This window comes from Talpa occidentalis, unplaced genomic scaffold (genome assembly GCF_014898055.3).
Source record: "Talpa occidentalis isolate TD23 unplaced genomic scaffold, MPIMG_talOcc4v2.1, whole genome shotgun sequence".
Classification (NCBI taxonomy): Eukaryota; Metazoa; Chordata; class Mammalia; order Eulipotyphla; family Talpidae; genus Talpa; species Talpa occidentalis.
The window spans coordinates 28,625,098-28,697,186 of NW_026555331.1; the positions used below are offsets into that span (position 1 = coordinate 28,625,098).

General features: G+C 38.1%; 3 protein-coding genes across 3 annotated transcripts; 1 reads left to right on the forward strand and 2 right to left on the reverse strand.

Annotated features, from left to right (window-relative positions):
* Positions 1-13,810: 13,810 nt before the first annotated feature.
* DCAF13 (DDB1 and CUL4 associated factor 13) lies at positions 13,811-41,385 on the reverse strand. The gene is made up of 11 exons (XM_037502957.2): positions 41,229-41,385; positions 35,373-35,572; positions 34,716-34,823; positions 31,335-31,424; positions 30,634-30,789; positions 27,505-27,582; positions 25,094-25,176; positions 21,750-21,914; positions 17,866-18,001; positions 15,655-15,818; positions 13,811-14,447 (listed from the first exon to the last, which is right to left on the reverse strand). The coding sequence occupies exons 1-11, from the start codon at positions 41,296-41,298 to the stop codon at positions 14,360-14,362; spliced, it is 1,338 nt and encodes a 445-aa protein (XP_037358854.1). The 5' UTR covers positions 41,299-41,385; the 3' UTR covers positions 13,811-14,359.
* A 338-nt stretch (positions 41,386-41,723) lies between these two features.
* Positions 41,724-55,717, forward strand: SLC25A32 (solute carrier family 25 member 32). The gene is made up of 7 exons (XM_037502960.2): positions 41,724-41,930; positions 48,947-49,097; positions 50,861-50,946; positions 52,105-52,265; positions 52,614-52,727; positions 53,024-53,169; positions 54,115-55,717. Exons 1-7 carry the CDS (start codon positions 41,777-41,779, stop codon positions 54,248-54,250), a joined length of 948 nt encoding a protein of 315 aa, XP_037358857.1. The 5' UTR covers positions 41,724-41,776; the 3' UTR covers positions 54,251-55,717.
* Positions 55,718-61,596: 5,879 nt separating this feature from the next.
* On the reverse strand, positions 61,597-72,009 carry CTHRC1 (collagen triple helix repeat containing 1). The gene is made up of 4 exons (XM_037502971.1): positions 71,731-72,009; positions 66,730-66,951; positions 64,894-65,110; positions 61,597-62,132 (listed from the first exon to the last, which is right to left on the reverse strand). Exons 1-4 carry the CDS (start codon positions 71,881-71,883, stop codon positions 61,990-61,992), a joined length of 735 nt encoding a protein of 244 aa, XP_037358868.1. The 5' UTR covers positions 71,884-72,009; the 3' UTR covers positions 61,597-61,989.
* Positions 72,010-72,089: the final 80 nt, after the last annotated feature.

Consider the following 72,089-nt stretch of genomic DNA (forward strand, 5'->3'; position numbering starts at 1 on the left):
AAATACCCAGATCAGGAGACTGTACAGAACTCACCCTTTTTTGTAGGATTACCACTCAATTGTTTTTTAAAGAAAAATAATTCTTACAAATACAAGATTTGCTTAAGAAAAGTTAATAAATTAGAATTCTTTTAAATGTAACTATAAAAATATATTCTAATGAATTCATTGGCCAAGAGCTATACCCTTGTTCTCAAAAACTAACAAAGTCACTACAGCTAACTTCAGCAGAAAAGGAATTTGTGGGAAGTTATAGGATAAAGCACAGATTGCATAAGGAAGGCTGGACTCCAAATGTGGAAATTTGGTGGTAGTCAGGGAAGATTAGGGGCAGGAACCAGACCAAAGTCCTACAGCAGGAATGGTCTGTTTGGGATGTTTCCATGGGTATGAATTGCCACTGCTGCCCTTGGCTGCTACTGGATGATCTCTATGTGCCAAGTTAAAACTGTCCACATATACACATACACAATGAAATATTACTCAGCAATCAAAAAAAGATAAACTCATGCAATTTGCAGCAACATGGATGGAGCTGGAAGGGATCATGCTAAGCGAAATAAGCCAGAAAGAAAAATTAAAATACGGAATGGTCTCTCTCACAGCAGAAATTTAGAAAAACTAAATAAGGGACCAGGAAAAAGACTAATTATAATAAAGAAAAAGTCAAAATCAACAAGCATCTATAAACCAGAGACACTGGCGGGGGGTTTGGGGGGGAAGAAGGAATAGGATCAAAACAAGGCAGGTGGGAAGTGTATGGGGATTATAACCAAGATGAAAATGCATACATTATGCAAAAATGAAGAATGATGTAAAAAATATATAAAATTAAATTTTAAAAATTCTGAAATATAAACATAAAATAAAGGAAATTTGCTTATATTAGCATGAATTTATCTTAATGTATTTTAGGAAAAAAAACCTGTCCACATAATAGGTTTACCAACCACAGATTCAAAACACCAAGCAAGGGCATACAACTGGCTTTGCTTGTAAGGAAATAGGGAGAGGGAGTGTCTGGCTATGTCTCTTCTAAGAATCACACTGCATGGCCCACAAAAAGGACAGATGCCCACTGCACATTGTTTACAATAATCACTAATGAAAGGGTAGAATTTCAGCCAAGGGTTTCAGAAATGTTTATAAGGGAAGCAAAAAACTCCATATAAGAGTAACCTCCACTGGCTGATTTCGATAACAAACACTACTAAAGTCTACCCTTGACTTCGATTCTTAGATCTTGAAGCAAACACCTTTTTTCAAGACTGCTATTTGCTTAGAGTGTGACATTGTCTCATCAGAAACTGTCAGCTCTGGAAAGGTGTAAGTACCCATCTTAATCTACCCATTTTACAAATGACATTACTGAGTTTCAGAGAGATTGCTTTGCCTTAGTCACAAATTATAGTCATAACTGGCCATTATGGAATAGAAACAGATTTGGAGTAATTAACTACTTCTACCTTGTTTATTTAAGGTAGAATTTAAGCAAAACATAATTAATAAAATATTAAAATATACATTTCTCTGGGAAATATTTCACATTTTTTCCTCACAAAATGAATTATAGTGATTTGAAAATCTCTGATGGATGAACAGGAAATTTCTTTGTTACAACAGAAATTGAGTTCATTAATTATAAATCAGAATGGATAATGCTATTCAAAGCTTCATATTTCACCTGGAAAGGATATATTATAATTAACAAGACTGCTTTTTATAAATTAATTTCCTGACCTATTTCCTTACAGAATCAAAACTAAACTCATATATATATATATATGTATATATACACATATATTTTCACACATACACACATATATGTAGTTATTATATTTGAGTTTGAAACTTTTATAGTTGGGATTCTATGTACTGTGATAACACATGTTAATTCTAAGTGAATTTTTTAATTAAAATTATAAATATTGAGAACAACAGTTTTGAAGAATATATATTACCATCACACCAAACTCAGATTGGGGTTTATATTCCCTAGCAAGTCTGATTTTTCAAGGGAATTTTTTCACAAATCTAATGCTGTGATGATTTGATTAAGGAATCCTTGGGGAAATAAGTTTCTACATGAGGAAGTTCAAGGTGTTAAAGCCAACAAAAAGCTTCATAAATCATGCAAAGCAAGGCTTTCTGAATGTGTTACCAGGACAACAACACCTCTGTACAGAGCTTCTATTTTATCCCTGTTAAGGTGAAGATAAAATTCCCTTTGAGGTAATTATGAAGTCTGCAAAGTTTGTATTCTTCTTGGGTGCGAGGCATACTGGGACCCTCAGCAGCTGGAAGGAGTTCTGGCTTGACAAAGTAGGGGCTGCAGCTGCTGGTAACTGGTGTAGTGCCCACAGGGTGCTGTGGTTTAGCAGACTTGGGCAGAATTCCAAGGTTGATCAGCACTAGGTCACAGCACAGAAGGAGGGTTTCCGAGTGGTTGTTCAGTTTACGACCACATACCCAAAAAGTGTGGATTATACTATTAAGATGGCATGGCCTAGCAGGACACTGTCATGCCAAGCATATTTGTTAGCAACTAGTTAAGGGTCCTTGGCACTACTCACCACAGGAGCTCAGGATGGCAACTGAGACCTACACCCAGAACCAGGAAGGCACTGCAGGTCTAGGGAGCCTAAGTGAATTTTAAGCCTCCCTTATACTTCCCACTTCACTTAAAGGCAACTGAGGCAAGACTGAACCTGGGATAGTGTTTGGGGATGAGCATCAGGAACCCTGGGGAGTTGAAGAGCTAGAAAAACTGAGTTAAGGTTGACATCAGTCTCCCTTTTCTGTGCCATCTTATCAACTCAGAAGTGACCCCATCCCCTACTTTGGACTCCCAAGTCCTTCCTGCTCTTTTCACCTGTTCATATGAAAATACTGGTAAGATATTGCTATTTATTTGATGATTAACTGAAATGCACTAAGCATTTTGGGGACTTGCCTGAACAGAGCTCATTTTGAAGATACTTTACCTCTACTTCTGCTATGCAAGTGGTCGAAGGCAGACCTGCTGACCAAGACCTCTGACAGATCTCTGCTCCTAAACAAGCAGAGTTAAGAGGTTTTCCATTCTGGGGAACTGAATTGCAAAGACACAGAAGTAGCTAACTGATGGGGCATTAAACTGAAAAGTTATGTCTAGTCAATCTTGGGCAGCTGATTTGGAACATGAAGAGCAGAAGTTATAGAAGAATAAAAATTATGAGCAAGGGGAAGCCAGACAGTAGACACCATACAGAGCAGCAGAGGACTCTCATTTCCTTGTGACTCTTAAATTCCCAACCCAGAACCCTGGGTATCTGGCTCAGTATGCTAGGGCTCCTGTCCTTGAGTCTCCGTGAGATTCTTGCCCTGAGGAAACTTAGGTTCCTTGCAACAAAATGACCCCTAATCTACAACAAAGCTATAGTAGTTAATGTATTAACTCAACCAATCATCTTTTTAATCTTTGTTTAGTTGCAGTAGATAGGTTTTATTTAGTGGGGGCAGACGGGAGTGAATCACAAAATCATTCAGGCTTATTTTTAAAGCTGGCCCTAAAAGTAAAACTGATTTTCTCCTTTGGCTGGATGAATTACAGTAGTAAAGATGAGAGGCACTGTTTTTTTCTCTTTTGCTGCTGCCAGACTTCTTTCCACGCCTGTGTGTGTGCACGGGCATGTGTATGTGCCTGCTGGAAGCCTATTTTCTGTCACTCACTGCTGACTGATCTTCCTAAGCCTGTCCACCAGGCTGATCTTGTCCTAACACATCTACTCTGGCTTAGTGCCTCCACTTCTCACACCTGCCCTTATCTTTACCTAACACTTGCCCTATAGGCCCTGCAATCTAAGACCCCCAGATAAATTTTTTGTGCTGGCTGATTCATTAATCTTTAATACTAGTGAAACATCTTTTTTTCATTTTTTTATTGCAGTTGTATTGATTTACAACACTGTATATACTTTACGTGTCTAGGCTCATACCTCTATAAATACATGTCATCACACCACGCCCACCACCAAAACACCCATGATCCGCTATCATAGTTTATTGAGGCCCCTCCCCACTCTTACTTCCCACCCTTCCCTTCAGGTAGCTTCAGTTCTGCAGTAAGATTTTTAGATTTTGTTTTATCTGTTCCTTTGTTTTGCTTTTTATATTTCACATGAGTAAAATTATCTGGTATTTGTCTTTGTCCTTGATTTCTCTAAGCATAATCCTCTCCAATTCCACCCATCTTGTCACAAATGGCAAGAGTTCATCTGCTTTTATAGCCGAGTAGTATTGCATGGTGTATATATACATACCACATCTTAATCCCCTCTTCTGTCATTAGGCACTTGGGTTATTTCCATAACTTGATTAAACAGTGCTGCAGTAAACATAGGAGAGCACATATTCCTTTGAATTATTTTGTATTTAGGTAGAATCATACTGTTGGGTCATATGGTAAATCTATTTTTAATGTTTTGAGAAGCCTCCATATTATTTTCAGTAGAAACTAAACCAGTTTATATTCCTACTAACAACATAAAAGGGTTCTTTATCTCCACACTCTTGACAACACTTACTTCTGGTTTCTTTGATATGGACCATTCTCACAGGTGTGAAGTGATATCTCACTGTAGCTTTGATTTGCATTTTCATTGTGATAAGTCATGTTGAACATTTTTTCATGTACCCGTAGGCCATCTACATGCCTTCTTTTTTTTTTTTTTTTTTTAAAAGAGGCATGTATTTTTATTTATTTATTTATTTGTTTTGTTTTGTTTATACAAGCACTGGGTACAGTCAGAAGCGCGGGAGGGTGAGAGAATTCACCAGAGCCAGAGCGGGGAGCAGAACAGGCAGAAGGACCGAAGTACACTGCTGAGGGGAGCAGCGGGCGGCAGGAGAGGTCTGCGCGCCATGTGGGACCCTCCTCTGGTGGCCGGGAAGCAGCTGGGGATTGAACCGGCGCCGCAGAGGCCGCGGGGAGCTTTGCAACCCAGCGCTCAACAGCTGCGCCACCCGGGAGGCCCTACATGCCTTCTTTGGAAAAGTGTCTATTTAGCTCTTCTATCCATTTTTTGATTGGGTTCTTTTTCTTTTTGTTGGATTGTATGTGGTTTTTTTGTGTGGATTTTGGATATTAATGCCTTATCTAATGTACGATGTGCAAATATCTAATTCCCATTGGATAGGGTGTCTTTTTGTTTTAGTGACTGTTCTTTCACTGTACAAAAGCTTTTTAGTCCTATTTCCTTATTTTTTGCTTGTGTTTCCCTTACTATTGGAGTTGAGCCCCCAAAGACATCTCTGTAGCCAATGTCACGAAGTGTTTCGCCAATGCAATCTATGTATTTTATGATTTTTGGTCTCATAGCTAAGTCTTTGATACATTTTCAATAATTTTTTTGTATACGGTATGAGAGAATAGCCTAATGAAACCACTATCCTGTAACTCTCATCTCTCTGCAGAACATTAGCCCAAATCTTATCTATTACTTGACCTAGGGTAGTAAAAATTTCTGATAATATAATGTTGTTGCAACAATTTCTTTCATTAATAGTGATACTTCTAAAGGAGGGATCACGGGTTTTGAAAGCAGCCCTGCTGTATTTCTACTCACCTATGAAATATGTCAGAACTAGATAGCATTTGATAGGTATCATTTGCCTCTGGAAGCTTCTTCCTTCCCCAGCAGGAAGCTAGGCTTTTCCTGGTGGGTACAGCTACAGTAGTCTGCTAAAGCATCATAATATATTGCAATTACATGTTTTCATGTCTAGCTCCTTTGAGATCGAATTGCTTTCAGAATTTTTTATAGATTGAATGAAGAATACAGAGACTTAACATGGATTATTATAGAGTCTTCTTCGGGGCTTTGTATGAGAACTAAAACGAAAGTTAAATCACACAGAGTTGTGAGTGTTCAATAAACATTAGCTGTTACAATTATTATTACTAGTACTATTAATAATAAAAATTGCTTCTGTCTGGGTATCTCTGTGGGTGCCATTCAGAAATAAGGAATGCAGAAAGAGATGAAATTTAGGAGTTGGAGCAAATTAGCTTTAGTGCTTCTGAAAAGACCCAGACCTAAAGACATGAAGTTGCTACTGCCCCTGACTTAAAAACACACATGGCTGGGGCCTCCCTGGTGGTGCAAGGGATTAAGCACAGCACTGTGAAACTATCTGCAGCCACTGCAGCACAAGTTCAATCCCCCTACCCCCCACCCCAGCAAGGGAGCTACCCACAATGGCGCAGCAGACCTCTCCTGTCTTGCCCACTGCTCCCCTCGGCAGTGTATTTCAGTAGATTCGCTGGTTCTGCTCCCCACTCTGTCTCAGGTGAATCTTCTCACCCCCTGTACTTCTGGCCTGTACACCAATTCTTGTATGCATAAATAAATAAATCTTAAAAAAAAAACAACCCACACATGCCCATAACTAGGACTCAATAGATGTTGACGAAACAGTAGGCTCATTCAATAAATCACCTATTCATTCATACATTCAATGACATAACTCTTGCCCTAATTCAACCCTAGCTATTCAAAAACTGCAAGGGAAGGGATCAAAGCAAATTTAAATTTACTTTGAAGTGTATGTACCATTAGCACTGAGTGTCAGAATACCAAAAAGCTAGGAAAAAGAGAAAACACTTCTTTCCTGCAACTAAACAAAAAGATTAAAAAACTAATGATTGGGCCTCCCCGGTGGCGCAGCGGTTGAGTGCTGGGTTGCGAAGCTGCCCGCAGCCTCTGCAGTGCCGGTTGACTCCCCGGCTGCTCCCTGGCCCCAGGAGGAGGGTCCCACATGGCGCGCAGACCTGCCTGCCGCCCACTGTTCCCCTTAGCAGTGTACTTCGGTTCCTTCTGCCTGTTCTGCTCCCCACTCTGGCTCTGGTGAATTCTCTCACCCTCCTGCACTTCTGATTGTACCCAGTGTTTGTATAAATAAATAAATAAATCTTTAAAAAAAAAAAACCTAATGATTGCATAGTATACTGATTTAAACACTGTTAACTTTGTTATAGATTTGGGATTATTTTGTTTGATTGTGATCCATTATATATTTTTAAATCCCTTTTACCAACTAATCAAATACCTAATTAGTACCTTCTAAATATGGATTCATTACTCAAACATCTAAGTGATCATGAATATTACTTGAAGACTCAAGATGTCTGATTTTCTGATTACTCCTTCTTGCTTATGACATAGTCCTTAAGTCCCCTTCGAATCTAGATGTCACACAAGTTTTAAAAATCTCCCTAATTAGTCACAAAATTGTAAAAACATGAAAAAATGAAGGAGAAAGAGGAGATGGAAAAAGAGGTAAACAGGATGAAGGAAAAAGAAAAGGAGGATGAAAGGCAGGAAATTAAAAACAAAAGACTGCTCTATGTCTACATCACTAACTGGGGAGCAGATAGGGAGAATCGATTTCGCTCTTCTCTTCCCTTTTTCCAAAAATAAGATGATGAGTGGGTATTATAAAAAAAAAAGTTGGTTGAATAACAATATGCTTTCTCTGGTTCCATCAAAGATAAGAGTCTTAGCAATGACTGAGTAGCAAGATTTAATAACAAGTAATTTGATGCAACTTTTCTTTCCTGAGAGACTACTCTAAATCCTTTGTATTTATTGGCTAATCTTCTTAATAACCCTTTGACATCATCACCATCCTTATTTTTGTCATTCGGGTTCTACATAACGACCTCACCTCTTAAAATATATTTATTCCAAAAGATTTTGAATGATAAAGTTACATTTCGACATGGTCAAAATAATGTTCCCATTTCTAGATTAGTAGAATTTCAAGTTACAGGAAATTGCTCATTTCTTTAACCCATCAGGTCCTGTTAAGTGCAACTCATTGAGATATCACTATGGAAACCACAAGCTGTAGCAGGAGGCAGTGCCAATGACTCAGCGGGTGGTACTTCTCTTCCAGTCAGTAGTACCCAAGGTCCTGACAAGATGCCAAGCAAATACCATATTCTGGTTGTTACATTTCTAGGTGATATACATTGATGTTTACTGCACTGAGGTGCAACCACCAGGTTTTAGATGGGCCAAAACATGAGCAGAAAAACAGCAAAAGAGAAAAACCAGTCAAGCTGTGAAAGAGAATGAAAAAAAGGTTAATTTTCGTTCCACTCAAATTTTTTAACTTGGTGAAAATTGGCCTCACTAACTACAATTACTCAGGGAGAGGCTGGAAGGGGAGATGCTCTTTCCTGTCAGGCTCATTCTTTTGCCTCTAAGGGTAAGATGTTGCCAGATGAGACAACTTTCCTACCTGGACCTTTTTTTTTTCCCCAATGAATTAAAGCTGCTCAAAAATTTACAGTTTTGAGATATGCTTTGAAAGAAGGAGGATTCCTGTTTCTTATTTCTCTAGTGGCTTCACTAAATGTGACTCCAACAGGATATCTCCATAGTGGTACCCCTGGTATTTTAGATGGGAACTCTGTATGGTGGGGTTGTTTAGAAGCATCCTTCCCTGGTTTCTGCCCCCCTTTTCCAGTGATAGTTCCCTACCCACGCCTGGCCATGAAAATAAAAAAAAAAAAAAAAATTGCTCCAGACATTGTCAAATGTCCTAAGGAGACAAAACTGCCCTCAATTGACAACCATAGGACTAACCGTTATAAAGTCTTGCTTCAGGTAACTGGAAGCTGTTAACTCACTCTTCTTAAATATTTTTAAGAAAAAGAAAAAAGTACATTTTTTTAATTGAATTCTTTAAAAAGTACATTTTTTATTGAATTCAATGGCAGAGGAATATGACTCATTTTAGAAGTGATGCCTCTTCCTGGATATTTGCAATATATGCGCCAAGTATTATTTTTCTATATATCACTGTATACTTTTTTTTTCCTGAATGCTTATGCTGCTGATTCATTTTTATCAACATCTTTCTTTGACTGTGAATTGAGATAGTAAACGCTGTCACCATTTGACTTCCATCATCCCCTTAGCTCTCCCTTTAAGCAAAAATGAAAAGGGATGACCTCAAATATCTCAACTTTCAAAGGTGGTCAGAACGTTTGTGGATAGGCCAGAATGCTGTACGAGTATTTTTCCACTACTGAAAACCCTTGCCTATTCCTATTCCCTTCAATAAGCAGAAAAATCTGTGTTTCTCCTTTGTGTTTTGAAAAATTAAAGGAAAATCGCATCATAGTTAAAAAGAAATCAAGCAAGGGGGAAACAAGGGGCTTTTTTTTCTTAACTACATGATCCAAGTACTCTCTACCCCAGCCCTTAAGAATCATGGTTGTGGGCCTCCCTGGTGGCACAGGGGTTAAAGACAGCGCTACCAAGCTATCAGCAGCCACTGCAGCATGAGTTTGGCTGGCCAGGGAGCAACACATATGGTGCAGCAGATCTCTCCTGTCTTGCCTGCTGCTCCCCTCAGCAGAGTATTTCAGTAGATCCACCTGTTCTGCTCCCCACTCAGTCTCTGGTGAATCCTCTCACCCCCCACCCCCCGCACCTCTGGCCTACACCCCAGCTCTTGTATGCATAAATAAATTTAAAAAAAAAATCATAGTTGGGTTCTGCACCAATTATAGTGATTACAACAAAACAATAAAATCAGAAAGGTATTTTATAACATCTATTTGACCTAATTTAAAATGCTCACTTTTATGAATGGATATATTTTCAGTTATTTGAACCAATTATTTCATTTATTCAAACTGAGGTGAGGTATGGATGATAAAAAATTTGCTTAAATATTTTTATCGAGGTGAACTTAAGTTATGATGGAGAGTTCAGTAAATGAACCATCAAAAAACTGAGTAACTGGGCCTCCCCGGTGGCGCAGTGGTTGAGTGCTGGGTTGCGAAGCTGCCCGCAGCCTCTGCAGCGCCACTTCGATCCCCGGTTGCTCCCTGGCCACCAGAGGAGGGTCCCACATGGCGCGCAGACCTCTCCTGCCGCCCGCTGCTCCCCTCAGCAGTGTACTTCGGTCCTTCTGCCTGCTCTGCTCCCCGCTCTGGCTCTGGTGAATTCTCTCACCCTCCCGCGCTTCTGACTATACCCAGTGCTTGTATAAATAAATAAATCTTAAAAAAAAAAAAGTTCATTTCTTTAAAAAAAAAAACAAAACTGAGTAATATGTTTTCAGTCATGCACTTAGACAAAATATGTCTTAGTATTTCAGGATAAAATATATTTTAAGAAGGCATTCTCCTTAAATAGGGACATTTTGCATTCTCAGACTTTTATAAAAGGCAAAGGAACTAGGAGAAAAAGGATTAAGTCAAGAAAATATACATTAAAAAGAAAATCATCAGCAAATATTCAACCAAGAACATATGTTTGGGTTTAATGTCAAAAAACATTTAGCGAACACCCACTATATACCCAGTGCTAAGTATTGAGTTTGACATGGTTCTCTCTCTTAGTTACTTCCAAGACAGTTAATGTCATTTAAGATGAATAGTTAAATAGCACTTTGCAAATAAAATGCACTATCACTTAAGTTCAAAATAAGTAAAATCTTAACTGTATACCATTAAATTATCTGCAATTTCCTATATAGATATTAAAGCATCTGACAACAGGCATGAAAGTGGGTAGCTGTAGCAGTCACGGAAATGTGCCACTCAGATTTCTTTCAGGAGCATGGGCAGTAGGGAAAGAGTTGACTAAGAATTCCAGTTGTACCCACCCTTATCTAACACCAGGGTCCCACCAATGCTACTCATTCCTTGGTTGTTCTCAGGCTTACTGAAAACAGCAGAAGTCTTAGTGCTGCCCCTGTGGGATTCAGTACTTCAGTAATGGGCCACTTTGATTCAAGGAATCCCCATTTGCTTGGCTAAAACTCGCTGAGAACTGAAATCTGAGGTGTTTCTTCCCTCTTTCCTATAGAGTGTCGTTATAACACAGAAGGCTGCCTACTCCTGCTCCCTCCCCTTTATCTTTTTACATACGGTTCTCTCCAATAAATCTCTTGCCTCTCTAACTGTGCTTTGGCATCTGTTCCAAGAGTATCAAAGAGAATTAGGTGATACCAGGAGCAATTCAATGGAGTTTGGAGAGAGATTTACTCAATTGCTTGGCTGTTAACAAAGTTCACATCCTGAGTGGCCTATTTGCTAAAGATTTCAGTGGTCATAATCGAGGAAAGTGTCCTGATAGAGGGAACTATCCTTGCAGGTAGGATTGGGCATTTGAAAAGCAGGAGGGGCACAATGCCTATAAAGATTGTTCAGCTGGTTACTAAGCTGTATTGATGCCCTGCAGAGAAATGAGAAACTGAAATCCATTAAAAATTAAAGGCTACATGGACAGAACTGGAGGGCATTATGCTTAGTGAAGTAAATCAAAAGGAAAAAAACAAATACCTGATGATTTTACACATATATGGAATATAAAAAAAAAAAAAACAGAGCAAAGGAACAACATCAAACCAAAAGGAATCTTAGAAATCTAACTGCAGAACTGAGGCTACCTTAAGGGAGGATGGGGGAGTCCAATGGACTTTGGTAGAGGATGATGGTGCTTCGGTGGTGAGTTTGGTAACATACATCTGAAAAGGTGTGAACCAAAATCCCAAAAAGTCTTTGTTAGTTTATAAGTAAGTCCTTACCTTATTCAATGAAAGTGCAAAGTTGAACAGCAGACACAGGATTTGATAATGAGTGTTGCAGAACTAAGACATTCAAATGCTCAGCCAATCTATAAGTCTGTATGCTAAGGACATTCCTCTGGTAGGGAAAACACCAGAACTGGGCTGGGAGATCTCTAAGTATGTTCCAAAGGAATTGGGCACTACACATCTCCTTGAACTCTAGAGCTTGGAGAGTAAGAGCTAGCACTTCTCCCAAGTGAAAAGATCACATAGAGCTCTTCCTCTGAAAGGCAACAGGGTTTGGAGTACTCCCCACCTACACTCTGGGCTGCTCATCAATAATGACTTAACTTGCAACATTTCCTAACTAGGGATATGGTGGGCCTAACAAGAGAGGAAAGCAATCACATACCAAAGGAGTTGTGAAAATTAGCTCGGGTATATTTTCAGAAGCCAGAGGAGTACTTGTGGGATTGGATTTTCAGAGATTGATCAAGGGGGAGGAATACAACACCGAAAAAAAAAATACTACATGGAAATTGGGGGCATTTTCTTATGTCGAGGGATTTAGTACCCTGAAAGGACCATAGTGGATAAGGCAAACTCACTGCTAGGGTAGTTCTTAGAAGCTTGGAGAAAGGGATGGTCAAGGTTGAGCAAAGTTGAGACACCTGTGTTGCCCTGGCAGCCTGCTGAGGAAGAAATAAAGAGCTGAAGGAAGCAGGTACCCTAAGTGGATTTATTATATAAAGTAAGAATATCACGTTTTGTCCCATGGGAAAGCCTAGAAGACATACCACTCACCAGGGTCAGTGGGAATGGATTGTGAGAGGAGCACTAACATTGTCAAAAAGTCCACTGCTCTTCTCCTTTGTAAGGTAAAGGTAATGGTCGGAGAGACAGTCACAGAACTGGGTTCATTAAAATCCATGGTGATCACACCCATACTTCCAAACATACACCAGTTATTGGGGGTAGGTGGTGGTGTTTAACTATAAAGAGCCAAAAAGTCACACCAATCATCAAGATTGGAGGAGCAGCCAAATAGCTTACATCTGTAGGAGCTATGTAGAAACAGTAAAAGCATGGTGTCCTTGAGGCAAAGTAGATGGGTATCTAGTGAAGGTACCCTTTGACATCAACAACCAGAGGAAGGCAAGAATCAAGGAGTAGGAGGGTCAAGAATAGTTATAATAGAAAGGCACAACCTTTTGCTCAGTTACTGGACCTGAGCTCATTTTTCATATCGGGAACCACAGACTGAAGAAAGGACTCAAGCCCAAAGAGGGAAAACGTTGTAAAACCATAGTAAATAAATGCTACAGTGGATTCTCAAAAGGATCTATGGCTATTGGCTATTTACTCAGATAACTAACTATTCATTGGGGAATAGGGAATACCCAGGTATTTCAAAGACTAGATTGAGGTGATATTGATTCCCAAAGGTTTGAAGAGTCACATGTTCCTGTTAGAATGGCAACTTATTGAGACCAATAAACAGATGCAGACCTACCTACAGTTTAACTGTTGGTAGACTCACTAGGTTCGATTTTGTTTCTTCAGTTCCCAGATGCATAACCAGGAATTTATATAATTGCAATAACCACCACATTGTGTCCTTGAACTGTGGGATAAGAGTTGTGACAGTGAGGAAAAACGAGTAGAAACTTTTTATTTTCTACCTCATTCCCCCAAGCAAGAAGTAAATCAAAACATTATTACTTCTAGGGTGGGTAGGATAGGGGAGATCAGCTCTACCATTGCAGACCTAAAAGACAGAAGGAGAGCAGGTGTGATCTCTTTCATATCTCCATTTAATATGCCAGTCTGACTTCTCTACAAACCAGATGGATTCTGGAGAATTACTATAATGCAGACTACTGCATGCAGTCAAAAGAGCCCTGATCCCAGTTGGACAGTAATTTTGTTACAGCAGATGTTGCTAGCGCTCAGGTACACAGTATGCAACTGCTGACTTGGCAAATGGCAACTCCCCCATTCTTGCCTTTTTCTGGTTGTAGATGTCAAGGTGTACCTTCACTGGATGCCCATCTATTTTGCCTCAAGGACACCATGCTTTTACTGTTTCTACAATTCCCTCCAGATGAAGGTTATTTGGCTGTCCCTCCAAGCTCGCTGATCATTCTATTTTGAAAAGAGAAGTAGAAACAAGGATTAGCATCCCACAAAACTATTTATGATTAGCTGAGATTGAAGAAAAATTATTTAGCAGAAATGATCAAAGATACAATGCAGAGAAAAAGGATGTTTTATTATCTTGACTATAAATTACATTATTTATAAAGATTATATAAATGCAGGTTGATGATCTTTATAATCTTAAAAAGTCAAATATAATAAATAAAGCACAGAAAATCAATCAGAAGTTCTGACATAATTCTCTATATGGAAGAATATCATATGGAATCATCACAGTGCTTATCTGAAGTTGTATTAAAGATAACAAAAAAGATGCTTGATCTTTAATGTATATTCAATGTACAGTATCTATAATAATAGATCACGTGAAAGTATGTCTACAATTTCGAACAGCAAAAATAAGAGCGTTTGCAAATACCTTATCTTTCAATAAAGAAAGAAAGCAGATCAAGGCCAAAATGTTAGACACTCTTTATCACCCAGGTAGCAAAAATGAACAGTGATAAAGCTCTACACAGATAACTAAAATGTGTGTTGTTATACCAGAGCTAGTACTTTTTCATACAGTTTGCTTATCAAAGAGGAACACATAATTACACAGCAGGATTTGTAGGAGTACCAAATATTATTTCACAACTGCCACTACATGTTTCTTCTTCTCTGACACAATTGGCACAGATCCAGGCTTGCTATGTTTGCGACGATTCACTTCCCTAGAAATAAACAAAATATATAAAGTATAAGCAAGTGTATGAGAAATCATCTTAACTAAAAAAGCTTTATCACAAAAATAAAAACATTTTGCTGGAAAACTACCTATTTAAAAAAAAGCTTTCGCAATGAGAATAATTTGTAAAACGTAGCTGGAAATTAACTTTTGCTAATTATATGTTTCTTCTCTTCTATATAAATCTCTCCTTTATTAAGTTGAAAAATCTGCCAGTTATTAAAATATTTAATTCAATTCCAATAGCTATCCAAAGACAGGAAAATAATAATCATTTTTTAATGATTATTAATTTAATCACAAAAAAGAAAAAAGAAAACTCAATCTTATAGAAATACTTTACATGAATTCAAGGATTCCAAATAGAATATTCCACAGGGGAAATAGTGGTGGGAATAACTCTGCTTTAGATTCCAAATGTTATGATGACACATACTAGAGAAATGTTTATTTAAGATATGTATGCTACTAGTTTTTTACAGTCTTTAACTTGGAAAAAATATATACCTCTTCATTCCAGCTATACTAGAAATCATTTTTTAAAACATTATCTGCCTACAATAATTTTTTTTTAAAGATTTATTTATTTGTTTGTTTGTTTATACAAGCACTGGGTACAGTCAGAAGCGCGGGAGGGTGAGAGAATTCACCAGAGCCAGAGCGGGGAGCAGAGCAGGCAGAAGGACCGAAGTACACTGCTGAGGGGAGCAGCGGGCGGCAGGAGAGGTCTGCGCGCCATGTGGGACCCTCCTCCGGTGGCCAGGGGAGCAGCCGGGGATCGAACTGGCACTGCAGAGGCTGCGGGCAGCTTCGCAACCCAGCGCTCAACCGCTGCGCCACCGGGCAGGCCCAATAATTTTTTTTTTTTAATATACACATCTTCTTACTCTGAACAACAAACATTTTCACTGTTTGTGCTTCAGACATATTTTCAAAAATAAGTAATGGAAATTATCACAATTTCATGTGCTTCAGACATATTCTCAAAAATAAGTAATGGAAATTATCACCATCTCAAATGATCATTGCCCCCTCTTTTATCAAGAAAAAGAGCCCAGAAAAGTCTTCCAAAACCATTCCAATGCATAACAGCATATAAACTATTTCCTAAAAGACAGGGATTTGTTTGTTTCAGTGAGATGAGAGGGCAGAGCTAGAAAAGGGTATTGAGAATCAAGTGCCCCAAAACATACTTTCGTCGTTGAGCTGCTTTCATGATACGCTGTTCCTGAATCTGGGTATAGATAGATTTTGGTAGATGTCGGTGACGAGCAATACGCTTTATATGAGGATGGTATTGGAATTTCTCCTTCAATTTCTGGTTATAATCCTTGGCTGCTTTTTCTCGTGATGTAAGCTGAAAAAAAAAAATGCATTTTGAGATTTTAATGAATATTGTATTGTCCCCAAAAAACTTTCATGGCATGCCACCAAAGCTACCAGTGCTAATTCTACATTATACAGGTTGTGTTAGTAATACTAACACAATAGTAATACTCTGTGCACCAAGCTTCCTTTGAGATAGCATCACCCCCATGTGCCATGAAATGAAACACAGCTGGAATAAGGGAGTATGTCTATGTGGGCCACTGAGTTGAACCTTCCCTCGGTGTAAATAAGTAACACAGAAAAAAGCATTTAATCACCCAAAACTGTTTTTGTAAAACAACTGATATAGAAAGGAAATATATTAGCTTCTGCAGTAACTAGCCTTTGTTTAATAAATGTTAAGGATGATATGATTTAGAGGAATACATTTTTATGATGAATTTATGATGAACTGAAACCTGTGCAGAGAGTAATACAACTCAATCATTAAATCTAAAATAGCCTTTCTTTAATAATTACATATCTTATCTTGATATGATATGTAGAAAATAACACACTCACTTAATCTTTCCTTCTTAAACTTATTATTTGTTCCTGATATAAACACTTTAGGTTTTGTATAGAAAAGTTGAGACAATTAGAAACATATCAAAAACAAAACAAGAATCAACTATAATGCCCACAATCTTGGGGTAGCTAGGGAATGATAGCATTTGTTCTATTTTCACTGAATTAATTTGAATCTGAAGTTTTCTGAGATAATTTTGATTTATAATAAATAAAGCTCTTAGTCCCTGTTTCTGACAGAGCTCTGAAAACCCTAGGAACTTCCTAATAGATGAGGACAGTAAAGTGTCTTTGTCATGTCAACAAGGTCACCTTTGGAAAGCCCCTATATAATCTAAGGATGGGGGCACATCGTATGGCTACAAATTGTAGCCGGTCCTCAGCCTCCCACTCCATCCACCACCTTGCACCTCCTGGGAGGGGAGAAAGAGAGGTAAGATCGAATCAATTGCCAATGTCCAGTGATTTTATCAAAAATATTTATGTATTGAAATCTCCGTAAAAACACAAAGGTCAGGGTTCAGAGAGCTCCTAGACTGGTGAATAGATAGAAGAAAGGTGCACCTGGAGGGGGCATGGAAGCCGTTTACCTTTCCCCAATCCTTGCCCTAAGCACCTTCTCCAACTGGCTGTCCCTGAGTTAAATTCTTTTATAATAAACAGGGAAGTTAACAAATAAATGTATCTCTGATTTTGTGAGCCACTCCAGTAAATTAACGGAACCTAAGGAGGAGGTGTGGTATAGCCAACTGGTCAGAAACAAGTAACAATATGAACTTGTAATTAATGTCTGAAGTCCAAAGAGTGGGTTGTTAGAACCTCCAATCCATAGCTGTGGGTCAAAAGCATGTATTATTGTGACTGGCATCAGAAGTATATGTATAGGATAGATGTGCTGGGGGTGAGGAGGAATGTTGGGGAGGATAGTCTTGTAGCACTGAGCTCCTAACTTGTGGAATCTGATACTGTATCTGGGTAGATAGTGTCAGAATTGAGTTGAATACTCAGACACTGAGCATTGCTAGTTGATTATGTAGAGAACACCCCACCCCTCATCTCAAATACACACTGGAATAGGTTTTGAAACACCCAAAGACTGTGTTGTTTTTTTAAGTACTTCACTGTGTCTCTTATATTAAGACCTCACTGGGACTTGCACCTTTTGATTTGCCTTATTATTATGCCATGGACAGAAGAAACAGGCATTCTAAGTTCTAAGCTTCTAGTCTCTACAATCTTTCCCAACCTCAAGGAACATATTAAAAAATCAAAAATGTTCAAATATTATCAAATATCTGAATTGACAAAGGCCTCTGAAGTGCCTCTGACATGAACGAAGTAAATCTCAGCACAGCCTTGTCTGTTTTGTTGCTGACTTATTCCTTTTTATCAAAATTATGCCACTTTGATCAAAAAATCTACAGCACTTCAAATAAATTCTTTGTAACATATAGTCAATAAAATTAGAAACTAGTTCTATAACAATGGGAGAAAATGGAGCCTCTTACCACACCCAATTTCTCAGAAGCATTAGCTTTCCACAGGCGGATGTTCATTTCATCAGATCCACACATGATGTACTTGCTGTCGGATGTCCATTTTACACAGATAACATGTTGCATTCTCTTTGTGTGATAGACTTCCCTATGGAAGAGGGAATTAAATTAGGAACCTTACAATTTTGGACAGATTTTCTTTAATCACTGCCTATTAAATTAACAGGATACCACTTTTTAGCTCTAAGAGCATAAAAGGGAAATTCAACTTCGTGTCATTAGTGAGGTTCTATGTTAAAAGCTGGCGAGTTTTTAAAAAATGCCTGCCCTCAAAGAAGTAACAACCCAATAAGAAAAATAACTATGAACAAAGGAAAAAGAGATGTCCAGAAAATTTCACTAACTGAATAAATAAAATACATTAAAGCTAGAGTAATTCTGTACCAACAAGAAATGGATTATTTTAATAAGGCCCTCTCCCCCCAAATAAATGCAGACCAACAGCCACATTTTCTCTTCTTTTACTGAAAAAAATAGTAAATGCAGTGACATCCCAAGTGCACATCCTAATATACTGATCCTAATATCTGATTTTTGTTTTGGTAGAACTGTTTAAAAAGTTTAATTAATTGAAGTGAGAGCTGATGATTTACATATGTGGAAAAAAAGAGAGCTATAGAAGTATCTGTGAATTGAGGTAAGAATCATTTAATAGATGGAGATGTCAAATATCATACCTATTTGGAAAGGTTGTGAAACATGCTAAATGAATTCACAGAAGATACTATATTGGGATGTGTTAAGAAGAACATTAAAAAGCAAATAAAAGAGAAGGTCAGAAAAAAAACCCCACCACATTTCTGGAGAAATAAATTTCCCATATTTACATTTATGATACAAAATTCAGACAACTTGAGAGAAAGGAAACAAGTGCAGCAAACTACACTGAGTAAAAAATATATGCAGAATGACTAAATCAAACACAACTCAAATCTATTAAAAAATGTCTGAAATACACTCATAAAAACTCAGTTTTTAACTGATAAATTTTGATATCCTGAATGAACATGGATAAACCATTAGTAATTCATTTCTAAGGAGGATGGTTAGAAAGATTAATCTATTACAATAAAAACTAGATGAGACAGAATTTTTCTTCTCTCAATATTCTTTTTTAGATTCATTTCTTATAATCACTGCTTATTTATGAGGTTCTTTTCCACATAGCAGCATAATGATTTTTTTTTAAAGATTTATTTATTTTTATACAAGAGCTGGGGTACAGGCCAGAGGCGCGGGAGGGTGAGAGGATTCACCAGAGACAGAGCAGGGAGCAGAACAGTCAGACAAACGAAATACACTGCTGAAGGGAGCAGCAGGCACGATAGGAGAGGTCTGCCACGCCATGTGGTAATCTCCCTGGCCGGGAATCAAACCCATGCTGCAGAGGCTGTGGACAGCTTCATAGCACTGGGCTCAACCCGCTGCACCACCGGGGAGGCCCAGCAGCATAATGATTTTGAATCACAGGCAATTCAGTAAGGCTTTGGTAGCCATTAAAAATAACCTTCTTGCCTTAGACCACTCAAATCAGTCTTTTAACCAACTTAGAATCCTCTATAGTGGTAAACTATGCAATATTCTTAACTTCTAGGTATGGTCATGATTGCACACAACAGTGTTATAAAAGCTCATTAAAAGTTAGACTATTAGAGGAGATAAATTAAAAATTTTTATAAGTCTTTTAGGAGTTAAAAATAAATTATTCCATGTGCATGCAACTGATTTACTTGTTTACTTAGTATAAATGAAATCCCATACTAAGTATGAATGAAATCCCAAATAGAAGCCTATTTTTAAATACTAGTTTAACTATAAATTTAATAAAATCTACTCAAATTTGTTTTAACCATTTTAAGGTCTTTCAAAGGAAAATATTTTTGAAATACAGATTACTCAAAGCATTGCCTATGCTATTTGATGTTTACAGGAAACTAGAACAGACCATAGGAACTAGTTTTTAAGCATATGAAGGCAAAGGCATAAGGGAATGGCAGAGTAATCCAACAGCAAGAACTTAGTATGTGATACCGAAATTTTGATTACAAAAACTACAAATGACATCAGGAGATAACTCCCTGAAAGGGATGTAAGATCTCCTCACTTCATGTAATTTTGGGATAGTTTGAACTTTTTTAGCTAGACCTGCATTCAGCTGCCCACTTTAGCTTTGAAATAATTTAGCTTGAACTCAGCTGCTGGATCCTTTGGATCACAGGTACCTAAACATTTCCAGTGTTCTTACTCTTTGTCTTTTCCTATGGCTGCTTATGCATCATGATAGAAAAATATTGTCTTACTGCCTTCAGTGGCCTGGCACAAATAATGGCAGGCAACAAACATTCCCTTGATATTTTCTAGAGAGGTGAGATGAATGGAAACATTCAGACTTGCATTGGACTTGAATGAATAATCCTAACAAACCATTCATGATGGTTTGGAGAATACCTAATTAGTTGAAAAGGAAGCAACAGTTATACAGAAACCAATATACAAGAGTTCTATAAAGGAGATGATGGAAAAAAGATTAGTCATCAGTACACAGTCAACATGCTTTGGATTCAAGTACCTTTTTAATCAGATATACAGAGATGATGACATTTATCTGCCAACAATCAATGGTGATACAAGGTGGTTTAGGAACTAATAAGGCTTCCTCAAATCAGAAGGAAGAAATAAGTAACCATCAAGAGTGAAAACACCAAGGAGTTAGATAAGCAAACTATGACCAAAAAAGCTATGGTAAGCTGTTTGGCTCAAGGAGGAGGCAAGTAAGAGGCCTTTGGTATAAAGTTTAAGGAAGCCCTCACTCTTAGGGTGGTACAGGTACAGGATTGGCACTAGCACAATGCTGAGAATGAGTAACTTCTTAAATTGTTTCCTGAGTATCTCACCTTATCTCTTCCTACTCCTGACTCTACTGGCACAGCAAGCTAGTGAGTCAGGAATTAGGTTTTAAAATGCCACAGTTTTCTATATATTTTATGATATACTGTAACATGATGTATATAAACTACATTCAGTAATGTGGTAAAAGGACAGACAAGCTGTATAAAAAAACATGCCTTAAACTCTAGAATCACATTCAATGTGCTTACAGAATGGAACACACAGAGTACAGACAACTGAGTATTCATATCTCCTGCCTCTTCTTCATTCTTCCATTCCTATGAGGAATGGAAGGAGACTGTTCCTGACAATTTAAACTGCTATTTTTCTCTTTTTTGTTTCTGCCTATTGTCTAAGAGCTGAATTTATGGAAATAAGAGACAGCATATATAAGGTATTATTTGTTAAATGGTCCTAAACTATTTTTAGGGCAAAACTTATCTAAGTTCTTCACTATCAAATTAGATTTTTTTTAAAGTTTACTATATTTTAGGGCAATGGAAATATTCTTTATATTTTTAGAATGGCTATGCCATCATATATTTGTCCAAACCCACAGAAAGTACAGCACCAAGAGTTAATCCTAAGGTAAAGAATGGCTTTTAAGTGATGATGACATGTCCATGTAGGCTCATTCTTGGTAACAAATGTACTATTCTGGGGAGTGATGCTGATACTTGGAAATGCTATGCATGTGTGAGGGTGAAGGGTAGATGGAGATTAAGTATCTCTCAATTTTGTTGTAAATCTTAAACTGCTAATAAAATACCTTTATTTTTAAAAAGTTTGCTTTTAACACAAAAATAACAGAGATGATACAGTGGAAGGTGGTATTCAAAGTCACAATATCTGGGGATAAGCCTCATCAGAGACACATAACCACACTATAAAATGATGATCAAGACAAGGAAAAATCAAACAAAAATAGTTTACTGGTAATGACCTACCTGCTTCGACCTTTGTCCACAGGAAAGATTCTAATAGATTTATCAAAACTAGCAGACACAAACTCCTTTCCAGTGGGAGAGTAATCCACATCAAGCACGGCAGATACATGATCCATATGTACCATTACAGGAGTGTCCAGTGCACGCATATCAAAAGTATATAAACTGTAAAGCATTTTAAAATTATTTCATACAAATTTCTAGGAAGCAGCATTTATAATACTAAGACACACTAGGCAACATAAGATTCCTAGCAAAATAATGCACATCTTTAAAGAATTTAATTCTTTACTCAGCAGGTAAGGGGTAGGGAAAAATAACACTTTCTTATTTAAGATTACACTTAACACATTTTCCTCCTTATAAACATACATATTATATAATATGGAAATTTATAAAAAACATTAAATTACCTTTAATTCTATCACCCAGAGAGTCAGTGCATTGTAATTATTTTTAATCTTTTCACCATGCTTTTTAAAAATTTGCTAAAAAATAGAGGTAACACAAAGCTCTATATTGATATTTCATATAGCCTATTATGAGCAGGTATCTTTCAGATAGTTTTTGAAAATGTTTTAATAGTCTTATGTTTAAGTTAAAATATTTCTTTCCCTATTGAATAGTTTCCAACTTTTTATTAATATAAATAATTCTTTTTTTATTGTTTGCATATCATTTAAACTCTTGTCAGCCTAACATTATTCTAATGCAAACAGTCTTTTGATACTTTTAGTCTTTTTTTCCCTAATAGTTAAAGAACAATTTTAATGCAAATATCCAACATTTATAAAAACTATTGGCTAACAAAATTCCAATATTTGAACTATTAACAATCAATCTTTAATTTAATAGGTTAGATTCCATTTGACCTGGATAAGTAAAATTATTTGGCCGGCCTAAAGGCAAGTATCATTTCCATAAAAGTTATACTAATTTATATTCCTATCAGTGATAGTAAGCATGGTTTTTCTAAAGATTGTACTAAAATTATAAAATTGTACATTGTGAAGTTTGTAAAATCGATGCTTCATAATTTTCCAAGATTAAAAAATTCTTAAATTGACAGCTAACAGAACAGAATTTCAAAAGAGTCAACGTGAGTAAGCATAACTTGACAAAGTTCCTAACACCAAAACACTTTAAGATGCTAAGATTAATGATGCTAATAACAAAATATTCCAACTACCACAAAGCTTTCACCAAAAGGCAAGTGATGTTCATTTTCAAACCTTCCAACATTGCACAGGATTGTCAGTCCAGGGCATACAAATTTTTTTTTTTTAAAGATTTATTTTATTTTATTTATTTATTTATACAAGCACTGGGTACAGTCAGAAGCGCAGGAGGGTGAGAGAATTCACCAGAGCCAGAGAAGGGAGCAGAGCAGGGAGAAGGACCAAAGTACACTGCTGAGGGGAGCAGCGGGCAGCAGGGGAGGTCTGCACGCCATGCAGGACCCTCCTCCGGTGGCTGGGGAGCAGCCGGGGATTGAACCGGCACTGCAGAGGCCGCGGGCAGCTTCGCAACCCAGCACTCAACCACTGCGCCACCGGGGAGGCCCGCATACAGATTTTTGAGGTTAAATTTCTGAATTAACAACTTTAATTCCCTATCGAGGGCACAGGTGTCAATCATGTTTGTTTTAGCAAACTGTTTTTTAGTAAATTTTGTCATTTCTTTGAGAAAAAGATGAGAATTTATTTAAATCCCAAGCAAATCAATCCATTTAGAAGGAAAATGTTTACATTTCAAGTTAAAGGATTCATTAAGGACATCTATTCCAACACTCTTACTGATGAAAGCATGGCACAGCATTAGTTTAAACGATTTTTCCAAATTTCTACAGCAGTAACTGGGGTTGGACCTAGACTTGAAGTTGGGTTTCTAATTCAGAATTATTATAGACTATGTAAAGGGTAATAAAGGAAAATATTAAAAATATAGAAAAAGAGTATCACAGCAAGGGCATTTTCAAACTGTGGTATTTTTTTTTTTTTTTTTTTTTGTGGTACTCTTAACAGTCACTTCATACAAGGAAAGTAATCTGTTTCAGTTGCTATAAGTAATTCTTCCAAAGCAAAAAATGAGAAATTCCAGGAATACTCTGAAAAAACTCTAGTTAGCCAAAATAGTTAATTAGAAAGCTTAATAAGGTTGGTCAGCATGACTTTCTTTTACTTCCTCTAACTGGAACAAGGCCATTTAATTTCAAAACACCAATAAAGACTAAAAGTTTCAATTAATTTGGTTTGGTATTGCTAGTTAATGAGGATATAACCGAGCTTTTAGTTACAGGAAGTCATTATAGATGTTTTTAATTGTTACTACTAAAATGTCACGCAATAAATCCTATTTATGAGCTAATACTACTATGAAAACATAAGTAATAGTAGTGGAAAGAACATAGAACTTTGAAACACAGAAGACCTAAAGTTCAATCAATGACAAACCTAAACCTACTTAAAAAAACAAAAAAAGTATCAAGAATATACCATACACATAGTACTAAAATAAATCTTTGAATAAAAAAAGATGAATAAGACACTCCTCACTAAAGTATTAAACTCTCTTGAGTCAATGTCTTCATCTCTTAAAGGGAGTAACATTTCCTATCCACTTACTGGGATACTGAGAAGATAAAATAAGAAACCAATGCGGATGTCATCAACAAGTTTTAAAGCACTATATAAGAAATTATAAAATTACCCAAGTCAAAAACATAAGGCAGCAAAGTCATCTTCACATGAGTCACAGAATAATATGTGTGCAAACATTAAGGTAAAATTTAAACTGTATTTTGAGGTAATACTGATAGTTGATAACATGACTATATATGAGAACCAGCTACCTACAGAGCTACAAATTTTGTAGGCATAAATTTTAGTTTCTATTAAAACACGTATGTTTCAGTTATTATCTGGATGGTCCATGTCAAATATCAGTCAACTTTTTCTGTAAAAGGCCAGATAATAAGCACTATTGGCTTTGTGGGCCATATGGTCTATTTCAACTACCTCAATTCAGGTATTACATATAGTACAAAAGTAGCCATATTCAATACATACACGGGTTTGACTATATCCTAAGAAACTTTATTTATAAAAACAGATGAATTTTGGCCACAGGGTATAGCTTACTATCTCTGGTCTATATCATTTTGAAAATTAAGAATGCTTTTCTAAGAAGTTCTCCAATTTGGAAAACTTTTTTTTTTCCCTTAAGCAAAATCAACAATAGTTTTCTAATTTGTATATTAAGGAATATTACCTAGCAAAACATATTTCATTAGTAAGACATATAACTAGTTATTTCTGATAGGAGTATTAAAGAGGGAAACTTACTTGTAATCTTCATTTGCTGCAGTAAAAATGAAAGCTTCCATAGGATTCCAACAAATTGTATTTGTTCTCATATCTAAGATGACCTGAGAAAGAAGTCTGTATTAACCTCCATGCAATTAATTACCTCTAAAGTGGATACATTTCCCACTTCAAAGATTTATTTTTATTTATTTATGAACACAAGAACCGGGGTATAGGACAGAGATGCGGGGGTAGAGGACTCACCAGAGACAGAGTGGGGAACAGAACAGGCAGATCTACTGAAATACACTGCTGAGGGGAGCAGCAGGCAAGACAGGAGAGGTCTGCTGTGCCATGTGGGTTAGTTCCCCGGCCGGAGATTGAACTCAGGCTGCAGTAGCTGGTGATAGCTTGATAATGCTGAGTGAGACTTTAACCCCTGTGTCACCAAGGATGCCCTCCTTTCTTTCTCTTTTTACTGACTTAGCAAATATTTAGTAAATATTATGTTCACAGAACTCAGTTCAGTGAAATAGGTGGAAAAAAATCAATCCACAAGTGTTTCTGAATATACAGAGTGGTAAATATTGAAAAACATAAAAATGCTTAAAACATGGTTCTTTGGCCTCAAATAACATATAATTTAGTCAGGAAAAAGAGGCATACATAGAAAAGTTAAAATATAAACAATGAAACAGTAAATGACTAAGTACCAAACAATTTAATGATGAGCTCAAGGTTAAAATAAAGAAAGGTTTCAAAGGTTGGTGGACATTTGGTTCAGCCCAAAATGGCCATTGAGACATCTGGTTCTTATCAAAAGGTCCTTGATATCTGATCCCATCAAAAACATCAATGAGTATATTTGGTCATGATTTATTAAATAATACATTTATCTTTGTTAAAATTTTGTTTACTTTTGTTATAATTCATGATAAATTTTGGATTTCACATTTATTCTTTCTTCCCCGATCATCCTGTCTTCTAAGAGGTTTCAAAAACTAAGCATAATTTGAAATGACTAGAATATTATGATGTTTCTCAAGAGGAACACTACTGGCATTTTGCGTAAGATAATCTTTTATTGCGTGTAACTGTCCATTGTAGGATATTCAGTCTTTCAAGCTTCTGCCCATTAATAGCAAGAAGCAGCCTCCCACATTTCAGAAAAGTTCACTGGTAAGGTACTACAACTCCTGATTGAGAACTACTACATTTAGGAGAGAAAAGATAGAAGAAACATCAATAGCTTAGCAGCTAGAACAAAGAAATAATAGAAAACATTGCCTTACTGAATGCAACAAATAAGTAAAAGGAAAACAACCTGGAACCAGATTTTTGAGGGTGTTGAAAGTCAAGTCAAAAGTAATGCAACATTACCAAATATTGAGAATGGGAGGAGGGGTAGGAGGAGAGGGAGCATAAACTACTATTTATAAATTATTTTCCATGTTTAAGCATTTTGCTAAATTCTTAAAGTACCCTGTTTTAATCTCCCTAATGTGCTATAAAGTAGTTACTAATATCACCATTTTATTAGAGAAACAGACCATAAGTTGCCTGCTTAAATTCTAACACCAGTTTATGTAGAATCTTCCTACTGTATCACATGAATGAGTGAAATGATTCAAGTGGTACATTAGAAAGATTATCATATTTATCAGTTCAAACATCACTGAACTGATAAATAGAATTTTATCAGAAATTTATAGAATAAATATATTCTAGATATCTGATAACATGTCTTAACAGTGATTTAGGAGTAAGAAAAGTACTAAAGGCTTTTCTTTTACTTGTGGACTCTGACAATGGACTAATAGTGCAGGAATGGTGTCTCTTTCCTATAATCATAGTTCCAGCATTTGAAATCAACTTTATATCCTTTTATTTATAATGGCACTCCTCCCTTCACCGATAATATTTTCTCTTGAATGTCAACCTAAGGTTGTATTAGCTTTGATACCTAAATCCTGGAATAACTACCTTAGAACTGTTGGGAAATCTGTCACCTTGAACAGGATAGGCCTTGTCTAAATAAAACGTCAAACCTCAGCATGTAACTAAGCAAATAAAGCTGCTGAAGTCAATCAGTTACAACACTTTCTAAATAAAATAATGTATAACTCATATAATAATCGTGGGGTCTGAAGTAATAGAAGCAGCACTGCTTTTAAGAACTTTCAGTTCGTAAGATCTAGATGCCTAAAACTTACAAGCATTACAGAAGACATAAAAACTAGGATACAGTAACTAGAGGAAATTTAAGGGTCTCTAAAAAAAGCAGCAGGGAGATGAGAGAATAACACTATGATGGCTTTGGTTTCTATGAAAATCTCTATAAATTTTTTTTCTTAATTCTGAAAAAAACATTTGTTCCACATTTTCAACCACTCAGTTTACAGAGGAATGCATTAACAATAGTATAAAGTGGAAGCTAAATTGAAACTCACCTTTTTCAGAGGAGTAGCTTGCCTCATATCATATAATACTATATTCCTGTCAGAAGCACAACTGCCCAAGAGAAATGTCTAAAAATAAGTATAATAATCACCAGTTAAAAGCCAGGCTTGGCAGTAAATGTTCATTCAGTGAACAAATAATTTACACTCACTATTTTAAGATACAAAATCATTACATTAAAGCCCACTGTAAGAAGGTATAATAAATCACACATTCTCAGCAACCTAAGTCAAATACTGTCACTGTTAAATCCCTGAGCATGTATTTTTGATGTCAGTGATGAGTGTTTAGGTAATTTTATACATTTCACAAAAGAACATTATCCATACTTATCCATTCTTCAACCTACTTGCTTCCTATTTTTCAATACTGTAAATAACACTTCAATAAATATTTTCTACACTTCGCTCTTTTTTTCTTAGCATAAAATTTCAGTGGCATTAATGAATCAACAACTGTTTTTCAAGGTATTGTACCAATACATACTACAATGTGGGATATGCCAATTTTATTGCAACCAAGAAGCAATAAATGGTATAATTTAGAAGTTAAAATCTGTATGACAATATCTCCTAATTTTATACAGCATTATTTTATTAGTAGTTACTTAAACATTTCCTCATGCTTGTTAATTCTATGTATAAATGAGGGCTGGGCTTTGTCCAACTGTTTCCAGATGTTTCAAATATTTAATATATTTTTAAATTAGCAGAGCTAACTTAAAAGTACTAACCCTTGGCATTTAATGGAAATAAACCCTCTCCCTGCCAGTAGAACCCTGAATAATACCACCCTGTGTACCACCAAACCTCATTTGTGGTTCCTGACACATTCAATTCATGGTTTGTTCCTAGTATTATTTCCTATTGCAAGTACAGAAGAAGCAAGGTATTTACTAAATAAGTGAATCACCAGTTAATTCCTACTACCTGCATTGAAACAAAAATCATAAAACTAATGCAACAAATCCTGATCTTTTTAAAGTCCCTTTTAATGGCTCCCTGTCTGAGAATCTCTTCTAGTTAGTGATTACACACAACCTTTCTTGGTTTCTCATTATGTCACCACCAAATCTGACCAGGCTCCAATTCTAAAAATAAAGACTTTGATCTAGAAGAAGTAAAAAATTCTACCTAGACTCAATGTCAACCTTCACATTATAAAATGAGGCAAAACTCAGCATAAACTTTTGGATTTATGAGAATTTAGGCTTCAATACTTTAACAGAAAATTAATTATTAATGATTAAAAGAGACAAATATATTCTATTTGTTCACAGCAACATGCCCTTCCCATTAAACTTATTAATACAGAATAAGAGACATGTACCCCATTTTAACTAGGAAATCATAAGGGGAATTAAAAAAAAAAAAGCTAAGTTGCTACACAGACAAATTGGAAAATCCTGGTCACTAGGTTACCACTAACATGATTTTGGAATAGGCCATTAGCTCCTATGACACAGGTGTTTATCAAAATAGAGACGCAAAGGATCTCTATCCTTAGAAAAGAAGGAATCAGTATCTCTCTATTCCTTCTGTTATTTCTTTAATAGTAATAACTTCATCTTAAATTTGATAACACCTTTTAAGAATATTCACATATATCATCACCTATTACATTCACAATGGTCCTATGAATTACTCTGGAAGATACAATCTCATTTTAAAAATAAAGAAAACATATAAAGAGATAAATTGTCACTTATATAAGGTCAATACAAAGGCATGTTAGCAGGAAATACAGTTCCAGCTTAGTTTCATAGCAAGGAAGATACAAAATGTGCCCACAACTGCTCGTGTTTGCAGTCTATTTCAGCCTAGTGTCACCTTGGCCTGGCTCTGAAAAGCTGCTGGCCCTTTTACGCCATGTTTCACTTCTACATCCAAAGGGAACATAAGGAAGAGAAATGGAGAATGAAATGAGAAAGATATGGTAGAGGTAGATACTTTAGACCAGTGATTAGCAAACTTCTACAAAGGGCCAGAGAGCAAACATTTCAGGCTTTGTAGGTCATATGTTCTCTGTAGTATTTTACTCAACTCTGCTACTGTAATGGCAACTACCAAGACCATCTAAGTGAAAGGGCATGGTTGTATTCTAATAAAAGGAGGAAGAGACCATAAAGGGGCTCACAGACCATAGTTTGCCAAGCCCCACTTGAGCCCCTGAGCCAGTGCCAGAGGAGTATACGCAGCAGGTATGTGCGGGGGCAGGAAGGAGGTCCTCTGACTGTGATATCTCAGAAGCACCACCATGAGGCCATGTAGATATCACATATTTCAATACATGACACAAACAATTTTTATACCAGCTACTTTGATTTACCTTATCTTCCCTCCTTTTATCAGCTTGGTTCTCTAAGAGTATAAAATCTGCCTATGAGAATGTTTTCTTATACTATCTAACATGATAATCTACTGAAAACTTCCACAATCATGCACCAATTTCCTTGTATTTCTTCAGAAAAGGCTTCCTGATTGTGTCTTCTGAACAATGATTTCGACTATTGGTGTGTGCTCAGAAAAAGGTCTAGATTCCAAGAGCCAGCCAGCTTAGCCTTCAGGGCAGTCTCCTTTCCTAAATTTGGACCTGAATAAATAATAAATAGTGGCTAATCCAACTCTTTCTTAGACTTGCTATGAATTAGAAATCACACCTCAGACTGCTGAACAAAAAAAGCAATCACCATGGACTACAATAATAATAACGCATTTAATGTGAAACACTGATGCCCTCGTTATTTATAAATAATTAGAAAAAATAATGCTCAATGATCCTTCTGTCCTCTGAGAGAGTTAAGGAAAAAAATGAACATTTTCCTAAAGGTATAAAGATGTACTCTTTAAGGCATGACTACTGAAGTTTCACAGTGTAGTGTGTGCTTGGATGGTACCCCCACACGTACATGTGCCCACAGTACTTAACTTTTGGTATCTGGCTAAAAAGTAGAGAATTCTCACTAAAGGCATCAGATTTTGAATATAATCTGGAAAAGTAAACAAATACCAGAACACCATGAAAATTCAGAAAATTCTTACATATGCAAATGTTTCCTAAATGGAGCTGAAATTATTAAATAAAGAAATAAGTACAACACATTTCAAAAAGAACATTACCTCAACAGGGTTAAACTTGACACTACTTATACTGTCAAATCCCCAAGTCATTGAACATATAGGATTGGTTCTTTGTTCATCCCAAATGTCTACTTGTTGACCACATGTGGCAAAAACAGCTTCTTTCCAGTGATGATCAATTCCTGTATACACGGTCTTTAAAAGCAAAAAAGTTGTTACAAATATATCTTTCATTAATACTTCAAGCCTATAGAATAATGCTTTAAATATATTTATCTACACTCTTTTTAAAGGAAAATTCCTGCTTACAAAGAAATTTCTTTGAAGTCTTTACTTAAAGGAGAACACAGTATAATAAGGAATGATGTTTCTTGTCATATATCTGGGAATAAAGAAAAATGTTTTAACATGGGATCTATTTAATGAAGTTTGAATACATATTACTGAAGTAACATGCTTGACCTTATCCCTTTTGGAATTCTCACCAGTCTTGTTATAGCAAATGTTTTACTGTCTCTGTTACCTAAAAAGATAAATCAAACCCTACTACAATGAACACTGAAGAACTGTTCATATTCTTTAGCTGCAGGCCTTTATTGCATCAAATATTATTCAAGACAATTATTATAATTATTATAAAGTCTCTGATTTCTTAATTTAAATCTTTTCTGGAAATTAAAATTATAAGACAATTTAAAGAGAATTTTAATTAAAAAAAAGGAGTTAATTTATTTTTGTACCTTTCCTAATATTGTATGCAATGGTTCTTCCTCTTCTCCATAGCCTGGTCCCTCCATTTTCCACTGCTTCACAGTTTTGTCATCACCAACCTAGAAATATTTATTATGATGATGATAATGAGTAACATTTATAAATTATAAACTTGTCAATGCATAGATCAAATTATTAACATTCCCAGTTTTAAAAATAACACCATATTTTTCCAGTATATTTATTGATGCATTTATCTTCCACCATTAGTTAAGATTTATGACAAATACATAGTACATAAAATTGAATATGAAATAATACGAATAGTACAAAAGAAAAAAAAGAGCAGTAACAAAATTAGGTAAAAAAATATGGCCAAAAATGCATTTGTAAGAAGTATTGCATTTCAAAGTATGGAGAAAAATGGACTGCAAACAAAGCTTGAATTAATCTGATATCTGACATAAGGTATATTTGGTATGGATAAAATCCTTCACATGACACATGCCAACAAAAATTCCTCTATTAAATCAGCAGTTTTCAAACTCTGAACGGCAGACTTTTGAAGGATCCTGAGAATACCTTAAGGGTCTTCAAGGGAAAAACTATTCTCATGTTAATAAAGACATTTTTTGCCTTTCATGGTGTTGACATCTGCAAAGAATGGTGAAAGAGCAATGTGGGTAGAACTGTTGGCATCTTCACCTAAATCAAGGCATCTTCACCTAAATCAAGGCAAGACAACAAACTACGGTAATTCAGAGTTGGGGACCAAGCATATGAGTTCAAGATATTCTGTTTATTGTATATTATATTACATATAATCTAACCTATTCTTAAATAAAAATATTAAAAAGATACATATTTATCTACTGAAGGAGTGTGAATTTAGAGGTCTTCTTGCAGCAAACTCAAGAAGGGAAACAGTTCTGTAAAGTAATTCATAGTGTCCATGAGTTCAAACTAGAAAAGTGATTAGGAGAGAAGTTTCAGAAGACAAGACAGGAATTTCCTTTGTTGGGATGCTAATGAACAGAATCTTTAATAACATCTTTATAATAGCCAACAAGTATTTAATAGGTCTGTACCTTATTAACAATTCTGAATCTGAGCTATTAACATCATACCAAAAGTCAATTCTAGAAACCCATACTACTGGGAACCAGTAAAATGAGAAGAGCCAAGCAGGCCAAGTAAGCTGAAAAAGTATGGGTTGGTACCACGAAATGGGATATCTTCAATAGTATGAAATTTAGGTAATAAAGGTTTCTCTTACACAACACTGTATAGTAAACATTTTTAAACATTAAGTGCTGAAATTACAGCAGCGAGCAATTTTCACATGTCTTATTTCTAACTAAGTGAACATTACTTGAAAAAAAGGGGAGAAAAAAATAATATGAAACATTTTCAGTCTTTATTCATTGTAAGCATTAAAAAAAAACAACAACAGTAAATTCTCTAAGCATATTAATCAATATATCCAGAAGTATAGTCAACAGGAAGACATTCAGCTGCAGTTTGCCCCAACTGCCCACCAATTCCTTCTACAACACAGGACATACAGGGTCATAGAGGGCTTGTACCCCGCCCCCCCCACCCCGCTGTGAAAAGCAATCAAATACTCTGCAGAGTAGCTTATTTTGGTTTTTGACAACAAATAAGTTCTTTCTTATACCAAAAACTTACTAACAGTAATACCTATTCCAATAAGAATATGGAATGACATATATGGAACAACAAATAATTCTATTCCCTCATTTACAAGACAGTCTTGCAAATATTTAAATTAGGCTACCAGGTTTCCCAGATGTCACCTCTTCCCCTTTGTTATTCTTGTGCAATCTAACTGTTGCACCCAGAAGGCTAGTCAAGCTGTTCTTTAAAAAAATTCACCACTGAGTAAGATTTACAAGATTAAGTATTATGTGTGTATACTGTTGTATATGTAGGTTAGGACAAATGAAGATATATACTAAACTGCTCAAGTGTTAGAAGTGTGAGAACAATTACAGGAAATTTAACTTCGTTTTTCATAGGTGTATGTTCCAAAAATATTTTTCCCAGTCTTTGCAGTAGTTCACACAAAGGATATTAAGCTCATTCACAGGCTCTTCTAGTTTTCTGCCTTACCTTGAGATTTCCCCCACTTCTTAAAGGTGAGCACTACCAAAACTTTCCCCTGATTTTCTGTATTTCCACATTTCTACCAGACAACCCCCCAGTGATTCCATACCATGGCTTTAATCATTACTTTGGTATTGAAGATGACAAGCCCTAAGCTTTGATTTTCCTAAGCTCCAGATCTGCATCTGTAAAAGTCTGATGGACATCTTTACTTAAATATCCACCCACTGGCACACCATCTCATCACACCTGATCTTTCCCATTCCCACTTTCCTCTGAACTTGCTGATAATCATGGCTTCCCCATTTCTGTAACAGAAACCACCATCTTCCTAGGTACCCCTTAGTTGTCAAGTGTGGCTAACCTCCAAAATGTTTCTAAACCTAACAACTACTTTCCACTATTTTCACCCCTCAAACTGATCACTGGGGCTGTCAAATTAATCACCTCAAATATAACTTAGATTGTCACCCCCCTCCTTTAAAAACCTTTCAATGGACTTAAATGTGTACGATGTTCAAAAAGTTAAAAAACAGAAAACCCAAATGTCCACTGACAAAATTTACAGGTTAAAGAAATATGGTATGCATAAAACAGAATAGCATTTAGTCTTAAAAAGAAGAGATATTCTGACACATGCTACAACATGGGTGAATCTTGAGGACATTACGTTAAGTGAAATACATCAGACACAAAGGGCAAATATTACATTATTCCATTTATATGAGAAACTCAAATACAGAGAGAGAAAACAGGACAGTGGCTACCAGGACTGAGGCAGGGGGAATGGGGAGTTTTTGTTTAATGGGTCATGAAAAAGCACTGGAGGTGGAGAGTACTGAGGGCTACATAATGATGTGAATTACTGAAATGTTTATAATGATAAATTTTAAAATGGTTAGAATAACAATTTTATATTATGTGTATTTTGCCACACACACAAATTCTCAATAATTTACTATCTGACAAAGTACCAATTACTCATCCCTAGTACTGAAAATCTTTCAGAGTAAACCAAATACCTTTCTAGTTTCACCGTGCATGAATCCTACTTACTTCTTAATGTTTTACAGAATATTAGTTCAATATGTTAACTGTTTATTTAAAAAAAAAAAAAAAAAAACTACGGAGAAGGCTGGACCACACAAAGAAAAATAACACTTCAAGGCTTTTAATAAATTATTTTGGATTGTGAAACACCAAATATATGAACTTGGGAAATGCTCAAATAGATCAGACTTAGATATGTTGACGAGTCAATGACTTAACTGCATTACACTTACAGTGAAAAAAGAAGTCCCACAAAAGCGAGTACATATTCCTCGAACAAAACCTTCATGGGCTTGTATTGTACGGATACATTTTCGTTTAGTCAAGTTCCAAATTTTGACCTATGAAAAAACATACAAGGAAATTACAGTGAACTATAAATATGAAATGTTCAGGCACAGGGGTACTACATTCCGAGAAAAATAAATTCAGTACTGAGAAGGCTATGAATCACTATCAGCTGAAAACAACATCCTCTGAATTTAAACAATGCAAGGCAGATGGATAAGTATATCAACAAGAAAACTCAAACTGTTAAATACTCTGTTGATTTTAGTTTAGTGTTTCAAAGCTTTCTTTCCTTACCAAAATAGGAAACAATTCTCTGTGAAAAAAACTCACACCTAAATATCTTTAGTGTAAACACGATTTATTATTTACTATCAAATTGAATCTTACGCTACTGTATTTTCAATTTCCCAATTTTAGATCCAAAACCTTTGAAGTTACTAATTTAAACAGAATTTAGTCTTGAGAATTAAAAGAAAATGGGAGACAAAAAAGTGAAATCAAACCAATTACAACCCATAGGATCTCAAAACTAATGGAATGTAATATTTGTAATAAAACTATCATTAGTTTAAAATATTAATGTCTAGAGTGACACTTGCCTCTCCATCACATGCCCCAGAAAGGACAGTAGCCAGGCTCTTCGGATGTTTTGCCAAACAATTAACTCCATCTCGGTGACCATCCAGGGACGCAAGAAATGGTTTTGCGAATACCCGTTCCAGTTTGGTAGCATTTAAAGCTCTTACATATTCTCGTGGGACTTCAAAAGGATGTAAGGTGGGATCATAGTTTCTTGGAACTGAAATAAATACAACAACTCTTAGTAAAATTCTTCACATTTAATATCTCCTGTGGTCTTCAGATAATCCTTCAATTTGTTATTCAATAAGCCTTCAATAGCCACTGTTGTACATCCAGCATTGTGAAGTACACAAAAGTTGACATGACATTCAGAACCTTTCCAAAGTTACCAGAAAATCATGGAATGCCTTGCAAAATAATGAGATTCTCTCTGCACAACCCAACTCCCGTACTCCTCATATGGGCTGTAAGCTTTCATGGGCACTGCCTCCACTATTGTCTTCATTTGCACTTCTTGTGCCTTGCACAGTGCCGACTTGCACAAACATGCACGACATGTTTGTCAAACTGAATTCTAAGCTCCTTGTGGGCAGGAACTATTAATCTCATCCTAATCATCGTACTGACCACTGGTATACAATGTTGTGATTATGATTATAGCTACTATTTATTGGACACTTTCTATGTTTATTTACTTAAAAAAGAGTTTACCATATGCCAGCCACTATTCCAAATACTTTCTATTAACTCATTTAATTTCCACAGTACCCTATGGATTATTTTATTACTATTCCCCACTTTATAAGTGGGGAAATTGAGGCACCAAGAGGTTATCTGTCTATTAAATGATGGAGCCTGAATTCAAACCAAGGCAATCTGGTTCCAGAATCCATGTTCTTAACTATTAAGCTATGCAACCAAACATATCTCTGTTAATATGTATGCTTAGGAAATCATTTTAAGCCCACATGTTTAAAAAATACTCAAAGTCTAAAAGTAAATGTGTCTTCTTACCCTACAACTTCACCCCTTTGAAATATGTCTTATTCATTCCTCCTTTTCTTTTTCTACCTATAGTAACTTAGTTCTGGTCATTACTACTTTGCATTTGGAATATTGTAAAATCATCACTACTCTATTTGGGAGCAGTTTAAATAAATCAGATAAATCCTAAAACACAGTTTTTTACATATCACTTGCCTGTTCAGACACTTTCAAGGGTTCCCAATAGTGGTAGCCTTACAACTCTTGATTGTGTGCCCCATTAGTAACAATTTTTGAGCAGATCTTTGACCTCAACATGTGTATATTTATATAATCAGAACATGTGATTAAAGATGCTTGTTTAAAAAAAAAACAAACCAACCTCAACACTATGATAGAGTGACTCGAAGGTTTTAACTTCAATTTATTTCAATGTTTAGTTTTGACAGCTACCATATATAAAAAAGATACAAGGAGAACTCGCTTTTGCATGGTATCCTGTTATGGGGACCACAGGCATACCAGAAATACCTCTTCAATTTGCATAGTTCTGATGTGATTTCAGTCACTGCGAACCTGTCAAAGAGTGGGATTGGTTCACCTAAAAGGGTAAGGTGCAGGGCCTCCCTGGTGATGCAGCGGTTGAGCGCTGGGTTGCGAAGCTGCCCGCAGCCTCTGCAGCGCTGGTTCGATCCCCGGCTGCTCCCCGGCCACCAGAGGAGGGTCCCACATGGCGCGCAGACCTCTCCTGCTGCCCGCTGCTCCCCTCAGTAGTGTACCTCGGTCCTTCTGCCTGCTCTGCTCCCCACTCTGGCTCTGGTGAGTTCTCTCACCCTCCCACGCTTCTGACTGTACCCAGTGCTTGTATGTATAAATAAATAAATGAATCTTTAAAAAAAAAAAAGGGTACAGTGCTAAATTTATTTCATTTCAGTTCCCATTCATCCATTTTGCAAAGGTTATTTCTGAAGCTTATGGAGAAAAACTTTATCTACTCTAGTGTCGACAGCTGTTCTTCCAAATAACTAGCATTTTAATAATTTTAACAGCTAAAAAAAGACTCAACAACATAGATCACTCTGCCAACTTTTTCATTTAGGCAAAAATTAATTTTTATAGATGACACATCATTTTCAGTACAACTTATTTTTTAACATTGGAAACCTTTCCAAACATAAATTTTCAAGAGGATCTCTCCATAGCATAAAATTTTAAGAAAAGTGATCACTTCCTTGCTCATGGCTAAAAATGGATCTTAGTTAAGTGTTTCCAAAAAATATAAAAATTTTATAGTCTACAACTTTTCTAAGAGCTCTGTCAGAATATAATCAAGGAACCTCTGCAGGGAAAAAGACATGGTTCTCCCCACACTTGACACGTAATTATTAAGATTTCATTGTTTAATATAACTGTCTAATGAATATAAATGGTAATAGGCTGTCATATTCTGAAGGTAGAAGCAAATACACCTTTATCAACCCTCCAGTCTTTTTACCTGAAGTATCATATATAAGACATGAACATGTAACATGGCTGTCAGTGTCAATCCAATTATATAAGGATTTGTTTTTAAGAAAAGAAACATAAATTGAAGTATTGTTTTTCCCCACTCTGAAATAAATAGCTCAGTTCATTATAGAGTCTTCTGGTCAGTGGAATGAAGTTCAATTTCCTTACTGGACTGCCACAATCTGGTCCCAAGCTACTTCTGCTTTAAGCACTTTCAAAAACTCAACTCCAGCCAAACTAGTGCATCAACTGTCGCCTAAAACTGCCTTCCACTTTCCCACTTCCCTGCAGAAGTCAACTTTTCCACCAAGAATGTACTCCAACTTCCATCCAAATCTATCTAAACAAACGATGTGCACCTTTTAAAAATATTCAGCATAGGGCCTCCCCAGTGGCACAGCGGTTGAGCTCCCCTCAGCAGTGTACCTGGGTCCTTCTGTCTGCTCTGCTCCCCGCTCTGGCTCTGATGAATTCTCTCACCCTCCTGCGCTTCTGACTGTACCCAGTGCTTGTATAAATAAATAAATCTTTAAAAAAAAATACTCAGCATAAATCTCCTATCTTCTCTATTAGCTTTCAAATCACCATGGTCTTACATGCCTCTAAGTTCATACACTCAGTCATCAATAGACATTCAACATATTCATATGGAGCATCTGACATATGTCACAAGCACTGAGAATATCACAGCTATCCACTCATAGCTATATCCATACACACTAAATACTGCACAAAACTTACAAGAAAATAGGAATGAAAGATAATACATAATAAAGATAAATGTTTTCCTTATTTTGTGTTTTAGTTTCAACACTTCTACTTTTCCATTTTGCTATCTATTAGCATTTTCATGAGAAAATATCACAGGAAAATGCTACAGAAAATAAAGATTCTTAATAACAAGATCAGAAAACTAATAACTTACTAACTTTAAAATTCTACCACCAATCACTCACTCACTGATTCATTTTAACATTTATAAAGCAACTATGTGCCATGTGTGTCTACATACTGTGGATATAGAAGCAAAATTCCCTCTCTCTGCAAGATCAGTCTAATAGGAAAGGCTGATAATCAAAATCATAATTGCAAGACAGTAAAATATTAGCGTAAAATATGTGATGGAAGCATAAAAGGGGAGATTTTAGAGCTGGGATGGGGGAGGGATCAAACAATCATAGAGGATAATCAGGGAAAGATTATTGTTCAGAGAAAGCTTCCCAGATGAACACGCTAAATTAGGTAAGGATGTGTGCCACAGGAAGTCTGAAAAACGATGCCTGAAATGCACTCAGCTTGGCAAAAGTATATATAAGTGACTTGTGAGAAAGGTAGAGTGACAAAGAGATAGGAAGTTGGAGCCAGAGATTCAAGGACTAGGGATGATATCAAGTTCAAGTGACATATGGCATTTCAGAAACACAGTTTTGTCATCTAACCTGTAAACATGCTGTGAGCGAAGATAAGTTGATAATCTCTACTACTCAAGTAATATAGTGAAATTCTGTTTCAGCCTCATCTACTATGGTTTAATTTACTCAAACTCCAATGACATGGCCCTTCTCTTAAGCTTCATTCCTTTCTTAAAACCTTTTGCACCTATTATTCTTTCACTTAGAAAAGTCTGTTCACACGTTGATGGCCCTTCGCCATTTAGACATCATGAGCAATAATTCATAAGCAGTGAACATTTTTTTTAATAATTTTTTTTTAAGATTTATTTATTTATTATTTATACAAGCACTGGGTACAGTCAGAAGCGCGGAAGGGTGAGAGAATTCACCAGAGCCAAAGCGGGGAGAAGAGCAGGCAGAAGAACCGAGGTGCACTGCTGGGGGGAGCAGCGGGCGGCAGGAGAGGTCTGCGCGCCATGTGGGACCCTCCTCTGGTGGCTGGGGAGCAGCTGGGGATCGAACCGGCGCCGCAGAGGCTGTGGGGCAGGTTTGCAACCCAGTGCTCAACCGCTGCGCCACCAGGGAGGCCCCAGCAGTGAACATTTTAATGGATATAAATAACACTCATTTAGTCATTCCCCCACCAAACTTCTCCACAAGAGTTCAAAGAAAATGGATGGCTTCACATTTCACCTTTGCCTCTTCCCACAAGTAGGTAATGTTAAGTAAAGTGGTAAAAAGAAAGAACAGAAGGGAAGTTTAAAAAGCCTGTTTAACAGGTAAACGCTTTAGACTACGAGTGTGGCTTATTCAAATTCTACTTTTCAACAACAAGAACCTGACAAAAGCAGCTGGCAAGGAGGCGGCGGAAGCATTTCCCATTAACAAACTTTCGCACTAGACACAGCTCTTAGGAAAAGGAATCGAAGAAAAATTATCTGCTATCCGGGATCGCAAAGGCCTTCTTCAGTACAAAGTTTACATAGTGAAAGGAAACAGGGTTAAAAAGACTGAGGCGTTTGTTTCCCTGATTATAAGGGATGTTGAACATTTTTTTCATTTGCCTGTTGGCCATTTGCAATTCCTCTTTGGAGAAATAGAAGTGCAAATGGCCAAACAGGCATATGAAAAAATGTTCAACATCCCTTATAAACAGGGAAATGCAAATCAAAACCACACTGAGCTACCACCTTACACCAGTACGAACGGCACATATCAAAAAAAACAAGCAACAACAAATATTGGCGAGGAGGTGGTGAAAAAGGCACTCTCCTACATTGCTGGTGGGAGTGCAAACTGGTCCAACCACTATGGAAAGCTGTCTGGAGGTTCCTCAGACTACTAAAAATGGAGCTACAATACGATCGATCCAGCAATTCCACTACAGGGATTTACCCAAAGGACACAAAAACAGTGATTCAAAAGAACACCTGTACACCTATGTTTATTGCAGCACTATTTCCAGTAGGTAAAACCTGGAAACAACCCAAATGCCCAAAAATAGATGACTGGATCAAGAAGATGTGGTACATATATACAATGGAATATTATTCAGCAATCAAAAAAGATAAGTTCATGCCATTCGCAGCAACGTGGATGGAGCCAGAAGGAATTATGCTCAGTGAAATAAGACAGAAGGAAAAAGAAAAATATCGGATGGTTTCACTTACGACCGGAATATAGGAGAACCAAATAAGACATCAGTGTAAAAAAAATAACAACAGTACAAAACACAACAAAGCAAGAACGGACAATTATAAATCAAAGACATACTGCAGGAGAGGAGGGAGGGAGAAGCACAAGGGACTGTGGTGATGGTGCAGGGGTGCCTTGGGGAAGGAAACTCTACGGAGACTCAATCTGAGGGGGTGGGGGGCAAGCAAATATTGTTTAAAAAAAAGACTGAAGCGCCAGTCTCCCCAGCTTTACTAGGTAGTACCGGAGGCCAGATCCACGGCTAGCGGACTCCCTCCTGACGCGTCTCACCTCTCTGTAAGTCTAACTTGGTTTCGCGGACATAGTTGTCCGGGTTCCGGCTCAGCATCTTCACCTTCATCTTGGCTGCGAGCTCCCCGGTCCCGAGGAGACTCTCCAGCGAAGCGCGGCTACCACCGCCTCCTCCAGCACATGCTACTTCCGCTTTTAAGGCTACTTCCTGTCACGTGACCCGCACGGCCCGGAAGCCGGCGGTGCGGTTGACCCTGCGGCGCTCCGTAGTTTTCAGGACGAAGGTTGGCCGGGGGCGGGCCTTGTGCCGGCGCGCCCGCTACGGTCCCGGCGGAGCGAGGCGGGGCGGGGTGTGGGCGGAGGCGAGCGCCCCGCCCCTTCGCGCTCGCCGCGGGGGTGCAGTGCGGGTGCCCCTCTCTCGCTGCCTGTCGCCGCGGGCTCTGGGCTGCGTTCCCGCGCCTCGGCGTCTGCGTTCGGGCGCCGGTCCCGGAAGTGGGCTCGCGCCCCGCGGTTTCTGCGCCGGGACGACGGCCGTCGCCACAGTGGCGGCCACAGCATCTCGCCCGACCTCCGCGGCGCTCGAGCCTATGACCGGCCAGGGCCAGCCGGCGTCTGGGTCGTCGGCGTGGGGCGCGGTGTTTCGCCACGTCCGATATGAGAACCTGGTGGCGGGCGTGAGCGGCGGGGTCCTGTCCAACCTCGCGCTGCACCCGCTCGACCTCGTGAAGATTCGCTTTGCTGGTAAGAGCCTGCTCGGCCCCCGGGCTCCTTGAATTTCCTCTCACCCGGGTCGGGGTGGTAAAGACGGAGAAGGAGGCCTTGAGCCCCCTGCCTCTACGCTTGAGGATGCTCACCTGGAACGAGATTTGGTGAAGGGGAACGTGGAAAAGGGGTCTGGTCGCTCTGGGCCCGGTTCCCCAAGACTGAGATATGCGGGAGCTTTGGAGAGAGAAGTCTGGGGAAAACCCTCATTGATGTGGGATGTGGGGCTCAGTCTGGATTGTGATGTGAACGGGATTGCCACATTTTAGGACTAAGGTTTCACACGTGCAAATCATTCACCTTTGGAGGTACTTTGATATCTCAGGGTAACCACGTGTTTGGCAACTCCCCCTGAGAGGAAAGTGCGATTGCTTGGGGTGAGGCATAATCCTCAGCAGGTGGTTGGAAATACATTTGGTGTAGAATTTGCTTGAAGATTTGTTTTTTGGCATTTGTAAGTGTGGAAGGAGATCCTGTGAAGAAATATGAACTAGAATTCAAATACTATTCTTCTTATTTAGATTCATGGATTAAGTATTTCAAAATTAACGAAACCCTTTGGTTGTTAAAGTCAACACTAAATTCTGGAAAAGATAGTTTCAAGAAAGTCTTTGCTAACTTTATTTGGAAATTATTTCACGACAGTTAAGTCTTTACTAGAAGTAAAGTCCTGCCTACTGTTAGAGCTGCAGAAGTGATTTGATTTGATTCACCAGATACATATTTGTTTCCTCATATTATTTGTGGATTGCTGTATGCGATTCAGAGCACCTAAACAGAGTTCTTGCCCTCGGGTAACTTACAGTCTTAATTCTAATTCAAGACTTAATCATATAGAAGATAATTCTAGACAACATAAAACTAGGGGCCACATGAAATAAATCCAAATGACCACAATATGAGTAGAGGTAGGCTATTAAAATTATGAATAAATAACTGAATCTACACAGGTTCTATGGGTACTTAGAAATGAACACAACTCAGCTATTTAAAAAGATGAAATGCTGTTTTTGGGGGGAAAAAATGAATGGATGATTATATTAAGTGACATAAGTCAGAAAATAAAAGACAGTTATCAGGTAGTTTCACTCATTTGTGTAATATAAATTGCCAAAGAAAACAAACTGGCATGATACAACAACAACAAAAAAAAACCGTAGACTCTGAAAAATATTGTGGATCCCAGAGAAGATGGTGGAGTAATGTGACAGTGTATTGGCAGTGGAACTTTGGGGGTGAGTGGAGCATGTGTACATGTTGAGGTGCAAAGTTGTATTCCCAAAATTATGTAGTTATGTAAATAAATGGCAAATACTGATTTTTTAATAAAAATAAAATAAAATTATTTAAAAAAAAGAAACTGTGATAATAGGAAGTAGTTCAGAGCTTGGGTGACAGGCTAGAAGATAATCCGATATACGATATCAAAGTCAGAGAGGAGATTGTGGCATCCCCTTCTAATTTTAAGATATAACTTTAAATCAAGAATGATAAGAAAGACCCCTCCCCAAGAAATAATATGAATTAAGTAAAAAAATAGAAATATTCTAACATCTGAAAGCCAGTAAGTTAATCAAGGAATCAAAATGTAGAGTCTAGCCTAAACAAAAATAACATTGTCATGTTTTATATGAATCATAGTATAACAAAATCCACAGTGACATAAATAAACTGTTTCCGATTGAATGTTTGCATGGCTTTAAGGTCTTTATATGTATTAACTCACTTAGTCCTTTATAATTTTTAGAGTTAGGTTCTATTATCACTCCCATTTCATGGATTAGAAAACTCAGGGACAGCAAAATCAGGTAGTTTACTCAGGATTACACAGGAAGTGTTGGCACCGGGATTTCAAACTGATTGCATAGCGTGTTGTCAGTTTGAAACCATAAGTACGGCGCTTGGCATTCATTGTTAAAGGGTCAGATGTTAGAAGTGGAAATGAAAGTGATACCAGAAAGTTAAGCTGCCAAATTATGCCTCTTTCATGCCATGCAAAAAAAAAAAAAAAAAACACGGAAGCCAAGTTTGGATGTTAGAAATGAAATCAGTTCTTCAAAAAATGCAAAAACTGTAGCACAGGGGTAGCAAGTGAAACTGCAGAGTGATTTGAGAACTATCCCTGCTGAGTGCAAAGAGTGCCTATGAAAATCAACATTTAAAGGATGGGCAGAAAAGAGCGAGGTTGCAGAGGAAATTTGTTGGCTAAAGAAGAGGGAGATCAGGAAAAGTGCAGTATGAAACTAGTCCAGAGAAGAGTGTTTGAGGGGGTAAACAATATCAGGTCCTACTGAAGGATTAGTAAAAAAAGAGGCTCGAAAGTGCACTTGAAGATCTCTATCTAGAGAACACTTGGCAGTACTTTGTGGAGCCCAAACCAAACTGCAGTGGATTGAGAAGCTTTGGAGCTAAAATTGTAGCTCTCTCCTCCAGAAGCTTAACTGATAAGGAGTAAATAGGATCAAAGAGGAAACTCTCAGGAGATACTTAAGAGAGTTTATATTTTGGGGGGAAAGTACTAAAAGCAAGGAAGAGATTGGAGGTGAAGCAGGAAAATAAGGAGTAGAGTTTCTAGAGAAGTTAGATACAAAACTCAGGTTTCTCACAAAGCGTAGTGTACTTGGTGTAACATTGTCAGGTTAATTAGAAAGATGTAGGTTTTCCTCCCTTTGTAGCCATGGTAAATAATGGTTCTTTGCCATTCTTCTTTTCCATTTCCCTCATAGTAGAGTAGTGACCAGTGAACTTTATTACTAAAATATACTAACCTTCATCTGAGCCTTCAGATCATAATCTTTTTACTAGCAGAAGGGCTTGTGAAAAAAACACTGTATCTTCAGATACTGTGCGGTAAAGTGAAGCTAGAACAAGGTATGCCTGCAGATATCTGTGTCTGCTCTCTTCCATTCATCTGATCTCCTGTCAGGGTACCCAACTAACCCAACTCAACTAAAAACTAGATGACTTCTGGGGCAGAACATGACAGAGAAGGGTGAACGGTGGATCTGGACAGGAAACAGGAGGTATTCAGGATATATTAAAGAAACAGGGGCCTCCCTAGTGGCACGTGAGGTTAAGACCCAACCTATGAAGCTCACCACAGCCACTGCAGCACGACTTCAATCCCTGGCCAGGGAGCAGCCCACATGGTGCAGCAGACCTCTCCTGTCTCGCCCGCTGCTCCCCTCAGCAGTGTATTTCAGTCAGTCTGCCTGTTCTGTTCCCCGCTCTGTCTCTGGTGAACCCTCTCACCCCCCCCCACAACTCTGGCCTGTGCCCAGTTCTTTTATGTATAGATAAATAAAATCTTTTTTAAAAAAAGAAAAACATATACTAGAATGTGCAATGTACAAGCACAACATCAGAAATAGAAATGTTGCATTGAAGTAGTAGTCTTTGCTCCAATAGCATCTTCCTACTGGGAAGCCAGAATAATTGAACAAAAAGCTAATAAGTGCAGTAAGGATGTTTTATTATAGGAGGGAAAATATAGTATGCTGTGGGAGCCAAGAAATGGCCTCATTTAGGGGATAGGAAAAAGCTCCCCCCAGTGAAATGATTAAACTGAGGCCTGAAAAAGGAATCAAAGCTAAAATGGAGGAGTAGGTGAGTGAGAGGACAGAATGTTCATAGCACCTGTGCAAAAACTCTAAGGTCAGAGACTGTAAGGACTGAAAGTTTTCGAACATTCTAACAATGTTCACCAAATGTTTTAAAATGTAAATGTCAATGAATCCATACAGTAATTTCAGTAAGGCAGCGTTACGTGCAGGGAGACAATAGAGACGGGCCTCTAGACCCAAGTGAGTGATGAGACTCCTAAGTACTGTGTTAGGAGGTGTGTTCTTTATCTTACGTGCTGTAGAATAGTTTTAATAAGTGACTTTTGAAATAATCTGTGTTTCTAGAAAGATTATTTAATCTACAATGCAGTAATTTGGGGGTTGGGAGCAGCCAAGTCCTTTGCCGCAAAACTGCAGGCAGAAAGACTAATTTAAATTGAATTGCTATCAGTAGTTGAGAAATGGAGTTCTGAAGTAGGATGATGGCACGTGATCTGAGATACAAGTCCAGGAGAGAGTGATCAATCAGCACAATCAAAAGGTCTTCTTAATTGATAAGAATGTGTGAAGGGTAGAGGGTTTATGGAGGGCCCTCAGGTCTCTGACTTGAGCATCTGCATAGATGGTAGTGCCATTTATTAAGCCATTTGGAACACTAGAATAAGAGCAGCTTCTGGCTGAGTGGGGAAAACCCCTAGTTCAATTTTAGATCTGTTCAAACAGAATATCCATGTGCAGGCGCCTCCCTTGTGGCACAAGAGGTTAAGTCTCAGCACTGTCAAGCTATCCACAGCCACTCCAGCACAAGTTTGATCCCTGGCCAGGGAGCCACCCACATGGCACAGCAGACTTCTCTCCTAGCTCACCCGCTGCTGCCCCCTCATCAGTGTATTTCAGTCAATCCACCTATTGTGTTCCCCACTCTGTCTGTTGAATCCTCTCACCCCCTTTGTACCTCTGGCCTGTACCCCAGTTCTCATATGCATAAATAAATAAATCTTTTTAAAAAAGAATATCCACATGCAATTTTTGTTAGTCACATCTATCTACACAGATACAAAGGTTGACAAAAAGGTGTGGCTTAGAGAAAGAGAAACGAAATTTCCATTCATAGACAAAAAAGGTGAGGAAATACACCACAATAAGAGCAGTCATATCTGAGTGGTGGCATTGTGGGTGATTTTATTTTCAATTTTATTCCTTTCTATGTTTTGTAAATTTTCTACAGTGTCCATATTTTGCTTTTTAAAGGAATCTCATTCCCTGAAGATACCTGCTATTAACCATATGCTGTGTTTTAGTTCAGTCCTTTTTCTAGGGATACCCAAGCGTATATAAAAATACAGTTGTAGAGGATGGTTTTAAAATAAACTAATGATGTTCATGTTCAATTAATGATGTTTAATATAATCAGACATTAGAGTAGTCCATAGTATAGGTATGTTATCATTTGTTTAAACATTTCCCTATTGGTATATATTGAGATTGCTTTCATCTGTGCTGTCAAAGAAACTGCTATGCACATTTTTGTAGATTTGAGCTGATATTTCTATAGGATGTAGTCTTAGAAGAGTAACTACCAGGTCAAGGATAACTGCATTTAAATTTGTCTAGTAAAAATCTGTCTACCGGGCCTCCCCTGGTGGCGCAGTGGTTGAGCGCTCAGCTTGCGAAGCTGCCGGCAGCCTCCGCAGCACCTGTTCGATCCCCGGCCACCGGCGAGGGTCCCACATGGCGTGACAGACCTCTCCTGCCACGCCCGCTGCACCCCTCAGCCGTGTATTTCGTCTCTCTGGCTGTTCTGTTCCCCGCTCTGGCTCTGGCAAATTCTCTCACCCTCCCGCACTTCTGACTGTACCCAGTGCTTGTATAAATAAATAAATAAATCTTTAAAAAAAAAATCTGTCTACCATACTATTAAAAAAAGGGGGTTATGGTATGAACGTGCCTATTCCCCTACACCCTCACCAACATGGCCATTAACAAACCTTAAGTTCTCAATCTGAAAGGCAAAAAGAGCTGTTTTTACTTGTGTTTTGTGAGTGAAGTTGAACACCATTTCAGTGCTGCTTGCCTTTTTAAAATTTTTTGTCTGCAATTTATCAGTCATACAGTTTTCCCATTTTTCTTAGGACCTGTCATTTTCTTGTTGACTTGTGACTGCTTCTTATATATTAGATATATTAACTCTGTACCACAAGTATATCCTTCTTCAATTTCTTCTCTGTAGAGTCCTTTGCAAAATGGAAGTTTAAAGTTAATTAAATAAGTATTAGCTCTTAAACTTTCAAAATAGATTTGAATTACCCCAACAAATTGGTTAACTTATTTTTGCTTTACCCTATCATTTTATTAATTTAGAATTTCTGAGAGTAAGAAAACAATGGATGGAATAGATTCTTGTGTATGTGGTGATGGTGGGTGGTGGTGGTAGTGTTTGTAGGAAGGGTAAAAGAGAATTTACAGGAAAATAATTTACCTCTGTGCTCTGCATTTTCTTTACTGTCACTCCTCAGGTCCTTATACAAGTTCATTTTTGAGATAACATTTATTTAAAACATTGTAAATGATTTAGAGCTCTAGATCATACCCTTCAGATGTATGTTACCAGACCTATCACCAACACATCCTTAGTCCACCATTGTGCCCCTCTACCTTTCCCCCTCTGGTAGCCTCAGTTCTGCAGGTAGATTTCTAGAGTTTGTTTGTCTATTTGCCCCTTTTTTTCTCCATAGTCCACATTTAAGTGATACTGTCTGGTGTTTGTCTTTCTCCTGATATATTTCACTTGCCCCTCCAGTTCCATCCATGTTGTTGCAAATGGCAAAAATTTATATTTTCCATAGCTGTGTAGTATTTCATTGTGTGTGTGTACATCTTCCTAATCTAGTCCTCTGCCCTTGTGCAGTTAGATTGTTTCCATAATTTGGCCTGTTGTAAATGGTGCTATAATGAACATAGGCGTGCATAATGCCTTTGAATCAGTGCTTTTGTATTCTTCAGGTGGATACCTGGGAGTGGAATTGCTGGATCATATGGTAGATCTATTTTTAATATTCTGAGAAACCTCCGTACACTTCCATAAGGGCTGGACTAGTCTACATTCCCACCAATATTGTACAAGGATTCCTTTTTCTCCAGATCCTCGCCACCACTTGTTTATGATTTTTTCTGATGTGGGCCATTCTCACAGGTGTGGAATTAGTAGCTTTTTTAAATCCAAGTTTTTATTGAGGGCATGCTAAGCACTTAAAACTTGAATAAAATCATGAATGTGTTAATTTTAATGTATTAAATAATTTTCTCTGCCAAAAAAGCTTTTCTTCATTCTTTGTATCTCCTTCATTTGACTGAGAGTGTCATAGTTTATCTTTATATGTGACACAAAGCAAGAACTGTTTTTCACCTGACTTTGTGTATCCTTGACTGCAGTGAGTGATGGATTGGAACTGAGACCGAAATATAAAGGAATTGTGCATTGCTTGATTACCATTTGGAAAATCGATGGACTCCGGGGACTTTACCAAGGAGTGACCCCAAATGTGTGGGGTGCAGGTTTATCCTGGGGACTCTACTTTTTCTTGTGAGTAGATCTAGAAGATTTTACAGTATTAAGTAAAATGATTTTTATTTGTTTTCAGTAATTTTTACATATTGATGAGGAAGAATCATTTGATAAGTTTCTCTGAATTGGAAGGGTCAAAAGTACAAAATGGCTTATTAGTATTATGCTCTGTTAGCTTACTAGCTTCACTCTCCATCAGAGACATTTGGACTGAAAGGACATTAACAGGAAGAAAGTGAAAGAATGTGATGAAGAAACACTCTTACAGAAGCCATTTCTGTGAGATGAATTCAGGAATATGGCTTACTAAATATATTTGAGTCACTATGAAGTTGGAAAAGCAGAAGGAGACAGACCTTGGGTCCTTGAAAGAACATGTATCATATGTATCAGTACAAGAGCTCTCCTGGGAAAAGAAAAAAAAGCCAGTGCATGGCTGAGTTTGAAACATACTCCTTCTTACCTCCTGCTCTCTTGTCAGCTCATAACTCCTATTGCATAGTCACTGAAGAAGCCACAGAAAGGGCCTGTGGCAGGCACTTTCAACTTACTAAGTGTACCAGAGCGTGAGAACAAAACATAATGGCGCTGAATGGAGGAACATGTGCCACCCTGCAGTCCACGAATAGGGAGGAAACCCAGTCCAGGAATAGGGATGCTGTTCTTTGTTTTAATAGATGGCATATTTGCCTTTTATGTGTCATGTATTTTACTTGCTTCCTCATGTTTTTATGGCAGTATCCAAAGCAATCTTAAAATACAGTTTTAAAGGAGAGCAGAATAAAATACAGTCTCAGTATTTAAATATTTTTAAAATTTTCATTGTGAGACATACTTACATCGGTGAAATTGTATGTACAAACTCTATTCTGTTATGAATTTCAGAGTGACAGGTTCTCCAAACAGCTTCTAAGACCATGTGAATTTAAGGCTAATTTGATAAGAATTTCTTAATAAAAGTATACACGTTTCATGTTAAAAATCATATTAGTAAAGTTTGAAAGGATTTAGCTACGGGGATTTAGCCCCGTAGTATTTAGCTCTAGTCTTCTTCCAAGAATAAGTGGGATCTGTCGCTCATGTAGACTGATTTGATTCCCCTGCTAAAAAACATTAGCAACTATTTTCTGCCAAATGAAGGCCAAATGTCAGTCTGCCACTCACGTGTGGCTCAGTTTTCCTTCTCTTCTCATTTACCCTTATTGTTCACTTATGCTCATATTCATCTGTTTTCCTGATTCTCCATGCCAGTTCAATGCTACTTCCTCCTGCAAAAGCCTTCTGTGATCTCATATTTTCTTAGGCTCTTAGATACTTTCTATGTTCTTTGGTTAAGTCACTTGTTTGCTGCTTATGGTTTGTTAGTCTGTAGAGAAAGATCCATTGAGTGTTTTATCAGAATTGCCAACCATAGTACCTGAACATTATTTGTTAGATGTCCTTTTTGTCTCTTTTGCATGTTCTGTCCAGTCACTGCACCAACTCTATATCCTCCTCCTCCCAGTTTTCCTGTCTGTTGTTTCTATTAACTGATGTGATTAAATATTTTCCATATGTTTTGCTAGCCGTATACATGATGGGGGGAGAATAAGGATGATATAATCTCATAGTAAACCATTTCCAGGAAATCCATTCTCAAAAACGATCTCATTTTGAGGTTACATTGATTGAGCTTTGACTTACTTTTGGGCTACTAGTTAAGTTACACGCACTTTAAAATAGACTTTACTGCTTTATGAAACCTATGCAGATTTTTATCAAACTGCTCCTGTTTCTTTCAGCTATAATGCCATCAAGTCATACAAGACAGAAGGAAGAGCTGAACAGTTAGAGGCAACAGAATACCTCCTGTCAGCTGCTGAAGCTGGTAAGTCAATGTATGAAATATAAAATGCCAACTTCGAACTTGATATTCACTTGATTTTCACTTTTTTTTATTTATTTCACTTTGTTTTATTTCACTTTGAACATCAGATTGCAATTATGTGCAATTATGCACATCTAACTATACTAATCTGTTCTCATATTAAATTTCTTTGAAAGTAGGTATTCTTTTGATTACCTAACTATATTTAAAGGTACCATACTTATACAGGATAATATAATTCATAAAAGTTATGAATCTGAAGTAGTTCAAAGACAATTCAGTATAATATCAATTAAAGGATAAGTTCAGCTTTCGTATTGCAGTTTATTGCAGTAAACTTGTTTAATTGCCTCATGTATATATAATATTCAAAAGGGGAAAACAAAGTAAAACCCATAGTCTTCTTAACTCCTATTTTGAAACTTTGTATATACCTTGGTTTCTTAATGTTTACTGTTTTGGTTTAAGTCAAGAACTGTCTTACTCAATTTTGAATGCCTAGCCACTAGCAGGACCTGAATCATAACAGCAGTCAAAATATTTGTTGAATAAAGGACTACTTAGGAAACTTGGTATAAAGAAATTTAACTGGATGACTATAAAATTGTCACTTCTATAAAGAATATAAACTATTTTTACATAGTTCATTTTTGAGGTATAAGAGCTATTTGAACAGACTTAAGGAAGATTGTGCTAAAGTTGGGGTGAATATATGTGTGCACATTGCACAGATTATTCAAGTGCTAGATTCCTGGTCCTTTCCCCCTAATCTTCAACCCCTCTGGATTATGCCAGCTCTTACTCCTACATATCTGTATCTCCTTATCAGAGCTCCCTCTTCACCCCCCAGTATTTCTCTATAAGGGGCCGCATTATTTAAGAGCCAGGACATCTCTCTTATCTTCACACCTCAAAGAGGAAGGTTTTTACATTTCTATCACACTGTTAATTTGCCTCACACTAACTGCATGAGGATGTTTTTATGACCCCCAGAATTTCTGTCTACCGCTTACCCTACGACTGTCTCAGTGACCACATCTCACTGTTGTGAATGTAACCCTTGTAGCCTTATTCTTCACATACAATCACTGTTCTTAATTTGGGTTGTCATAATGGAGTATCTGTATGCTAAGTAATCTTATTTAAATCTGATTTTAGGAGCCATGACTCTCTGCATTACAAATCCATTATGGGTAACAAAAACTCGCCTTATGTTACAGTACAATGGTGTTGTTAACCCCCCACAGCGACAATATAAAGGAATGTTTGATACACTTGTGAAAATATATAAATATGAAGGTGTGCGTGGATTGTATAAGGTAATAAATTATTATCAATATATTTTGAATAACTGACAGTTATAAATTCCCTTAGCTCTAATGTCTGAGTTCTAAATGAATTGTAGTCCTAAAAAGAAACCAAGCTTAGGCAAGAAACAATTTAATAAAAATTGTAATTTAGTTTATAATATTGTATTGTACTTTAAAATGTTTATCTCATTATTGTAAGATGTAACATCATGTCACAGGTGAGTGTGAGAAAGATGGTCTAAAACTTTGCCATTAATACTTTCATTAAGTCACACATTCCTACCCCTCTCCCTGAAAGCTGTGGTCTCTTGGGAACTTGGGTAGTTTAGTTTTTCTTTTTAAATTCTTCCCTTTTAGGGATTTGTTCCTGGGCTATTTGGAACATCACATGGTGCTCTTCAGTTTATGGCATATGAATTGTTGAAAGTGAAATACAACCAGCATGTCAACAGAGTACCAGAAGCTCAGTTGGTAAGATGATTCTTGAAAATAATATCATTTACTTTTATGGACACAATTTAATAGATGAAAGTTTTGTCATACTTATTTCAGTAGTATTGCTATGAAGATGTGTACTGACTGCTGCTGTTTACATTTTTTATAGGCTAATGACATGCAGATGCTAGAAATAGAGACCCTGTGTTGCACAGAGCCTGTGTTAAGAGGGGAAATAGCATCTTAAATGTTTGTTTTCTTATATAATTTTAACTTCTATATTTTTGAAGATACCCTGTCTAAGGAAAAATGTTTTGTGTTGTCTCTTTTAGAGCACAGTAGAATATATATCTGTTGCAGCGCTATCCAAAATATTCGCTGTAGCGGCAACATACCCATATCAAGTGGTGAGAGCTCGTCTCCAGGATCAGCACATGGTTTACAATGGGGTGTTGGATGTCATCACAAAGACGTGGAGGTGAGAGCATAATGGGGTATCAAATTTGCTTCCAGGAGGTAATTTGCAAATCTTAAAATGTCTAGTTGATCTTAAAAATTTTATAGCAAAGGCGAGAGTGGTAAGGCAAAAACTTGACTCCTTGCCTCTCCTTTCCCATTTTTCATTTACTACATATTAGGACCATGCACTTATTCTTTGATGTTTGATTTCTTTGTAAAATTAGATTATCTTGAATAGTAAGGATTTATAAAAATTAAATGAGCTGTCAAATACATTGACAAAAATAAAAGAAAATTTAGATGTTATAAAATATTTAAATAGCATTAAAAACAAATTCAAAAGAAACAGTTTAATTATGACACTCCCACACCTGCTATTGGCACCATAGCTTTCATAAATAAATACTTCTCTCTATAGAGAAGAGACTCTTGTTCTGCAGCATGGGACAAGTTAAACTGTTATAGACAGACATCCCTGTATTTCTTTTCATACTGAAAGGCCTGAGCAGACTGTTTAGAATGTCTAAATATACATCAAGTCAATAAATATTTATTGAGAACGGAAATGACAACATCCAGGCTATATTCCTATTCTAGGCATAAGGAAATACAGTTTTATCATTTAGTGTTTTCTTTCATTTATATAAGCTGTTTGAATTTTTTAATGACTACATTAGATTAGTTAATATTCCTGCATGCTCATACATTTAAAGGCATTTGAAAGATGGTTATCATTAAAGCGCCTATCAGTTTAGTTTTGAGATATCCCTACCCTCTCTTCCTAAGTCAACCTGCAGTAGGAATGTGGCTCCCACAGTCGCTCAGAACCACATTATTTCATGACTTTGAAAACATTGATTTAAATCACAGTGAAGTTTGACTGCTAACTCTGTGTTGGAGAACTTTTGTATCTTCAAACTAGCTATGTGGGGAATTAAACTTATGTCTATTTTTCCCTTTAAAGGAAAGAAGGCATCGGTGGATTTTACAAAGGAATTGCCCCTAATTTGATTAGAGTGACTCCAGCCTGCTGTATCACTTTCGTGGTATATGAAAACGTCTCACACTTTTTGCTCAACCTAAAAGAAAATAGAAAGTAAACTAAAAGGTCATTCCAATATATATATGCCCAAGGCAGCCACATGGCTCCCTTGTGCTTAAGATGTAAAACTCAGAAGAATACTATGCAGCACCATGGCTTATAACCAAGATTGGTCTGTAATCATAATACATGTCAAAAAACTGCTACATCTTTGCATTGTGTTTCTGCTTTTTGCCTTCCCCATCTGTATGGGACTTGGATACCTCTGCCAGAAATGGCAACCATCAAAATAGCAGTGAAGCTGACATGAAGCAGAGCGTTCCATGGATTTCTTTATTTCATTATTCAGGTAGAAGCTGATTTGCAGCATTTGCTACATGTATGTGCTTCAATTTCTGAACTCATTTGCCTGGATTGGCGTTAAAAAATCCACCTTTGTGCAAAACCAGGAAAATGTTCTTTCATAAGAATGTCATTGCTGTTTCAAGGATTTAGTGGAATAGATGTTGTTCAAAACCAGACCATTTTAGAATTGGGAAATCTGAGTTGGAAAAAAATCCACTGTAAATGTGCTTTAGTTTTAATTCGATTGAAATGCGCTCATTAGAGAAATTTGAAAAGTTATGCACTTTCCATAATTTGAGAAATATCTAGCATCTGTTGTCACTCCATCACTTATTTTCTTCTAGAGGCTTTTCTGTAATTTAAAATGTAATCCTGTCATAATCCAATTATTTTTTGGAACAGATACTTGGTGTTTTTTAAACTTACAAATTTGAAGTTCTAGTATCCAGCTGTGTCAGCCTCTTTAACATATTTGGCTTAAAGTCACTTAATGGATTTGCTAATAGATCATATTATATGCAGATACTGGAATGATCAGTATGTGTTTGTTGACAAACTGTGGAAATAAGAAACTTTTACTTCTTCAGTTTTTTGGATATATGGGTCTAGATCCTAAATAAATGATTCTTCTGACTAAACTGAGTGCTGAAATGCAGGTTTAAATACAAATTACATTTATGGCCATTATTAATTTTTGAGTTGCAGGTAACTATACATTTATAAGCCTGCCCCCAAAGGATTCCAAGATAGTATATTTTTATCTGTCATAAACATGGTATGAATGAAATTGCAGTACCATCTGTTTGTTGTAAATAAAACATTGGTTTTCAAAGCCATATTGAAATGGTTCTTTGAAAATAGGTCTATTTTTTATATATTAAAAATGGTATTGTTTTAAAAATAAAGAGAAAATGTTGAGAACCTAATTGTATTTACTGTAATCTCTGTAATATGCACAGGAATGCTTTATAAATTAAATGTAATATATTTTTATATGTCTGGATTAAACTATATATGAAATCCTAAAATTAGTCCCTATATGAAAAGACTTGTTGCAGTTGGGGTTTGGAGCTTTAGTGATAGCACCATGATTTGAGTGCCTCCTGTATACCTCCCAAATTAATAAAATATAATTCCTCTCCTGTTCGAGCATACAAGCTTGCAGAATAAATACATAAGCACTAAATAACTGCCTTTCTAGATTAAGAATGTCCAAGGAGATTTCTACCAAGCCCTATAAGAATTCTGAGAAAGGAGAACTAATTCTGCTCACCACAAATATTGAACTCTTGTTCTGTACAAGGTTTGTTACCAAGCGTTGAGGATATAAACCAGACAACATTCCCGCACTTAGGAATTTTCATTTCAGTGGGAGTGCAGAAAACATGCAAACATATGAATAACATAATTTCAGGTTTTAAAAATTGCTATCAATATCACTAAAGCAGAGTTAAGGATAGTGTAGTATGGTGGGAGTGAGGTGGTTGAGGTCAGGAAAGATCTCAGGGGTAATCCTTGAAACGTTTTTGCCAGAAATGAGGATGCAGGCCACAGTGGGATAGAGGCAACACAATCTAGGTGGAGAACAGGAAGTACAAAGATCCTGAGATAGGAATTACTTGGCTAGAGGCATGAGTGTGAGGCGAGGGTGACTGCAGAGTTAGTTGGAGAAGTGACCATTGCAGTGTGGTGGGAAAGAACACAACTCAGGAGCCTTAGATTGCTATCTGACTTCGAATTTCAGCTTTCCCATTTTCTGTTTGACCTTTTGCTAATACTTCACCTTTCTGAGTCAAGTTCCCTCATCTGTAAAATGCTATCGTGGATCATTTCGTTTCCAGGGGTAATGCTTAAGATGGGGATTCGTACACAAATGATTTATTGAGGGAGTGCTCTTGGGAGAACGCTGCAGTGGAGTAAAGAAAACAGGAGAGGCAGGGGAAGAGGAGGTTTCCGAAATTCAACCTCCATCTAACCCCACAGAGACTGCAGTGTAATTGAACCACAAAGTGTTTTGCCCAGAGGTGAGGGCTGGGCTGCTTTGTTTCCACCTCTGGCAGTCTTTGACTACCTGCCCTGGGTAGAGGAGGGCTGCTGGGCTGGCTAGGTGAGTCTCAGCCAAGGGCAATCCTCCAAATCCGGGTGGAGGAGTGAACTGTTAGCAGCTTACAATTAATAGCATCTACTACCAATGAAAATATTAAAAGTAGGTAGTACACAGGATTATAGACAGGATTAAATGGATGAGTCAAAATAGAGAGGCATGATTACATCTGACAGGACAGAAGACCGGATAAGAATAGACTCAAAAAGGAGTTATCAGTTATGTAAATACTGTGTTGTCAGAAAAGTCATGATGCATTTTTCTAAGTTTTCTATTTCAAAGAAAAAAATAGGTCATGCCTTTTCAGACAACCCAATAATTCAATAGGGTGAAGAATTGATTCCACTGATACCTTGAAGCAGATTCAAATTATAGAGACTGAAGACAGATTGCAAGCAGGCATGTGGGGCATACTGCAAATATTACACCACTGTAGGCTCTTCTTTTTTGGATTTCAGCAGCTAAAGGAAAGTTAAAGAACTTTAGCTGAAAAAAAGGACTGGAAGTCTAGGAAAGAGAAGAAGAGCGGGAGGTTGACAAAGGGAAAACCAAGGACAACTCTTCAAGAGTAAGATGTAGGCTTCTAACAAGTGCTGAAACTGGGCACTAGAGAGCAAATGTGGTAGCATGTGTGATGGAAGACCGTGGGTGCCATGCCCTGTGAAAAGATGGCTGTTGTATTTCAGTATTTGCTGCCATGGTCTGGCACTTTTTTAGGGATAGCAACTAAAAGGTATAGTCATGAGTCACCAAAGTGAGTATCTCCCTTTGAGTATGGACGCTTGACTGAATATAAATAATAGCTTAATATCTTAAGCTTAATATCTGGATAACAATATCTTAAATTTCTAAAGGAGTAAATAGGAAATAGATTCTAACCTGATAAATACCTGTTACTTGTTGCCCAGTCGCTATTTCTTTTCCTTCTTAGAATAGTGGCCTGAATTTCTTTGCAGAATCTACTCACCCTCCCCAGAGGTGGCTTTGATTAACAGAGCCACTGATTCTGCCATCTCTGTCTATAATGAACGGTTTGGAATTGGCAGTTACCTAAGCTGGTCCATGCAGAGACCCTTAAAGACTTTCTGAGTCCATTGACTTTCTCTCTTTGCTATTTCACGAATGAGGATTCATGAAACAGACCTCTTTAAAGTCAATTTAGGATCACAAATGGGTGAGACAGGGAGTGAGTTTGTCCAAAGTGGACACAATACTAAAGAATGACAAAAAACTGAAAGAAATTTGCTCTTAAGTCACATTATATGAGATTCTGGGTCACTTCTCACGCCTCACAACAGGTACCTCTAATTTTCAACTTAGTGAACCAATAAATAAATATCCTTTTTTTAAAGCTTGTATCATGTGGTTTTTCTATTACTTGCTACAACTGCAAGTTTCTCAGGTGACACAGAACCTGCAATACAGACTGTAACATCTATATGTCACTTTCCCATCAACTGTCAGTGTTTGTGAACTGTTTCTATGGAAACTGATCTCACCTTTCTGAAAAGTGACCCTTTGGGACCCTTACATATGTTGCATAGGTTCATAGATTCATTAAACTTTTGTTTTACATAAAAACATTGTTATTTACTATCTATAAAAAACATTATACAACTCGCTATGAAAAGAATAAAGGAAGGAGATAGACTCTTAGAAAACTAACCAAAAGAGAACTTCCTTATACCAAATCCGAAAATTGTACTGACATACTGTACAGCCTCAGATAGCACTGGACCAAGACTTTCACAGCCTGCCCTTGTAAAACTTTGGGCTAGGAGGAATGGGGTGAATACATGATCCTCTCTGTAAGCGGCTTTTACATTCCCCAAGAAATGCAGAAAGTGCTATTCATGCTTGCTTCCTTGTGCCAAACTCATAATCATGGCCTTATCAATCTAGGTTCAGCCAGGAGACAACACACAGTAATGTAGCCCAGAAGCCAAAGATTTGCAAGCCATGGTAGAGTAACAGAAATATGTTAAGGACTCTAAAGGGCTAAAGACCAAGTTTGGAAGAGAGAGTAGTCACCCCTTCCACCCCACCCCACCCCCACCCCCCACACTCAGTTTTGTTGGAGATATGGTTGTAAACCACTGGGTGCTGAGAACCTGTGCTGGGTGGCCTGGGTCAGAGCTGGTTTAGAATATGAATAACAGGAACCAATCCCCTGGGACACAAAGCTGGGGTGCAGGTGGCAGAGGAGGTTAGGTTTCTGCAGGTGCAGTCAGGAGCAGATCTTGTCTACATGGCAAAGGCCTCAGGAACAGCCCTGTTCCGGGTAGGCAGGCACGAGGGCAGGGGCACATCCTGTCCCTCTCAGGACTGCAGCAAGGTGACCACCAGGCCGCCTCGGCTGGAGCTGCGAGGAAGCTGAGACTACGTTCTGGGTGTGTTGTAGGAAAAAATGTCAGGCTTTTCTGCCCTCCCGCCATCAGGATAGATGATGGATCCTTGCGGTCCTGAATGCATGCCTGATGGCGGGCACCTGGAGTAGGGTGTGGGCATAAGTGGATGGGATTCACCTGGGCTGAGACTGGGCTTTTTCAGGGCGGCGTCACAGGGATGCCAGCAGCAGCAGAAGCTGAGAGAGAAGCAAGAGAAGCAGAAGCTGAGAGAAGGCCAGAGAGCCCAGAGGAGGCCTGCCAGCCTACCGGCCCCCCAGCGCCCCTGCCTCCTGTGTACCTGGTAATCCCAATAAAAACCTGCAAAACCACTGAGGACTCTGACTCCTCCTTTACCCGACTGCTGGATCCTAGAAAACCTGCACTGTGTCCAGTCCTTTCTTTACAGTGTGCAACTGAGCAAAGCACCACCAGATGCACACACACCACTGACCATGCAGCAGGAGGCACAAGAAAAAGCAAATGTTAGCACACTGAAGCCACAGAGAGATGCTGCTTTCCTCCTGCTTGTCCCTCCTGCATCCTCTACTGAACCTACTCCTTCTGAAAGAGAAAAGCTTAGAGTCTAGTCTGTTAGCACAGAGCAGGTGCTGCAGGATGAATTTGGAGCTGAGAAGCAATACAGTGATAAGTGGCTCACGGGACTCCTTTGACTACTCACTTCTACATGCCCTCTTATATACACATTTGAATCCCTGCATAACGAAGCCAACTATATTTTGCTTTCAAGATACAGCTATCTTGGTGAGTGAAGTTCTTCTCTCCCGCAAATTAGGAGACACAAAACCTCAACAATCATTGCATTCATTGCAGGGTACTCAAATTCAGTCATGGTTTCATTAAATTCTCTTAGCTAGAGACTACTTGGTAAAGCCAACTCCCCCAAACTTTAAATAAAGATGGATAGAAGAAAGGAGAAAATCGCTTATATAATCAACACATGCATGTAAAAATGAAAATATGTGAAGGTACCAGAATCCCTGTTTCTCTGTAGTTGCTCATGAGATTATAGCTGATAGCTGTATCTTCTACCTTCAACTACCCACTCCATATTTTTCTTGCCCAAGTCAGAACCCAGACTGGGTTTCTTACCTGGTGGAATGATCCAAACCTTCATCCCTGAAGGGTCTCAATCTTTAATCATCTTACCTTTTTCTGGTTCCTGTAGTTTTCCATTAACCTTTACTGTTGGCACAGAAGTACGAAGGGGAACCTCAGAAAATCTCCAGGGTTCAGTAGGGTTCTGTGTAGCCCTTGCTTCCACCAAAGCAGCAACCAATTTCCCTTAGTAATTGGGATCAATCACTATAGTGAGTAGGTTAACCTGTTTTTTTACTTATTGGCTCAGTGCTATAAAGAGTGCAAAATGGCCAGGTGGTACTTGACAGAATTCTAAGATGGACCCCATCACTCCTGCCCATTGGTGTGTACCCCCTGCATAATTTCCCCGTGAGCATTGCTGGTATCTTTAAATCTAACCAATAACATCTCTATGGTTATGTTAGATGGCAAAGGAGTTTTGCAGTAGTAATTAAGGTTCCTTAATCAGTTAACCATACTCCAAAGGGAGATGATCTTGGGTGGGTCCAATCTACTTAGTCAGGTCAGTCTTTCAAAAGCAGGAGCTCCCTTGCTGGTCTAGAAGAAAAACAGCTGCAGGGTAAGGACCTGAGGACAATCTCTAGGAGCTGGGAGCAGTCTTGAGCTGACAGCAAGAAACCAGGGACTTATATTTAAACATGTTGGATTTGTTTGAAGCTTGTATTTAGGATATTTATGGATGCTTAAATTGTTATCATCTTTGCCAGTGGGAACCAATTCAAGCAGGCGCTTAGATTGTCTCTCATTGTGGCCCAGTTTTTTCAGTATGCCAGGCTGGCTGCTCCAGGCTGATACTGTACATTTCCTGTCCCACAGTTGAAATTACCCATTTCTTCAAGGAGCCTTAGTTCCTTTTAGTAGGAAGCAGTATATAGAGATCACAACCTAGGCATTGTTTCCAGGCCTTTTCAGTAACAATGCTAAGAGATATTGTTACTGTGTTCCTAGGTTTATTTAAGATAGCGTACTTTATGGATTCATCCTTCCAATTCAAGCCTGGGATTTACTTGACTTCATGAGTCTTATACCTGTGCTACCTTCATCATGAAGGTGAAGTTCCTAAACCACATCATTCTTTGTGATCATCTCAGCTAGAGTGAGAGATCATACCACCCTCTTTCAACAACTTCTATGGCAATCAACAATAAGCCAAAGATGAATATGCTATTTTTGCCTGTATCTGATTCTCCGGACCAAATGGGAAATAATTTGAGGCCAGAGTTCTGTTTGTTAAACAAAGATGAAGAAGGTTCTAAAGTTCTAGTGTATTTCCTGACTAAATACCCCTTTCTTTTTGTATCCCTCAAAATATACAACAGTACTTACTATAAATACAATCAAAGTTAGTATGTAACTGTTAAATGAGTAAGTGTAAAATTAGATTTATAGTCAACTTTTCAGACACAGAATATGAAAAACCTCTAATTCTAGTGGTGATTAGGTTAAAGATGTTAAAGTTATTTTGAAATAAGTTTTATTTCACAGATATAAAATAATTCTGAACATTTACAACCTGTACAAAGACTGGTAGTTTTATATTTTAAAAAGTTCATCCTTTCTGAGGATGGAAAAAAAATTAAAGACCACAATGACATTCCAAATTACAAGTTCAGGGAAAGGAAATATGAAGAAAGTATTCTAATAAACTACAAAATCCTGAAACCATTTTGATTGAAGTAAAATGAATAATACTGGATTTAAAAACAGTGTAAAAAACACTTTGGTCTGTAAACATGTTTAGCTTTTTTCTTCATTCAGAGGATATATAAAATTGTATAAAATATTAAAATGAACCATTTAAAAGTATAATGAAAAGGAGGTAGGGAATAAAAGTTAAAGAACTTATTTTGGTAGTTCTTCAATAATGATGCGAGACACCGAATTCCATCCAGTAGAGGCATCTCCTTTGGGATAATCCGAACAGGTCCCAACCCAAATAGCAACATCCACTAATCCAGCACCAATGCCTTCACAAAGTCCTTCCACTGCAAAACAAAGATGAACGTTACATCTTCAGAACAAAAAGTAAAAATTTTTAGCGTATTACTTCAGCAAGGCAGATTATTAATCAATTAAATGTATAGTGAATTAAAATTTCAAATGCTTACTGACAACTAGTTTTATTGACTGCCTTTTCTCTAATGCTACGTAGAAATAAACAGAATGCAGAAACTGAAATAGAAATTTTCTCTTACAAACTCAGGATACCTTATCTGCCCTTTTAAAGGACAGGACTGAGAAATCAGTCTCCTTATCAGTCTAAAGACAAGTTCTTTTTCTTAGTACATAAATATTTTTCAGAGTTGTATACATATTCATCCTATGATAAAAGCTTAACAAGCAGTATTCTTACAGGTTTCAACCATAAAAATAGAATCCCTATAAAGATAGCCTACAATAAAAAATCAATTTACTTGATTAAATGAAGGAAGCCTATACTTTTAAAGCCAAGACTTTTGATTTGACATGCTAGTTTCTTTTAAAGGAATCCCTTTTCAAAAATTACTTCTATATTTGATGGTATTCAAATAGAAAAAAAGGCCTTTTATAACATTTTAAAAATTCTAGCACAATCATTCTACCTAGTCCTTCAGACTTGGAATCCCACTTTGCACAGACTTCCCTCACGGTGGAAAAACAAACCAAAAAGTCCTTTGCGTTTATGCTTTCTATTCAATTGCCTTTTCTCAGGGTCTTGAGTGTCACATACTAACATACAACTTGTATTCCCTCTTACCAAGGCTCTTCTCCTACATTAAAAAAATAATCCCCCCAGTGGTCATTTTAACTGGCAAAAAGATGTAGACATGTTGATATCTGTGTAAGGGAGAAAATGAACTGCAGGTTGGCAGATTCTTTAAGAAAATGAATGGGGATACGTGAGTAGTGCCGGGATGATAACATATGACTGGTGAGGCTCCCATCTGGCTGAGCTTAGTGCATTCCAGCTGAGCCCCAGGGATGTAGGTCTAAAGCAAACTGCTTCCATTAGCTGTTGCATCAGAACCCAGGGACCTAGCTCTGGTTCAGCTCCCTTTCAAACTGAGAGAATGAGCAGTGTGCCCAAAACCCCAGTAAGTCTATCTTCTCAGTGCTACTTGAAGTGAGAATGCCCAGAAATCTCATGTATTTCTTGACAATCCTGGACTAGAGAGTTGTTCACTTTACCCCACAGGAAGTCAGACAAGCTTGGGTCTAGTGTAAGTTACATTAGATGATCATTTCACCGTCCTCAACACTGAAATGTTTTTCGAATGAAACAACATTTTGCCACGATGATACAGTATTGTACCACAGCTTATTAAACACCTGGAATTTGTTGTTACCTCCTAGACCACATAACAAAATGGCATTCAAATGCCTATGGACAATCCACTAGGCTTAACGTCATCCTCTGGTGTGCTAACTATAAGTGCCCCCCTTTTCTTTCCCTCAAAGAAAAGTATCAGTGTGCAAGAGAAGGTAATTTTATTAGAAAGGCAACCTTAAATTCATCTTAATACAAAAACTGTTACGAACAACAAACTATTAAATACTTGTGACATGTGAGAGGACTAGGGAGAGAAGGGGGGTCGGTCTTCAGTTTCTGCCATCCTGAGCACTGATGCTCTTATCTGGTAAGACACTTCATGTCCTTGGACCTTCTCAGTGTAAAAGGGAGGGAGTTAAAATTTCTTCTTGAGTATCTTGTGGGGTTTTGTAGACGGATGTGGAAGAGATGCCCTTGATTTCTTAGGGATAAATGTATTATATTCTAGGGGTCACCATTTGATTTGGATCCCTGAAGAATGACAAAATACCATTTTTTTTTTTTCTGGTTGGCAGTGGAGACTCTCTTCTTTGCCCGCTGCCATTTATAAGTACAAGATTAGTGAGTAATCCCTTTAAGAAATCGGGGAAATGAAGCCAGCCATTTAGCCATCTCGGCATATGCTGTGCAACGCAACTGCAACTTAAAACCAAAATGGGGCCAGTCAAATATTGATAGTGGTTTTGGGCTATGACATCAATAGGTAATTTTGTCCCTTCTACTTTTTGGTGCTTTCTAGACTTTTTTAAGGGAAACTTAATATGAAACAAACCAGTGTTTTTTCTCCCTTACAGCTTCACTGACAACTGGTTTTATTGACTGCCTTTTCTCTAATACTATGTAGAAATAAGCAAAGAATGCAGAAACTGAAATAGAAATTTTCTCTTACAAACTCAGGATACCTTATCTACCCTTTTAAAGGACAGGACTGAGAAATCAGTCCCTTATCAGTCTAAATTAATGGTTTCCAACCTTGACTGTATTTTAGAAAAACCACTGAGTCCCACTGGGATGCACTCAGGCCCATTAAATCAGACTCCCTGGAGAAGTGGACCCAGCAAGGGGATTTCTTAAAGTTCCACATGTGACCCAGTGCTCAGCCAAGGATGAAAACCCATACTCTATGGCATTACTGGCTGTTTTGCCATTTCATCTAATTAAGTGATTTTAAACCTTGGAGCTCTTTTAAAATATAGCTGCTATGGTCCTTCCCCCAGATATTCTAATTCAGCAGGATGGGACCTAGGCATCTGTTTAATTTTTAAAAAACCCATAGGAAATTCTGAAATGCAACCACAATGAAGAATTATTTGTTGAAAACTTGCTACAGTTCTCTTTGTAACAGACTAGTGACTCAACATGATAGTGGATTCAAAACTAAACCCTTGGTCTGTACAGCTCTGCAGCATATTCTACAACCGCATTATTCTACTTACCAGAAGAAGTACGATGAATATTAATTGTTGAATTCAGTTCAGGGCTTCCTTGATCCAAATAAATTATGGCTTCAATGGGAAGAGGTCCTGAACATTCAGCTCCGTTGAACGTGAAATACCAACGCTGACAGCAGGCATTTCTGCATTTTAGCCGAAGTGAGCCACTGAACAAAACTCTCAGAGCACTATTCGAACGCATCTTGGTAAATGTACACTCCTATCACACACACACAGAGGGCTTAATCAGCACTTTCTGCTTTCATTAAGAAGACACTTTCAAATTGTATTGTGAATCTTATTGAACTACCTGTTGCTCCAAACCACATATAAAAAACTTAACTTTCACAGAGGGAAAGAGTCTCTGAAAGATAGATATGTGATTCTGATATTAAGAACTCTAAGAAACTCAAATTATGGCTTTGTTAGAATTCTTCATTATATAGGTTTACCAAAAAAATGGTAATCATCAGTATATTAGATTAAACTAAGTTATATATTTATTTTTTTTCTTCACTCAAAAAATATTTCCTGAGCCCTGTGTGCTGCGAGATGCTACAAATAAAGTAAGGAGCTAAACAGAACCTGTGCCCTCTGGAACTCACGTTCTAGACAATCCCTGTCCATATATATTTACTCTTGACCTGTTTCTTTTTGAGCAACATCAAACAGTACCAGAGGTAAAGCAAAGGTGGGGTCTTTTCAGTCTTCACCTATGTGTCAACTATAAAGCCCAGGCTTGTTTTTGGTTTTGTTTTTGTTTTTCAAACTGCTTTTTGCAAAATATGTTGTTTGGCTCATGATCCTACTATCTTTTACTTGTAGAAAATCTCCCAAACCCATCCTGACCACAGCTAAAAGGAACTTGAAAACATTAATAATTCACAGTCTATAGTGATAGCTTTCCAACAGAACTCAGCAACTTCTGATAAACTATAAACAACCAGTCTATCATTGTCAGATGTTTAATGAAGTAGGCAACATTTTAACAAAATGCTTTCTAAGAAATCACATATGAAAATAAAAATGGTCAGTAACCAAAACTACAGAATTTATATGAAAATAAAACCTCTGCTCTTTGCCTGAAGGTAGGAATGGTTGACATCAAGAAGTAATATATCCTGGATCTGGAGTGATGTTCAGAGTTAGTCAACAAAAGAATAAAGAGGCTTATAAATAGCACACATTCTTCAACTCTGCCTTTCCATTGGACTTGCCAGTTCCTTTGAAAGAAAGCACTAATCAAAGTGACTGAATCCTTAATCAAAATGCATTACCAGACATGCTATTTAGAGTAATTTCTCCTCCCTCCTCAAATGTTTAAATGGTCACTGTATCACATGCCTGCTCCATTCCAGTTCTCTTTAATTTACCAATTTTAAGATGGGGCTGCCACCCTAAATAAGGATAAATATCAATGGACTTCTAACTTTCACATAATTCCTATCATGTGGCAATTTCTTAGAAACCTCTCTCTACTCTCTGTCTGGAACCACAGTAGAATTTTGAAGACTAAAGTTAAACGCACTTTAGGACAAGATTGAAAAGTTACTCCCTTTTTGTTGGCATTTTAAAAAAAGTTGTGTTAGGATTAAATTAATTTGATGATTAATTTGTCTTCAAAATATCCTTATAAAATTACCTCTGAAATGTTATCCATTTTTTCACTAAATTTAAATAGAAAGTCACATGGTACCTATGCCATATTTTTTAAGTGTCTTTGGTAAAAATAATTGATATGTAAAATTAAGTTGAATTAAATTTCACCTAAAATAAGCACTCAACTGTGAAAACCCTTAAGTTATGCTTCAACTTTAAAATAATTCAGACTTTACTTACCGCAATTTTCCCAAGATCTATGCCATAATTCAGCGAGTTCCATGAACACTGTTTGTAGTTAGGTGTCCAGGACTCCTCAAAACTTTCCCTCAGGCATTCCCCCTTTTCTCCTTTGAATCCATCCCGACCTGGGATCCCCGGGGTCCCAGGAATGCCATTGGCCCCAGGGCTTCCATCTCGACCAGGCACTCCTGCTGGCCCTTGCAAGCACATTCCATTATACTGTAGTGGAAAAAAAGAAAGGGGGAAACTCTGAATTCAACTACATTTATTTTAAGCCCTTAGAATCCAGACCCTCTTCACACCACTTGCCTGTGTTCTAGATGAATTGTTACAGAAAATTGATTTTTAAATTCCTTCTAAAAAATGAGATGTTTTGCTCTTGCACAAACGTTAGACACCCATGCACACACCATATCAACAAAGACAAAATATTTTCATTTTCTTGCTTCTTCTATTTCTCATTAAAGGCAGACATAATTTTTAAATAGCTGTATTTCAAAGTAGAAATAATTTGGTATATACTACTTTACTTTCTAATCCAATATCTTGTAAAGGGACTTGGATTTCAGAACTATACTTTTATAGTTTTATGCAAACGTTGCACTATTTGGGAATAGTTAGGATTTACCTTTTTTTCCTAACATTAATACTGTTTTAATGGAAAAAAAAATCTTTCTCCATATAGCTTTTTTCCTCTTTTGAATTATTTCCATAAGATGAAATAATGAGATCTATTTATAAAATAAAATCCTACTGTTAGGGGGAAATGATGTCCTGAGCTAATTCTATACAGGCTTTGTGGACTCCACCCCCACTCCAGACTAAAGCCATCAAGACGTTGGGAAAGACAAATCCCGTCACTACCAAAGGGAGGGTGGCTGGGACCTGAGGGTGGAGTTGGGCAGCCAGGTTGGATATAAAAACCAAACACGTGGGCCTTGGGCTGGCTCGCTATTGCTCGCCTCCCTGCTTCACGGCTCCTGGCTCACGGCCAGCTCTCAGAGTGCCATTTTGGGATTCCTGATCGGCGGATCGGGTAGGACTCATTTAAAACTTTGTCTCCCACTTTTCTCCCTGAGCTGTACATTTCCTCATTTCCCCTTCCCTTGTAAATATACCTTTTATTAACCTTTCGCGTGTGCCTGCAGTAGAGCATTGATAAGTCCTGTTAAGTGCGCGGGTGAGGACCCACAGTCAGGCACCCCGTTTTGTATTGGGGTTGCTCTACAACACTACCAAGCAATAATTGTCTCACACTGGCAACAACTCCAAGTTAGACATGCACATCTGGTTCTCACTGCTATTGTTAGGTGGAGGAAGCATCATCAAGATAACACTTCTGGCGGAGGACCCCATCTTTTCTCAAAGAATGAAACACTTGGTTGCAGGTCACCACGGTCTTCAGTAGGGGGGAAGTAATCTGTCATACACCTAAGGGCTAGGATTCTTTCTCTTTTTATGGGGACAGGGGAATAGTGTCATGTGAACATTAAGAACATGTAGTTTAGAGCTAGAGTCTCCACGTTTTAATCCCCACTCCACGGCTTATTAGCTGGGTGAGACAGCACACTTTTCTTAAGCACCTCAGTGTCCATTTCCTTCTCTGTAGAGGACGGGTGGGTGGGGGAGATGATAAAGATTATTACTTTGTAGGGTTTGTTTGAGATTGAAATGAGGTAATACATAAAATGTGTCTGGCACACAGTAAACACCCCATCTGTCAGTCTTGATTATTCCTGTTATTCTCCCAAGACCAAGTAAAGCAGACACCCTGGGTAATTGAGTCCACATTCTTGTGTGGACTTCCCCAGGGTCTAGCTCGGAGAAAGAGAGTATTAGAAACCCGGCCAGCTAACACACATAAACCACAGACACCAGTGAAGTCTGATCAGTAATAAAGGTGTTATCTGCATCTCCATGTGTCTAATTACCTTATTTGCTCCATTAGATCCTCCAAATCCTAAACCCAATTCATTTAAACTTTCTTTTAAAAATTCCCCTACTTGGGGAAATTTTTCAATAGTGAGAACCAAAACATAAGTTTCCACATACATGACAATAACTTCAAAGCTTTTATTTTAATTTCACCCTCTGGAACTGAGCACAGCCATATTGTAAAATCCACAGACACTGCCTGGAAAGGGTCCTTAGGCATCTAATGTTTTCCAGTCAATCCCATTCTCACATCATCGATTTTTTTTTTTTTAAATATTTATTTATTTATTTATACAAGCACTGGGTACAGTCAGAAGCGCGGGAGGGTGAGAGAATTCACCAGAGCCAGAGCGGGGAGCAGAGCAGGCAGAAGGACCGAAGTACACTGCTGAGGGGAGCAGCGGGCGGCAGGAGAGGTCTGCGCGCCATGTGGGACCCTCCTCTGGTGGCCGGGGAGCAGCCGGGGATCGAACCGGCGCTGCAGAGGCTGCGGGCAGCTTCGCAACCCAGCGCTCAACCGCTGCGCCACCGGGGAGGCCCTCACATCATCGATTTGATCTTTGTTTTGATAAATAGCTTTTGTGCCTCTGACCATTGACATTACCCTGACTGTAAGGAGGAAAAAAAAAAAAAAAAGACATCGCATTTATGGACTGCTGGTGAGATAGTAAGAAAAGTAACAAAACTGCAAAAGTAAGGCATGCTAAAGTCTAAAACATTCTAAACATTTCCATTTATTTTAGACTTAGTTTTCATTTTAGCAATTTCATTCACTTTCACTAGTACTGTTTGAATACAGACTTCAAATATGAAAGGATAAACAACAAGAGTCTTCTATCATTTTGTTTCCCTCACTAGGATTCCCCTCAAGGCAAGAATGTATACAGAGTTTTCTTTTCCTATGTATCAGTAGTTATCAACTTGGGAGGGAGGAGTTGCTGTTGGCACCTAGTGGGTAGTGGGCTAAATACACTTCAATGCTCATGAGAGTCCCCACACAAAAAAAATCCAGCCCAAAATGTCAATAGTACCATGGTTGAGAATTTTTATTTGCTGTTTTATCTGAGACCACACAATTTTGAATTTGGTTCCACAGGTAGTATATCTGCCCTCTTTCACTTTAAAATGCTAACCCAGGGGCCTTCCTGGTGGCGCAAGGGGTTAAGCACCGCACTATGAAGCAGTCCGCAGCCTCTGCAGCACGAGTTCAATCCCCAGCCGGCCAGGGAGCAACCCACATGGCACAGCAGACCTCTCCTGACTCACCCACTGCTCCCCTCAGCAGTGTATTTCAGTCAGTCTGTCTGTTCTGCTCCCCAATCTGTCTCTGGTGAATCCTCTCACCACCACCTCCCCCCCCTTCCGCATCTCTGGGCTGTACCCCAGCTCTTGTTTGCACAAATAGATAAATCTTTAAAAAAAAAAAAAAAATGCTAACCCAGCTCAGGCTGAGTTCTATAAAGTTCTGTGGGATGAAGCCCTGTTTCCATCACTGGCCAGCAGGGGGCAGAGCGGCTGGAGGCTTGAAAAGAACGCTTTCAAAGATCCTGTACAAAGAAGTTGCTTTATAACTCTGTTGAAACCTTCTTAATGGCTATGTAAACTTTCCCCCCAGCAAAACCAAATCCAATCTACAGGACGCACCTGAACCCAGCTGCCCAATAAATTTTTCCAAATCGGGCTACAGTTATGGGAAATCACAGGTACTGTAAATCCTTGGTGGAAAAGAAAAAATGGCAAGCTTTATAGGGAAAAGAGACATTATGTGTGTCATAATTACAAATTCACAAAATGCAAACTGCACATAAACCACAATCATCTGGTACAGTTTTTTTTTTTTTAAAAAACAATTTGGACACTTAAAATAGACTGTGTCCTTGAACACAGGAGCTACTTTGAGGAGAAAAATTACACAGCACACCACCAAAAAGTGCAGGGTAAAAGGGCAGGAATCTTTCTCAGAGCTACCGAATCTGGCATAAAACTGGCCGGGGAGTTTGGCTTGTTAACTTAGTTGACAAAGACAATAAATTTGAAACCGTATTTTTAAATCAAAATATGCCCTCTATGTCCTGCGATGCCTGTTAACCACATTTGTCTGCAAGGAGATTGGCTTAGGGATTGAAGCTTATTGCAGAGGAACATGGTAGTGGTGAAAAGTTGATTCTTGCCAGGGATAGAGAAACTCTCAGCTCTCCTCCAGATTTGTTGACTTTTAGAGGAAACCGCTTTAAGCAAACAGACCTTTGCATAGATTAGCCCTTCCGAGAGCATTTAGGCTCTCATGGAAACTGTCTCCTGTAGCTGGACTGTGATGCTTCTACTTGATGGCCACAGGCTGAAGTTTTAAGATGCCTGGAAGGGCTGACTGTCCTTCTGTCTAATGGAGCAATGAGAGGGGTCTTTGGAGGGCTAAGGCCCTTCATTTCCCCTCCCAGCCTTAAACCCTCTGAACCTTTCCTGGCCTCAGCTCTGGTCATCCAACAGCAAACTGCAGTCCATAATCCCTAGGAAGATGACCCAACATGACTCATTGTCTCGAATTACAAAGAGCTGGACGGATCCTTTGTGAGGGTTATTCTCCCCTGCAGGCAGACGTGGCCACCAGCCCCAACAAAGGCCACGTTGCAAGGCCCTGACCCAGGCCCACCCAGGCATCAGTGAGTCCAGGGTCTGCCAGGCAGCTCCAGGGTCGTGTTCTAACCTACCCAAGTTCCTCATTTCACTCTCACTACCGCTCTGGCCCTTCCCATCCTCCCAGGGGGACCTCAGAGGCCAGAAATTATGGGCGACTCCAGCTACTTTGGGGTGTCCCACCGACCCAAGTCGAAAACTGACTCCACGATGGCCTCTCACTTTGACCTCCCCTTGGAGTTCCAGGACTCCACTCCACGCGCAGCCCAGGTCTTTTCTTACACTAGCTTCCAACAAAGCAGGACACCCGGGCGCACCCGAGGCGCAGACGCCCAGCTGCACAGGCATCACCCGCTCCCCTCCCGCCCAGCAGCTAGACTGACGCCTCTGGGGTGCCTCTCGCGGCTCTGTCCCCTTCCACGCACTCACCAGGTCCACCACCTCCCTGGGTCGCAGTAGCGCCTTTTGCTTCCCCTTGGGGGTCTCAGAGGCGCTGGACTGCGCCCGCAGCTGCAGCAACAGGAGCAGCAGGAGGCCGAGGAGGCGCTGCGGGCCGGGGGCGGCGGGGCCCTGGGGGTGCATTGCTCGCGGCAGCCGCGGGGCCGAGCAGGAGGAGAATCCGGAGGCAGAAGGTGATCAGCGTCTGGATCCAGGGCGCTCCGAGGCCGGTGCAGGCGGCATCAATGAGCTTTTCACCCGCGAGCCTCCCGCCCCTCTGGAACCCAAAGTTTCCATCCAGTAATTGGCCAGAGCCCCCACCCGAGGCCGACTTGGGGCGGGCCGACAGC

Bases quoted from the DNA above. Each gene is read 5' to 3' on its own strand.
- DCAF13 (XM_037502957.2), bottom strand. From the start codon at position 41,298: ATGAAGGTGAAGATGCTGAGCCGGAACCCGGACAACTATGTCCGCGAA. The intron at 35,573-41,228 runs GTGAGACGCGTC...TATTTATTTCAG, and splicing joins CAAGTTAGACTTACAGAGAG to TTCCAAGAAACTATGATCCC. The intron at 21,915-25,093 runs GTAAGTTTCCCT...AATGCTTTACAG, and splicing joins GCAGCAAATGAAGATTACAA to TTTATATACTTTTGATATGC.
- SLC25A32 (XM_037502960.2), top strand. From the start codon at position 41,777: ATGACCGGCCAGGGCCAGCCGGCGTCTGGGTCGTCGGCGTGGGGCGCG. The intron at 52,266-52,613 runs GTAATAAATTAT...CTTCCCTTTTAG, and splicing joins GTGTGCGTGGATTGTATAAG to GGATTTGTTCCTGGGCTATT. The intron at 52,728-53,023 runs GTAAGATGATTC...TGTCTCTTTTAG, and splicing joins GAGTACCAGAAGCTCAGTTG to AGCACAGTAGAATATATATC.
- CTHRC1 (XM_037502971.1), bottom strand. From the start codon at position 71,883: ATGCACCCCCAGGGCCCCGCCGCCCCCGGCCCGCAGCGCCTCCTCGGC. The intron at 65,111-66,729 runs GTAAGTAAAGTC...TGTGTGTGATAG, and splicing joins TAGATCTTGGGAAAATTGCG to GAGTGTACATTTACCAAGAT. The intron at 62,133-64,893 runs GTAAGTAGAATA...TTTGTTTTGCAG, and splicing joins TATTCATCGTACTTCTTCTG to TGGAAGGACTTTGTGAAGGC.